Source organism: Solanum lycopersicum, chromosome 10 (assembly GCF_036512215.1).
Source record: "Solanum lycopersicum chromosome 10, SLM_r2.1".
Taxonomy (NCBI): Eukaryota; Viridiplantae; Streptophyta; class Magnoliopsida; order Solanales; family Solanaceae; genus Solanum; species Solanum lycopersicum.
The window spans coordinates 51,468,609-51,540,697 of record NC_090809.1 but is presented as its reverse complement, the minus strand read 5'-3'; the positions used below and the strand labels follow the sequence as shown (position 1 = coordinate 51,540,697).

The 72,089-nt window shown below is 35.0% G+C and overlaps 7 protein-coding genes and 1 pseudogene across 7 annotated transcripts; 5 read left to right on the top strand and 3 right to left on the bottom strand.

The window, feature by feature from the left end:
- Window positions 1–10,032: 10,032 nt before the first annotated feature.
- LOC101263945 (probable methyltransferase At1g29790) lies at window positions 10,033–11,556 on the top strand. The gene has a single exon (XM_004248660.5). The coding sequence runs from the start codon at window positions 10,162–10,164 to the stop codon at window positions 11,353–11,355; it is 1,194 nt and encodes a 397-aa protein (XP_004248708.1). The 5' UTR covers window positions 10,033–10,161; the 3' UTR covers window positions 11,356–11,556.
- A 982-nt stretch (window positions 11,557–12,538) lies between these two features.
- On the top strand, window positions 12,539–14,613 carry LOC112940079 (auxin-responsive protein SAUR68-like). The gene is made up of 2 exons (XM_069289989.1): window positions 12,539–12,754; window positions 14,467–14,613. Exons 1-2 carry the CDS (start codon window positions 12,539–12,541, stop codon window positions 14,611–14,613), a joined length of 363 nt encoding a protein of 120 aa, XP_069146090.1.
- Window positions 14,614–30,905: 16,292 nt separating this feature from the next.
- LOC138338904 (auxin-responsive protein SAUR21-like) lies at window positions 30,906–33,322 on the bottom strand. Its single transcript, XM_069289988.1, has 2 exons — window positions 33,316–33,322; window positions 30,906–31,424 (listed from the first exon to the last, which is right to left on the bottom strand). The coding sequence occupies exons 1-2, from the start codon at window positions 33,320–33,322 to the stop codon at window positions 31,060–31,062; spliced, it is 372 nt and encodes a 123-aa protein (XP_069146089.1). The 3' UTR covers window positions 30,906–31,059.
- A 9,021-nt stretch (window positions 33,323–42,343) lies between these two features.
- Window positions 42,344–42,757, bottom strand: LOC138338903 (secreted RxLR effector protein 161-like). Its single transcript, XM_069289987.1, has one exon. The coding sequence runs from the start codon at window positions 42,755–42,757 to the stop codon at window positions 42,344–42,346; it is 414 nt and encodes a 137-aa protein (XP_069146088.1).
- Window positions 42,758–46,963: 4,206 nt separating this feature from the next.
- On the top strand, window positions 46,964–47,284 carry LOC101259491 (auxin-responsive protein SAUR67-like). The gene has a single exon (XM_010329262.1). It carries the CDS (start codon window positions 46,964–46,966, stop codon window positions 47,282–47,284), a length of 321 nt encoding a protein of 106 aa, XP_010327564.1.
- A 1,652-nt stretch (window positions 47,285–48,936) lies between these two features.
- On the top strand, window positions 48,937–49,801 carry LOC101259790 (auxin-responsive protein SAUR68-like). The gene has a single exon (XM_004248841.5). The coding sequence runs from the start codon at window positions 49,264–49,266 to the stop codon at window positions 49,696–49,698; it is 435 nt and encodes a 144-aa protein (XP_004248889.1). The 5' UTR covers window positions 48,937–49,263; the 3' UTR covers window positions 49,699–49,801.
- A 1,700-nt stretch (window positions 49,802–51,501) lies between these two features.
- LOC101264565 (auxin-responsive protein SAUR68) lies at window positions 51,502–52,142 on the top strand. The gene has a single exon (XM_004248662.5). It carries the CDS (start codon window positions 51,602–51,604, stop codon window positions 52,037–52,039), a length of 438 nt encoding a protein of 145 aa, XP_004248710.1. The 5' UTR covers window positions 51,502–51,601; the 3' UTR covers window positions 52,040–52,142.
- Window positions 52,143–56,195: 4,053 nt separating this feature from the next.
- Window positions 56,196–57,873, bottom strand: LOC101260089 (calcium-dependent lipid-binding protein-like; annotated as a pseudogene).
- Window positions 57,874–72,089: the final 14,216 nt, after the last annotated feature.

Here is a 72,089-nt window from a genome sequence, read left to right as displayed (position 1 = left end):
AATTATGGAATAGTAGTAGATCGCTATATTGTAGAGCAACACAAATTTTAAACCGTCAATCGAAAAAAAAATGAAGCAATTTAAGTGAATTTACAACATGTTTACAGTTAAAATTCACAAGGGTAAGGGTTTAGGCTATTCGTTTCATCAGAAAAATAGAAAAAACTTACCGTTAGAATTAATTAACTAAGAGAGATGGGAAAAAGTTGAGTTTTGACGCCGGAGAGCGAGTTCGATGATGGTGCATAAAAAGTTGAGTTTTGATGCCGGATAGCGAGTAGTGAGCAAAAGTTGAGTTTTGACACCGGAGAGCGAGTTCGATAATGGTAGCAAAAGTAGAGTTTTGACGGCGGAGAGCGAGCTCGATGATGGTGGGCGAAATATCAATTGGGTTCGTTTATGCTACTTTAGTCAATTTGTAGTCTTAAAGTTGAAAATATAAACAAAAATTGAGATGCATCATTTATTACCAAAAAAAGTATTGTGATGTATTAATATAAGTGAGTCATAGATAAAAAAAAATACGAATACAATCATTTGTTATAATGCCATGATTTTGTCTATAACCAATTTTTCATGTTATATTTTATTCTCTATAACAGCATTCTAGCTATAACAACAATATTATTCATTATAGCAATATGTTTTTTTTGGTAAAATTATCTTTTTATTACAGTCATACTCAAATATTATGTAATAATATAATAGGGGTTAGTGGGTTGAAGTAAAACAAAATTGAGATAATATGCCTAAATGAAAATTAGGGCAAGTTAGAGGAATTATGTATTAGGCCTAATTAAGATTATCTAGGGCACTACGAATCATTCTTATAATTTTTTTGATGGTTTTTATGATGACAATAATATGTGATTTGCACTTAATAGATGCATGTATAAAAAAAATTCTTACATGATATATATTCGATATGTATATGTCATGATTTGAGTCTACATCCTAGACATGATCTGCATTCATAATCATCATTGGTTCCAAGAGAATCCTTGATCTGGCCTGCTAATAACTGAATAATATGACACTATGAGAAAGTTTTTAAAAGATGAGCACGGAATAAATTTAGAATCCAAAATCAACAACTCTATTTAAAAATCTAAAATTTGTGTAATATAGTGGTGCAAGTTATGACTTAATTGACTCTTCTATGAAGATTCTAACATAATTGAGATGGGTTATCAAGACAAGACCTAGTAGCTACCTGAATACTCAACTAATAACATACTCTAACTACTCAAAATTAAGATAAACTAGAGACTTCTGAAAGTAAAGAGGTCTCAACAAAGCTATATAAATGTGATCCAAATGATATGGTTGTGATTGATCTTGAATATCTAAATATGCATCATTAAAAATTGCAACATCAAATGATATCAGTACATGAAATATATGGTAGGTAAAATATTTGAATGAAACAACTAACTGAAATTCAATATACTCATCTGAATGAATAACTCTGAAGTTAGACTGAAACAAAGTCAACTGATTTGTAAAATATGCATGTGTGCTTTATCAATAAAAATCCTAAACCGGTTATATGCAATAAAAACAATTACTAAAAATAATATACTACTTTTCTTGGGGAGTTTCTTATGAACAATATACATCATGGGAGTTCGTGATGTATAACTTACAATCTTAGTTGGAAGGGTTGCCATATACTGTGTCAGGATATAGAACTTGTCTATTTGATGTGGATCCACTATAGAGCCTCTTGGACTAAAGGAGATGGCCATCTAGCGGTGTTCTAAAAAATCTTATATATAGTGGTACGTAATTATGAGATTTGAATTTCTAAACTCACATCCTCTTGCTACTATATAATCCTTCAAAAAATATTTGTATATACTAATAGTCTCATAAATAAATAAATTATTTGTCTTTCTAAATCACATACAAGACTTTACTCAAAATAGTTCTTTAGAACTTAACTAAACTTGCTATTAAATCTTGAGATAACACATAAGTATCTCCGAGATTATGACTGAAATCTCATTAACACACCTTAACTAATAATTATTCGCAATGATTTAATTAAAGATTAGACTTACTAATTATACCCGCATGATGACCCAAACTTTTTTTTAAAAAAATAATCACATAATATAATAATAATAAGTCATATGATAAATATTTATAATGATTAACAGAAATAGTTGAAGCATGTTTAAGAATTAATTTTGTATTATATTGAAGAATAATAAAATTAACTCAACTAGTTCTTGAGCCCTTGATATTGAAGACTGTAGTAGAACAAATCACTGATCTTTGTGTATTTCCACTAAAGTGAACTATTTAACAATAAGTTATATTCATTAATGATAAGTATTATTGTTCCTAGATGTTTTGATGATCTCTTCACAATGAAGGGATCCGGTCTTTTTCAAATTTTACTCGTCTAGGTCCATGTCCATGTGTTATACATTTAGAAAGTTGTCGTGTCAGAGTTTGGTGAAGTCGTCTATTTACCACACCAATTATAATCGCCGAGGTTGTTTGTCCAACGATTAGTAACTCTTTATGGTTGATATATTCAACAAGACAAACAACATATCATTCATCCATTCAAGAGAGAATATTTAAACTACAACAAAACAACAAGGGATCTCATAGACTGACGATTTGCTTCCTACAACCTGCTAGTATTTTGATTGCATGTATTTGTGTTTACATTGTAGGATTCGTTGCACTTGTGTTGGAAATGTTTTGAAACTTGTGTGAATTACCGTAAGAACTAAATTGAGGGCAACTATGTCTCTTACATTAAAAGTTTGCATTAATTAGTGAGGGGTTAGTATAGTGGACAATGCTTGCTTTGATTCATTAAGTAATAGTTTGTATTACTTAGAATAGAGATTAGGAGGTTAATCTCTTGTGTGATTGTAAACTGTGTTTTATTTTTTCTTGAGAAGATTAGTAAAAACAGTTTAAAAATCATGTGAGATGGGTCGTGATTTTACTTCCTTGAGTAAGGAGGTTTTCACATAAAGTGTGTGTGCTATCTTTACTTTCAGTATCTTCTTTTTTCCATCGTAATTGTGTTACGGACCTAATCCTATCGTAGCTAGTAAACGCATAAATTCCAACAATTAAACAAGTCATTGACGTTTGGTTGTTGTTGTTGTTATTATTATTATTATCATTAGTATTATTATTATTATCATTAGTATTATTATTATTATTTGTTGTTGTTATTTTTGAAAAGAAATAGGTCATGAGGCTGGCATATTATTTAAGATCCAATAAATTATAAGGAAAAATCTTAAGAAGGTTACATCGAAAAAAAATAAAAATCTTAAGGAGTAGGACTTCTAATTTCACCCAATAAGAAAATGACAAGTAATACATCATATTTTTTTATAAATATATATAAGGTTGGCACTTTCGTTCCTGAATTTGTATAAGAATTATTAATTTTGTTATCTAACTATTTACGGCCTTTAAATAATCAATCTACTTAACTAATTGGTTTAAAAACATCTCTATCATGCCATACAAGTATATATGTATACGTCACATCAGCAGAAAATTTCAAATGTACATACACATGTGAATAACATGTTTATGTATATATGACATGAGAGAGGAATATTTAAGTTAAGTTAGTCAAGAAAAAGCGTGCTTTTAAAATCGTTAATAATTTGAAAATAAAAATAATAATTTTTACAAAATTTAAGAGTGTTTCGGTACTTCTCTTTAAAAAAGGAGAGGATTAGTAATATATGAATTAAAATAAAATATACTTTCAATATCTAATTATTTGTTCACTTTTAAATTGACACATCTATTAAGAAATCAATTATTGACATAACAACTTTATCATTTTACCCTGATTAATTATAAAGTTGATGAATTAAAAGTGTAAGATTTCTAAGAAATTTTTCCTTTCTCAAAGTAATTAATTAGAGGGTATAATAGGTACAACTATTTTGTCATTTCTTGATTTGTCAAAATAGACAAGTAATTAGGAACAACTATAAAAGAAAAATAGATAAGTAATTAGGGAAAAAAAATAAAAAATGCATGGATTAAAATAACTAAAATGTCCAAAATAACCTTATGTTTTAAAGCATTGCACTCAACTTCAAATTAAAGATCTTGTTTCAAAAAATAATTAATTATCAATGCTACTTCCAAGAACTTTTTGATTGCTAAATTGAACTTGATATCATGTGAACAGCCCATAAAATATGCAGCTAAAAATGCCTTCAAAATGGAATTTAAAATAACCAAATTGCTTCTTTTATACTCCCTCTTTCTCAATATTTTTGCAAGTGATATTTAAAAATACTTACTTCAAATTATTGTCATTCTAGAAGTTTAAGATAAAATTAATTAATTTTTTTATTTTACTCTTATTAGTAATTGTTTTTGAAGATTATAAGACGATACAAAAATAAAATAAATATCCAATAAAAAATATTGTACTTTATGACATAAATAATGGTAAAATAATTTTTAAAACCTTCATCATGTTTTCTCTTAAAGAATGTGTACAAGAAAAATAGATAAATAATCTGACTAAGTGGCCATCACAAATCAAAAATTTCTTTTAATTTATTTATTTACAAAATCAGCATTCTTTTTCATAAAAAAGTTATAATTTTTATGAAAAATTACGACTTTAGTGAGAAGTTGTGATTTTTATGAAATACTTAAGTTATAGATAGTCCCTTCAAGTTGTCTACATAATTTATTTAAACATTTTAACTAGAGCTTATATCTATTGAATACTTAAATTATTCAATGCATATATTTATTAAACATAAAATGCTTATGAAATAAAATAAGTGAACATTACTGCTGTTGAGCACGTGAATATGTTTCTATTTAATTTTTTTCCTTTTTTTAATATAATATATTACTTTTTTCACACCTGCATATATTAACTAAAATAACCCTACGCCACACCCTTTTTTAGGAAAAAGAAACAACCCCACGCCACACCCTTTTAGCTGTCATCTTTTTCATGGTTGTGATCTTTTTGAACAGTTATAACTTTTTTGAATAATTGTAACCTTTTCGATAACTAACAATAAATATTTTTTATATTACTATTTATTATCTATAAATAGAGGAATTTTTTTTCATTTTAAAACAATAAAAATTTTGAACCTCTTCTTCTTCATAGTGAAATATTTATGTACTTTGCTTCTTTTAAAAGTTTCACTAACACCATGTTACAGATCCTGGTATATATATTTTTATAGTCATTTATTTATACTTATGTTATTAAATATAAATGATAAGATGTAATAATTTTTATTTTCTCTTACATAATTAATAATTATTATTATATAATTTTGTATAAAAGATGATATAGCATTTTAATTTTAATGACCGATAAATTTTAATTTATTATTTTATAGGCAATTTCCTAGTTGATAATGAAAAGAGCACTTCACACTCTACAAAGACCTACAGCTACATATGGAAACATCGGAATCAGTTAAACTTGAATATTTATTTTCTAATTCAGAACTTGCTAGTTGCCAATTAATTTGACTCTTTACTTCAAATATAAGAAATCATAATTAAACAATACAAAGCCTATTTTCTTGGTGAATAGAGTAATAATTACACTATTTTATAATATATGAAAGTTGATTTCATTGAGTTACACATGAGTTTCTACAAGTTCTCACTACCTCCATTTGGGAAAAAGAAACTTCATTATTAAGGGAACACCAAAATATAATTTCGACCCGGATATATTTTACAAAAATATTATATTATAATATTGAAAATTAATACTCCTCTATCCCAATTATGTAACACATCTGTTTTACCTGAGTTAAACTATTTAAGTTTAATAAAAATTTGCGTGAATTTTTTTATTTTTTCAAATAAAATTTATATATTTGTAAATTACGTAAAAAGTATTATAAGTCACAATAATTAACAATTCAAAATATTTAAAATATATAAAAAATTATAATAAAAAATAAATTTATTTAAATCTCGAAATCTAAAATATGCAACATATATGAAGACAGAGAGTAATATATACACGTAGATATTGACTAAGACTGGGCAACGGAACGGGACGTACCGGTACCGTTCTGGTTTGTTCCGGTTCGTCCCGTTTCGGTTGCCTACGGGACGGGACGGGATAGTCTAAACCGGTACACGGAACGGGACGGAACCGTAGTTTCGTACCGGTGTACCGATACCAGTTCATCCCGGTTCATTCCGGTTCCGGTCCGGTCCGATTTATTTAATATATATTAATTTTTTTATATTTTATATTTTATAATTTATATTTACATTTTTTATAAATTATATTTTAAAATTTAAATTTTTTCAAATTCCCCGCCCCTGCAGCCTGCAGACTGCAGTCTGCATAAAGCAGCACTGCAGCTGCAGTGCAGGCAGCACCCCTCCCCCCGCCCCCTACCCTTTTCCCGAGAACAGATTTAAAGTTTAAACGGAAAAATTAAAACGGCTAGTTTTTTGTTGTATAAATTAGAGTTGTGTGTAAAAATTTTATAATTACAAGTTTACAACTTACAAATATAAGTCTGAGTATTTGAGAGAATATATATTTCCAAATTACATTCATATTTATAACTTATATCATTTGGTCATTTGGTGTATTTCGGAGGAGGAATCTTCTTCAAATTTCAAGTTTCGACATCAATATTTTAATTTTCATTATAATCGTTTGTTCTTATACAAACGTTTGGTAACTTCGTTCCACTCTCTAATCTTATATTTATTTTTTGTATTTATTATTTAACTTGTAAGTTGGTCTTGTTTTATTATTGTTCTTGTTAAGTTTCGTATTTTATAATTTATAATTTTATATCATGGAGTCTTCTAAAAAAAAGTGGAAGTAAAAAAGGTCTAGTAGAATCAGTAAAAAATTAGTTAAAAAAACTAACAAAGGTGCTGGTTCGTCTAAATCTAAAATTCCTCTTGTTAGAATAAATACAGATGAATTTACGCATGGGAATGAAGCTAGTTTTTCCCGTTCCGGTCCTATAAATATTAATTCAGATAGTCCGACTCCCCATGAACTCTATGAAAGACATTATGATATTAATCAAGAAAATGAAGAAGTGGAAACGGATGAACAATTAAATTTAGATGAAGAAGTAGATTTAGATGATACACCGACTAGCCCCGCCGCCGACCTCAATACAGTCAATAGTATAAGTATTGAAGCTCCACCTCCGGTTGAAACTACCCGTCCCCCTATTATTCCAACTAGAGGTAAGACCAAGGTACAACGTTCTTTAAAATCACATGTGTGGAAATTTTGTTATTTGAATGAAGAAAAAACTTTTAGTATATGTAATCTTTGTAAACAACATTTTAAATATACATATGGTGGGACGGGAGGTTCAACGGGGGGATTAAAAAAACATTTGATTAACAAGCATAGTAAAAAGTGATTTGCATATATGTCTTCTCTTGAAGTTGTCGGAAATTGTAATGTTGAAGAATCGGTTAGAGGATCAAATATGGTTCAAAGTGAGTTAAATACTTCGAACCCAAGTGGTCCTCTTACACATCGAACCTATAACAAGGATCGTGATCGTGAAAACTTTGCTAAAATGGTTGTTGTTTGTGGTTTACCTTTTAGTTTTGGAGAACATCCGGGTTTTATTGCTTATATTCGTGAAACATATAATCCTAGTTTTCAAGGTTTATCAAGAAGCATGGTAAAAAGAGATATTTTCGAATTTCAAGAAAAACATTGTCAATATTTACGTGCCTATTTTGAACTAATGGATTGTAGAGTTGCTATTACTACTGATATGGGTCGTAGTCCTAATGGTTTTGATTATTTAACTGTTACTGAGTATTGGATCGATTATAATTGGAATTTACAAAAAAGAATTATTGGTTATAAAATTTGTCAAAAGAAAAAAACCGAAATTTATATTGCTACTACTGTGTTGGAAATTTTAGATTTTTTTGGTCTTTGTGATAAAGTCGTTAGTATTACTTTAGATAATGCCTCTGCTAATTTAAATGCTATTAATTTACTAGAACCTAGACTTTGTCCTATTAGTAAATATGCTTTTCATGTTAGATGTGCCGCGCATATATTAAATTTGGTTGTTAGTGACGGTGTGAAATTATTTGAAAATAGTTGTGATAAAATTGATAATGCTTGTTTTTACATTTTTCATATGAATAGTAGTAGTAGAATTAATCAATTTAAAGAACTTTGTAATGCATTTAAACTTCCGTTTAGAAAAGTTCCGAAGCATGTAAAAACTAGATGGAATTCCTTTTATGATATGCTTGAAGTTGCTTATGCATATAGGCAACCTATTACTACGCTATTTAATAATCATAATGCTTATCCTGAATTTAAAATTAATGATAGTGATTGGGATGAAGTAAATGAACTTAGAATATTTTTGAAATCATTTTATGATGCTACTAAAATTTTTTTTGAAATATATTATCCTACTATTTCTGAAATTTTAATACACATATGTGAGATTTCATCTATTTTTTCTGAATATAAAACAAATACTTTATTCACCTCCGCTATTGAAGTTATGATTACAAAATTTAAAAAATATGTTTTCCTATTCCTCAAATTTATTTAACTACACTTCTTTTCAACCCCGAATATAAAAAATATGGTGCAAAAGCTTTAGTTGAATGCATTTATCAGAATTTAGATATTCAACCTGAAGAAGAACCTGATTTGGTAACATGTCAAAATAGTATAAAATACTTTGCAAAAGAAATGTATGATAAATATTCATTCTTAGATAATGTTGAAAATCCTCAAACGTCTACGAATCAAGTAGGTGCTCATGGGCGAGTGAAACATAAACTTGGCCTTGACTCTTCTAATAAATGTGAATTTGTTTAATATCTTGAACAGGGTACAAATGATATTACAAACGATAATGGTATACCGGAACTATTGAACTGGTGGAGAAATCTTGGAGCTCAATATCCAAAACTTAGTAGGATGGTGAAGGATGTGCTTGCAATTCAAGGATCATCAGTAGCTTCGGAGGCAGCTTTCAGCGCGGCAAGATTTCAAATTGGAGACCACAGATATTCGTTAGCACAAGACAACCTGGAGATATCAGTGTTATTTAGAGACTGGATAAATGTTGAGCGTAGAAATCAAGGACTTCCAAAGTTAGATAGTCAATTTGAACTTTTCATAGATTCAGCTATTGGATGTGGTAGTGATGATGACATCGAAATTCAAGATCGTCAACGAGCTTTACCAAGACCAGAAGTTGATCACAATCAATCCCTAGCTGAGTTAGAAAGAGGATTTACGGGACTATACAACTATTAGTATTACATTCGAGACATAGTTGAAACAAAACCCTTCCTAGAAGGTGGCTGCGTAAGCTATGTACTCTACTAATAGTTGTAAATTGAAATTGTAATTTGTTACAAATTTAAATAAATTAAATTGATATTTTTTAATTTTTTTAATTTTTTTATCCTTATTTTAATTTACTTTTTTAAAATTACAAATTTTATTTATTTAATATTTACAAGATACAAGTTATAAATATAACTTATAAAATAAATATTAATGAATATAAGTAATAACTTATAAAGTATAAACTTCAAAAGATTTAAATTTTGAAAACTTTATTAGATGACTTGCAAACTTAACAATAATAAAAAAAATTAATAAAATATCTTTAAAATAAACTTAAGTTAAAAATTATAGTATAAATTTAAAAACTATTAATTTATACTTAAAAAATAAAAAAAAATTATATTTTCGTAATTTAAAAAATATCGTCCCGTTAATCTCGTCCCGTTCCATCCCGGTCCGTTCCGGTTCTGTCCCGGTATATAGTGGAACGGGACGGAACCGATGAACCATCCCGGTAATTCCGGTCCGGTTCATCCCGGTACCGGTCAAAATTTCGGTCAACGGATTCCGGTCCGGTCCGATACCGGTTCATTCCGGTCCAGTGATCCGGTTCCGGTCCGTTGACCAGACTATTGACTTAGCACCCAAACTTAGAAAACAATTCTAAATTAAATATGAAGATATTCAAGATTCTAAATCTTGTGGTGCTAATCACACTAGGCATTTATTACATGCGTTGACCATATGAATCCTTACTGATCATGTTGCTCGATTTATAACAAACTAGCATACAGAGAATTCAATGTTAATCAGACACAGAAACCTCAATGGATTCAACTCAAAATCCCAAATTTCTTACATCTTATTTGTTCTTTGCTTTCCTTCTTGCATCCTCAAATCTCTTGACATTTTTCATTTCTACATCTTTTGACTCCTCTTGTACATTTAACCAACAAACAAATACTCCTTCCACTGTTTTGGCTAAGCCAACACCTAAATATGAAGCTATTCAAGAATCTTCTGATAACACACAAACTGATGAAAATCTTCCATCTGAGTTCCTAGCTTTCACATCACCACAAAAACTCCCGCGTGGATTCAACAAAAACTTCAATTCTGATGAAATCATGCCTCCGATTGGACGTCCATGTACTCTGTTTCGAGATTTACTTGATCGTTACATGTCGTATAATGTCAATGGTTCTTGCCCTGATGATGAACTTTTAGCACAAAAGTTGCTTCTTAAAGGTTGTGAGCCACTTCCTCGACGTAGATGTCATCCAGCTGCTCCACAAGAATATGTTGAGCCTTATCCTTTTCCTGAGAGTCAATGGAGAACACCATCGGATTTTTCTGTTGTATGGACTGCGTTTACTTGCAAAAATTATGATTGTCTGGTCAATCGTGCTAGGAATCAGAGAGCATTTGATGATTGCAAAGATTGTTTTGATCTCAATGGCAGAGAGAGAAGGCGTTGGACAGCAAAAAATGGTGCTGGTCTTGACTTCTCTATCGATGAAGTGTTAGCAGTAAAGAAGGCTGGAACAATTAGAATTGGGCTCGATATTGGAGGTGGTGTGGCTACATTTGCTGTAAGAATGAGAGAAAGGAATGTAACGATTCTAACGACTTCAATGAACCTTAACGGTCCGTTTAATAGTTTTATAGCTTCAAGAGGAGTCATACCTTTGTATGTTAGTATCTCTCAAAGACTTCCCTTTTTCGACAACACGTTGGATATTGTACACTCAATGCATGTGTTGAGTAACTGGATACCAGAAACACTTCTCCACTTCTTGCTTTTCGATATTTATAGGGTGTTAAGGCCTGGTGGTCTGTTTTGGCTTGACCATTTCTTCTGTGTTGGCGATCAATTTGAGAAAGTGTATGCACCACTTATCGAGAGTATTGGTTTCAACAAGGTGAAGTGGATCGTGGGAAGAAAGTTTGATAGAGGTCCCGAGCTAAACGAGATGTACCTTTCAGCATTGCTGATGAAGCCATTGAAGAATTCTTGGTGACGATATTATTTTTTCTTTTTTACTTTGATCAGATTTGGAAAAAACTTATAACTTGCACCTGCATCTGCATCTGTTGAAAATTGCACTAATCGAATGACAAAAAAATGCATTTTTCTTTTTAGAGAGATCAGTCTCTAGTATTACATTATCCTCTTTGTCTGATGATAAATCTCAGTAATAAACATCATGTTGCATTGATAACTATCACTACTTGTAATGCACAAATTTCTGATGGCCTTTTCATTGAAAATCGTTGAAATTGTACTCTTCTTACTGCCTTTTCATTGGAAACCTGTCGAAATTGTACGCCTTACAACTTTTTTCCAATGAAAAGGCAGTAAAATGACCCTTTGGAAATCTCCCAGTATTCAAGACTTCTTGAGGACTCGATTAGATTGAATCATACGAGTAACTCGGATGAAAAAATCCTAGCAATAGAGGAACAACAGGAAGAAATTCAAGCAACTCGAAAACAAGAAAACTTGAGTGTGTACAAGAGTGAGTTCATAACTCTCTCAATGTTTAGTGTAAAGAGAAATTATATGCCTCCTAATTGTCAAGTATTTATAAATTTAGACCATATTGTTAAATATACAGGCCCTATCGGCTACCATTCAGCCAAACATCAATACCCCTTATTGTTTTGAGCTGTGGACCTAAAGTTGTTATTCTGAAAATAAAGACAATACCACAAGCCTAGACCTAAAGTTGTTATTCTGATATATGCTTAGTGACAGGCCCTAATGCTAGCTTCTGACTAATCTATCGGAAATTAACAATGCTGTACACCAGCCTACCAGTTGATCTCAGAAGATTTCCGTCAAGTGTATACAAAACAATATTAAACAAGTTGTAAATTTCCTTCAAGTCAAGCACAAGTAGTAGAAAGACAACACTACATGAAGTGTCACATGGTATTGCCTTCTAAAATCTTTGACAAGCACTTAGAATTTTAGCTGAAAAAAAATACCACTTGAAAACTAGACAACTATATCCTGAATCCCCAAGGTCCCATATTAAACAGCAGCACATGATCCTGTCTAGCATACTTATTCAAACTCAACTCTAGCCTCAATTATTAATAATCTGATTGCATGAGGCATTTTCATCATCAAGCAGATAGCTCTAAATCAAATCTTTTTAAAGATCATCAAAAAAATTTCTTTCCTATATTTCGAAGAAAATGAATATGATCAGTGCTAAGAAACTCATCAAGATGGCAAGGAAATGGCAGAAGTTTGCAGCTAAACAGAGGAAGAGAAGTTCTTTTCCAAGGTCTAATTCCAATGATTTAGAGAGTTGTAGCACATCATCTACTATAGTTTCTAAAGGAAATTTTGTGGTATATAAACCTGATCAAAAGCAATTTGTGGTTCCGTTAGCTTATCTTCAACACGAGGTAATTAGACAACTATTGCACATGTCTGAACAAGAGTTTGGACTTCCATGTGATGGCCCTATTACATTACCATGTGATGCCTTATTCATGAACTACATCGTATCACTCATCGAAAGAGGTGTAGGTGCTGATCTTTAGAGTGCTTTGCTCGTATCTGTTGATTCTAGCCAATGTGGATCAGCTTTATATGTTCAAGAACAAAGAAACCTGCAATTACTAGTTTGTTAAGCTAAATGTGATAAGTTTTGTAGTGGATACTCAACAAGTGTACAGAATTTTTTAAAAAAATGTATTAATCAAAAACTCCATATACTTGACTCCAACTTGTTCTATTCCATGATTATTTTGGAAAATTTTATTTACTTTTTCATTGTCTTTTTAATGGTCTTGCACCAGAAATATCTATATCTAGCTTGTCGATTTCTCAGTTAGTTGTTAAGGTGATATTACAAAAGAAAGTTATGCCAAAAGTTTCATTAGATCATTTTGCCAAATTAGATAAAAGTGAATTTTGCTCCATTATTGACTTCAGTGCAAAAGCATGCACCGGGTTTGTGCTGTTGGATTATGGGTCTTTTTTCCCTTCCTATGTGGATAAATAAAAGTCCAATTTGGACCAATCCACTTTTTCCAATAGGCCCATTCTTATGAGGCAAATATAAGCCTATTTAGGTCTTATTTTCAAAGACACAGAGTTTTTTTCAGCAGCCAAAAAGAGAGAAAAAGAGCAGTTTTTCGCAGTCAAAATTTAGCCCTAACAACCAACTTCAAATTGCGATTCCCGCTTCGTTTCTTGTCCGATTGAGCTGATTTTTGGACAGCATATTATCTTCATCACAATCTTTGATTAGGAACTGACAGAGTTGGATTTGGTGGTCTGCAGCTTCAGTTTTGCTGTTGTGAACAGTAGCTGCGAAATTGATGATTTTTCTCCTTTAATTCTCTAGATTTGGTGTAATCTTATTTTGTTGTTGCTCGTTGTTTGGCACTTGTTTTGTGGACAATTTTGGAGAACAATATTGTAACTCTTGGTGATTATAGTGGAGTTTTTGGTCCCGTGGTTTTTTACTCTTCACATCGAAGGGTTTTTCACGTAAATCTCGGTGTCTTGTGTGATTGGTTTATTATTGCCTTGTTATATTTGTTTGGTTGAATTACTTGCTGCCTTACTATCATATTGCTTGTGGTTTTTTGTCTTCTCTTGGTTCAAATCGAGAAGGGAAAGTATAGACTTGGGTATTCTTCTGTTGTTTTCCTGTCAGACATTCTTTGTTAGTGTCTTGTCTTTCCCATCAAAGTAATATCAGAGCATTGGTTATTGTTGATTATCGTTTAGAATGATGGATGCAAATATGAGCAAAATGGTGTGTTTAACTGGTAGTAACTATCATATTTGGAAAGACAAGGTGAAAGATCTTCTATTTGTCAAGAAGATGCATTTACCCGTGTTTGCTTCTAATAAGCCTCAGCCTTTGAATGATGAAGAATGAGAATTTGAGCATCTACAGGTTTGTGGCTATATTAGACAATGGGTTGAAGATAATGTTATAAATCATATTGTGAATGAGACACATGCCAAAAGTTTGTGGGACAAGCTCGAGACACTTTATGCTTCGAAGACTGGTAACAACAAGTTGTTCCTATTGAAACAATTAATGAATATTAGGTTTAAAGAGGGTACTCCTATTTCTGATCATATTAATGATTTTCAGGGCGTTCTTGACCAGCTGTCCGGAATGGGTGTAAAGTTGGATGATGAGATACAGGGACTTTGGCTTCTTAATACTCTGCTAGACTCTTGGGAGACTCTTAGAGTTTCTTTGACTAATTCTGCTCCCAGTGGTGTTGTAACCATGTAATATACTAAGAATGGTATCTTGAATGAAGAAATGAGAAGAAGATCTCAAGTCTCATCTTCTTCAGCTTCACACTCCGATGTTTTGGTTACTGAAGATAGGGGGAGAAACAAGTCCAGAGGTCAGAATGATAGAGGTAAAAGTATAAGCAAGTCAAAGTCTAAATACAAGAATATTACATGTGACTATTGCCACAAGAATGGGCATATCATGAAATATTGTTACAAGCACAAGAGAGATATGAGACAACAAAAGAGAGAAGGCGATAATGAAAATCGTGTTGTTGTTGTTGCTAATAATGATCTTCTTGTTTCTTGTGATGCAAATGCCATTAATCTTGTTCGTGATGAGTCTAGCTGGTTTGTGGATTCTGGTGCTACTTCTCATGTCACGGCAAAGAAGGAATTATTTTCTTCTTATACCCCAAGTAATTTTGGAACGTTGAAAATGGGCAATAATCATGAAGTTGAAGTTATTGGCATTGGGACAGTTTGTTTGGAAAGTAACAATGGTTCCAAACTAGTTCTCAATAATGTCAAGCATGCTCCAGATGTTCGCTTGAATTTGATTTCTGTGGGATATCTTGATGATGAGGGTTTTGTTAATACACTTGGTGTTGGCCAGTGGAAGCTTACTAGAGGTTTGATGGTTGTGGCCCGTGGTGACAAGTTGTCTAACTTGTATGTATTTCAGGGCTCCAAGTACAGAGACTCAGTAAATTTGGTGGAGAATGATACTTCATCAGAGTTATGGCATAGAAGGCTGAGTCATATGAGCGAGAAGGGGATTGATAGTTTGGCTAAGAAAAATTTGCTTTCTGGAGTGAAACAAGCAAAGTTGAAGAAATGTGTTCATTGCTTAGCCGGTAAACAGAAAAGAGTTTCTTTTCAGAGTCATCCGCCTTCAAGAAAGCTTGATTTGCTAGAGTTGGTACATTCTGATTTGTGTGGTCCTTTTAAGGTAAAACCTCATGGTGGTGCACTTTACTTTGTGACTTTTATTGATGATCATTCTCGCAGACTCTGGGTATTTCCTTTGAAGTCCAAGGATCAAGTACTTGATGTGTTCAAGATTTTTCAGGCCTTGGTTGAAAGACAAACAGGGAAGATATTGAAATGCATCCGCTTAGATAATGGTGGTGAGTATATTGGTCCTTTTGATAGATATTCCAGAGAGCAGGGTATTAGGCATCAGAAAACTCCTCCAAAGACTCCTCAGTTAAATGATTTAGCAGAGAGGATGAACAGAACTCTAGTTGAGAGGGTTAGATGTATGCTTTCAGATGCTAAGTTGTCAGATTCCTTTTGGGCCGAAGCACTTAATACTGCTGCTTATGTTATCAATTTATCTCCTGCTGTTGCTTTAGATGGTGATGTCCCTAACAGAGTTTGGACTGGTAAGAATTTTTCTTATGATCATCTTAGAGTCTTTGGGTGTAAAGCCTTTGTACATGTTCCTAAGGATGAAAGGTCAAAGTTGGATGTTAAAACTAGGCAGTGTATCTTCATTGGTTATGCTCAAGATGAATTTGGCTATCGTTTCTATGATCCTGTTGAGAAGAAACTTGTTAGAAGCCGTGATGTTGTGTTCTTTGAAGACCAAACAATTGAAGATTTTGACAAAGTTGACAAGGCTGATTTTCAGAGTAGTGAGAGCTTAGTTGATGTTGATCCAGTTCCTTTGACTATTGCACCGGAAGAAAATCTTCATAATGATAAAAATCAAGTTGATAATGAAGATGGTGATCATGTTCAGAATGACCGGCATGATGTTGTTGATGCTCCAGTGCAAGATGATGTGGTTGTCCAACAACCAATTATAGATTCTCCAGAGAGTTCTCTTAGACGATCTAGTAGAGAGAGAATTCCTTCATCTCGTTATTCTCCCAATGAGTATGTACTCTTGACTGACGGGGGAGAACTTGAGGGTCTTGATGAGGCCATGGAAAGTAAAGAAAAAGAAAGGTGGTTTGATGCTATGGAAGATGAGATTAAATCCTTGCATGATAATCATACCTTTGATTTGGTTAAGTTACCTAAAGACAGAAAAGCTTTGAAAAATAGGTGGGTTTTTTGGGTGAAACACGAAGATGGTAATCCAGTTCCACGGTACAAAGCTAGATTAGTTGTCAAGGGATTTTATCAGAAAAAGGGAGTTGATTTTGATGAGATATTCTCTCCAGTTGTGAAGATGTCATCCATTCGTGTGGTTCTAGGCTTGGCTGCAAGTCTAGATTTAGAGGTTGAGCAAATGGATGTTAAAACTGCTTTCCTCCATGGTGACTTAGATGAAGAAATTTATATGGAGCAACCGGAAGGTTTTGAAGTCAAGGGTAAAGAGAATTATGTTTGCAAATTAAAGAAGAGCTTGTATGGTTTGAAACAAGCTCCCAGGTAGTGGTACAGGAAGTTTGGTTCTTTTATGAGTCAGCAGGGCTTCAAGAAGACTTCCTCAGACCATTGTGTTTTTGTGCAAAAATTCTCTGATGGTGACTTTATTATTGTGTTGCTTTATGTTGATGACATGCTTGTTGTTGGTCATAATACTTGCAGGATTCAGAAGTTGAAGCAAGAGTTGAGTAAGTCTTTTGCTATGAAAGACTTAGGACCAGCAAGGCAGATTCTTGGCATGCAGATTGTCCGTGATAGAAAGGCCAACAAATTGGTATTATCACAAGAGAAGTACATTCATAAAGTACTTCGTAGATTCAGCATGGACAAAGCTAAGGTTGTCAGTACACCTTTAGCTATGCACTTCAAATTGAGCAGGAAACAGTGTCCTTCTAGTGATGATGAGAAGGAAGATATGAAGAAAGTTCCTTATGCTTCAGCTGTTGGTAGTTTGATGTATGCGACGGTTTGTACAAGACCGGATATTGCTCACGCTGTTGGAGTTGTTAGCCGTTTTCTTTCTAATCCGGGAAGAGAACATTGGAATGCTGTGAAGTGGGTTATGATATATCTCTGTGGCACTACTAGTCTGACTTTGTGTTTTGGTACAGGGAAGCCTATTATTTGTGGTTATACTGATTCAGACATGGCTGGTGATGTTGATACTCGCAAGTCTACTTCAGGGTACTTGGTTACTTTTGCAGGGGGAGTTGTGTCTTGGTTGCAAAAATGTGTTGCTCTATCTACTACAAAAGGTGAGCTTATTGCTGTTGTTGAAGCTTGTAAAGAATTGCTTCGGATGAAGAGATTCTTGGGAGAACTTGGTTGTGCTCAAGAGAGGTATATGCTTTATTGTGACATTCAAAGTGCTATACATCTTGGCAAGAATTCTACGTTCCAAGGTCGGTCTAAACACATTGATGTGAGATACCATTGGATTCGAGATGTGTTGGATTCTAAGTTGCTTGAGCTTGAAAAGATTCATACAAATGACAATGGTTCCGATATGATGACTAAAGCTTTGCCAAGAGGGAAGTTTGAAGATTGTTGCATGGTCGCCGGGATGGCGGTCTCCTCCACATAGTCGTGAGGGGGAGAATTGTTGGGTTATGGGTCTTTTTTCCCTTCCTATGTGGATAAATAAAAGCCCAATTTGGACCAATCCATTTTTGCCCATAGGACCGTTCTTATGAGGCAAATATAAGCCTATTTAGGTCTTATTTTCAAAGACACGGAGTTTTTTTCAGCAGCCAAAAAGAGAGAAAAAGAGCAGTTTTTCGCAGTCAAAATTCAGCCCTAACAACCAACTTCAAATTGTGATTCCCGCTTAGTTTCTTGTCCGATTGAGCTGATTTTTGGACATCATATTATCTTCATCTCAATCTTTGATTAGGAACTGACAGAGTTGGATTTGGTGGTCTGCAACTTCAGTTTTTTTGTCGTGAACAGTAGCTGCGAAATTGGTGATTTTGCTCCTTTAATTCTCTAGATTTGGTGCAATCTTATTTTGTTGTTGCTCGTTGTTTGGCACTTGTTTTGTGGCCAATTTTGGAGAACAATATTGTAACTCTTGGTGATTATAGTGGAGTTTTTGGTCCCGTGGTTTTTTACTCTTCACATCAAAGGGTTTTCCACGTAAATCTTGGTGTCTTGTGTGATTGGTTTATTATTGCCTTGTTATATTTGTTTGGTAGAATTACTTGCTGCCTTACTATCATATTGCTTGTGGTTGTTTGTCTTCTCTTGGTTCAAATCGAGAAGGGAAAGTATAGACTTGGGTATTCTTCCGCTGTTATCCTGTCAGACATTCTTTGTTAGTGCCTTGTCTTTCCCAACATGAACTTCTGCAATAGACTAATTTCAATTAAGATGATCTGGTTTCCTTATTGTTAATCTTCTCTTTCGAGAATTTTCCAGCAAATTCCATTCGCATTTTTCAGTTTGCAAATAATTACTATGTATTACACGAAAAGAACTTGGAAATTTTGAACACTGAAAAGGGCGGTTGATCCTTTGTTTCCACTCCTCTTCCCGAGCCAATTGAAGTAGAATGAAGGATACAACAATAATGAAGGTATAAATTTCTAGACATAGTATTTGAACACTTGTTAGTACGATGCATATTGGACTGGCCAAGCTAATAGAGATGATATCTAAGTCATGGATGAAGATCCAAAAATATGTTGAATGCAAGGGGTTAAGCAGCACTATAATCTATGTAGTTGTAAAAATTATGGAACTTCTCTGACTTTGTGTTTTGGACGTGGTTTTCTTGACATCTGAAGTTTATCCTATGGAACACTAAAGTTTGTTGCTATTTGGTATGATCAAATGCATGAATAAAAAGCTTTATGAGTTTATTTTAGAATTCGAAGTCCATCGTTTACTACCTTGATGAAAAGAATGAACGAGAAGAGGCTACCAGTGGTGTGATAACTCCTAATGGAGAGAGATTCTGAGACTTACGGTGAGAGGAAAAGGAAAACCAACAGTGTAAAATAAAATGTATTTTGTATTGAATTGATCTCTATCAGAGCATTATCTAAGATATATACGTCACTTCATACACCTGTATATCTGCATGACTTAGCTACCACAATCTGTTATAACTAACTTATACTTCTAACCAACTATTATGCTACATCAGCCAACTGCTACTTGACTAATTACTAGCTAACTATTATTGTCTTCAATATGGTGAAGCCGGGATTTTTACTGAAGGGTAATAACAGATAGTATTAAATAAATAGTATTAAATAATATTAGTATTTACTATGTACTAATCCTAGTCCTATTAGGATTAGTACTCTTTAATCCTAGTCCTATTAGGATTAGTACTCCTTCCTATATCTCCTATATATATCTCCCATGTATTCCCTTATTAGGTTAACACTTCAATACAATCAATATTCCTTCATGGTATCAAGAGCCAGAAAACCTAGATCTTCTTTTCTCTAGGTTTTTTTTCTCTCTTTAGGGCACCGATCGTTCCCTCTCTTCTCTTGGGTGGCGGCAGCCATGACAACCGAGGTGGATCCTCTCGATTCACTTCCTTCTGGCGTTAAACTCCTTCTCAGGCATCTTCATGCCCTGATTCCCGAAAAATTATCAGACATAAATTACCTTACATGGAAAATCACTGTTCTTACAGCCCTTGAGGCCAATTACCTTCTCAAATACGTTGATGGAAGCACATAACCGCCGCTGGCAGTCATCACCGCCATGGACAAATCAGAAAAAACCAATCCTACCCATGCCGTCTGGAAAGCCGTGGATGGCCAGATCCGATCATGTTTGATTGCGGTCATCTCTCCCACGGTTCAGAAACACGTCCGATCCTACACAACTGCTTCAGCCCTGTGGACGACCCTCGCAACACGCTATGCATCAATTTCCCACTCTCATATTTTTCAATTGCGTGATCGTATCCACACAATTACCAAAGGCACGAAAACTATGGCGGAGTATTTAGATGAGGTCTCCACCATCATCACAGCCCTCGACACCGTGAATGAAATCATTCCCGAAAAAGATCTCGTCATGTGCATCGTTCGGGGGCTCCCATCATCTTACTCCTCCATTAAACAGGCGGTTCGCATCAATCCAACACCCGTTGACCTGGCTACTCTCTCCTCATGGCTAAAAAGTGAAGAAATCAACGTGGATCTAGAGAGCAAACTTCTTCTCCGAGAAGTCGCTGTTATGGAGCCGGCCACCGCCCTCACCCCAAGCCAAAACTATCGTGGGGGGCGTGGTGGCGGCCGACAGGGGAGCCGCGGCGGCAACGACAGAAACAGCGAAGGCCGCGGGCGCGGCGGTCGGCAGGGCAGTCGTCCGCCGTACGACGGTCAGCAGCACGGCAGCAACAACAGCCTGCACTCCTTCGACAGCGGCGGGCAGTCATCTTCCAGCGGCGGGCAGGGCACTTACGAGGGGGATCGTCCAACGTGTGAAATTTTTCAGAAAAGAGGACACACCGCTGTTCGTTGCTGGTTTCGGTATGAGGAGAGTCGAAATAGTGATAACCGTGTCAATTATGCATCTCAAGCTGGCCCTTCCTCTGAATGGCTGTTGGATACTGGGGCCAACATACATGTTACTTCTGATCTATCCAAGCTTAATGCTCCAAATCAATATCATGGCTCCAATGATATTAATGTTGGCAACGGTGAGTCCCTTAATATTTCTCACACTGGCACGGGTACCATTAATACCCCCACCGCTATCTTTCACCTAGGTAACCTTACCCTCGTCCCTTCTATTAAAACCAATCTCCTTTCAGTTCACCAATTCACAAAAGACAATAATTGCTCACTCTTGTTCACCTCTAATGATTTTCAGATCCTAGACAATACTACCAAGAGGGTGATTTTTCAGGGCCCCTGTGAGCATAGTCTGTACGTTCTTCCTGGCACAAGTTCGTCTGCCCACCCAGTTTCAGAAAGCGTTCCTGTGGTTCCGGTGGCTCTTTCGGCTGATGGCCACAGTCTGTTGTGGCACAGTCGTCTGGGTCACCCGTCTACTCAAATAATAAATTCTTTAATGTCTCAATTAGGTTTTTCTTCCATTCATGTAAACAATTGTGACTCCTGTTCAATTGCTAAATCTCATAAATTACCTTTTACTTTATTTTAGAGAAGCGTACAACTGCACCTTTTCAACTTATTCATTCTGACCTATGGGGTCCTACTGCTGTTCTTTCATTTGTTGGTTTTCACTATTATATTTGTTTTGTGGATGATTTTACAAAATACACTTGGTTGTACCCACTAAAACACAAATAACAGGCATACACCACCTTTGTCACTTTTGAAAAAATGGTCAAAACACAATTCAATTCTCATGTTAAACTTTTTCGAAGTGACAATGGAAAGGAATATGTAAATAACATCTTTGGCCAGTTTCTGCAATCCCTCGGAATTATACATCAAACCTCCTGTCCATACAATCCCGAACAGAATGGGGTGGCTGAGCGTAAGCATCGCCATCTCATTGAAATGGTGGTTACTCTTCTACATCAATCTCATCTCCCTATCTCCTTTTGGGTAGAAGCTCTAGCCACCGCAAACTACCTCATTAACAGAACGCCCAGTCACACCCTCTCCAACAAATCACCCTATCAACTCCTTTACAAAGAACTTCTTAATTATACCAACCTCCGCGTCTTTGGGTGTCTTGCCTACCCTTGGCTACGCCCTCATATTACTCACAAATTACAATCCCGATCCCGTCCTTGTATTTTTTGGACTATCATCCTATCTCCAAGGGTTATCGCTGTCTTGACCCACAAACTCATAAAGTCTACATATCTCGTCATGTCAAATTTGTCGAAAATGAGTTTCTCTACGAGTCTATTTCCTCCTCCACAAATACATCATTCATTGGCGTCCTTCCCCTTTTTCCAACATACTCACAGGGTCCCTCACAATATTCCCCCACACCTCCACCCACTACCCAACCACCCCTCATCACCCCTTCGACCGTCACCCACAATACACCTACAACCACCACCCACACTCACAACCAACCTGAACCACCCCATACCCACAACATCTCCAGCCCGATCCGTTTTGGGTCCTTCCCGGCCAACCCCGAATCACCACCGCCCGTGCCACCCCCTAATACTAATCCCATGTTAACCCGTGGCAAAGCCGGTATCTTTAAAACCAAAACTTTTCAGGCTACCATACTACCAAATACACCCCCTTCCCGATAGTGAACCAACAACCTACTCTGTTGCCTCAAAAAATGCTTATTGGCGTCATGCTATGGATGACGAGTTTAAGGCTTTGACTGATCAGAAAACTTGGGTTCTTGTACCTAAGCCCCATGGGCGGCACCCAGTGGGCTGTAAATGGGTGTACAAAATTAAACACAATGCAGATGGCAGTATTTCCAGGTACAAGGCTCGTTTGGTTGCTAAAGACTACAATCAGGAGTATGGGCTTGATTACTCCGAGACATTCAGTCCTGTTATTCGGCAGGAAACCATTCACCTGGTACTGTCACTCGCTGTGTGCAACAATTGGCTCATCAATCAGTCGGATGTTTCCAATGCTTTTCTTCATGGCATGCTCGATGAAACTATCTACATGACGCAACCACCAGGCTATGTTGATCCCCGCTTCCCTCAACATGTTTGCAAACTCCAGAAGTCTCTGTATGGGCTCAAACAAGCCCCCCGTGCATGGTACACACGTCTGAAAACGTTCCTCTAGGGACTCGGCTTCACATGTTGCGTACACGACACAAGTCTGTTTACTCAACATTCAGCACACGGTACAGTCATTCTTCTTGTCTATGTAGATGATATCATTATTACAGGCTCTACTGCAGCTCTCATTCAGGATGTCACTCGAGCTATGCATACTACCTTCAAAATGAAGGACCTTGGCCCTTTACATTATTTTCTGGGAATGGAGGTTTCTCGAACAGGCAGCGGCTCTTTTCTTCATCAGTCAAAATATGCTCGAGATCTGTTGCAGAAAGCTGGACTGGAAAAATGCACCAGTCAACCAACACCGATGGCAGTCTCTTCGTCTACGAATGGGGCCGACACCCCTTTTGCCGATATCACCCACTTTCGCAGCCTCATTGGGGCTCTACAGTATCTGGCCATTACCCGTCCTGACATCCAGTTTGCTATCAACCGAGTTGCTCAGCGCATGCATCAACCAAGTGAACATGATTACCATTGTCTAAAACGCATTCTCAGGTACATTTTTTCACTCTTGGTCGTGGTTTACTCATTCGACCCGGGGACTTGGAGCTTCGGGGTTTCTCAGATTCAGATTGGGCGAATGATAAAAATGACAGAAAATCTACATCGGGGTTTCTCATTTTTTGGGGCCGAACCTGATCTCCTGGTGTACAAAAAAACAACCCAAGGTCTCTCGGTCCTCGACTGAAGCTGAATACTGCGCCCTTGCTCTTCTTGCTGCTGATACCATGTGGGTCACATATATTCTTCGCGAACTACACGCCACTGACATTGTTCCTGCTCACTATTGTACCAACAAATCAACCATCTGTGTGGCCAAGAATTCCGTCCTACACACCAGAATGAAGTATGTTGATACCGATTGTCTCTTTGTTCGCGATGAAGTTCAGGCTGGCACCATAACTGTGCAGTATGTACCCACTGAAGAACAACCGACTGATATTCTCACCAAGCCTCTCCCGAGCCGACAGCACGATTACCTCAGTTCCAAGCTTCCGTTGGCTTTCGCTCAGCTCAGCTTGAGTGGGGATAATAACAGATAGTATTAAATAAATAGTATTAAATAATATTAGTATTTACTGTGTACTAATCCTAGTCCTATTAGGATTAGTACTCCTTAATCCTAGTCCTATTAGGATTAGTACTCCTTAATCCTAGTCCTATTAGGATTAGTACTCCTTCCTATATCTCCTATATATATCTCCCATGTATTCCCTTATTAGGTTAACACTTCGATACAATCAATATTCCTTCAAAGGGGTTCAAAATATAAAAAGTAAACACACAAAGAAGCCAAAGGGAGTTCCTCATCTATTATATGTACATAACAAAGATTTAACCATGTATAAGAAATGTATTTTTTTCGCCGAACTTTCTTGGCCTACTTGACTCTGCTCCTGGAGGCTATGAAGTTGACGAAAGATCTACAAATGGAAAGTGAAGCTTGTGCTACTAGAAGATACAAATATTTGAAGGGAGAATATTTCATGCTGAAAAATAGAGATATAAATTAAGAAATTTAAAGAGATAATAGTTTCAGCTAATTCATTTTTAAGTGTGCTTAACATTATTTCTTAGTACTTGTACATATAGCACGATGCTGACACTAAAAACAAAATTGACCTTTGTACAGTGTCCCCTTTCTCATTTCTAGGCCTATTATTATACAAAATTTCACCAGAGCAGAAAATTTTTTACCACAATACTAATTATATCCTCAAGCGGGAAGTGAAATCAATGAATACATCCTCTTAGCAAGGTATTGTTAGATGATCAAAGCCAAACTCTTCTTCTACTTTAGCTAACACGTCTTGAAATGAAAGTTGGGCTCAAGTATGATACTGGCACGGTGAAGTCTTCTTCTGGCTCTCTCCTACGTATACTGCACAATGACCTTTTGAAACACCTATTGAAGTTGAAAACCTCCTCAAGATTCAAGTACCTTGAACAAGAGGAGTCATTTTAATACCAATTGTGAGATACATGACGACCTAAAAGAAATAGGCTTTTCAGAAATACATAACAAGTAAAAGTTTGTTTCAAGTTTGGATCTAGTATGTGTATATATACAAGTAAATGACAAGTTTCATATCAAATATTTAGTGGTGGTAAAATTGGTTACTACTGGTGAGGAGACAATTATGTTAGAATCTGCACGTCCACTATCAGTCAATGGACCAGGTCCCTTGACACACTCAAAATATGAACAACTGTAAATAAAGTCAGAATGTCAACACCAGCAATTTAAGTGGAAACCTCCTTTCTCAAGGGAGTAAAACCACAACCTATCTCACAGAATTTCAAATCGTTTCCACTAGTCTTCACAAGCAAAAGTAAAACCGGTTACAAAAAGTGAGAAAAAGCTATTAATCACAACCAAGCAATAACTATTGCTTGAAGATCCTAAGTAGATTTCACTCTGCCCACTAAGCTATCACCACTAGACAACTAAGGATTCAACTAAGCAACACGCAGGTTACCCACTAAATCACCATGCTGCGGATGACTTAAGATTTTTACTAAGCAACACTCATGGCTGCCCACTAAATCAGTTAGACTCAAATGATTTAGGATTTTCACACCAAACAAGTATTTGATTCCTTTATAAATGGAGGAACAAATTTACAATTTACCTGCAGAAGAAATAATCTTAAGACAACTAAGCTTCCAGCTCTTTCAAATTTGAGTTGATCTTGAGGATGCTTCTTCACTCCTTTCGTAAGCCTTTGCAAGAGTTCTTGTGATGTTTTCAAGTTGCAAAAACTAATTGTGAATATAGGGATGTTTTGCTTATGCAGAATGGTCACAAAACGTAAAACAATCCTATTGGCTGAGATTTCTGACGCGTCTGCCACTTCTCCAACTGTTGGAGACAGTGCACCAACTTTTTATACTTTCTCCAGCTGGCATCCAAAAAACATATTGAGCCAATAATTAGAATCCTTCATAAGGTCCTTGAGTTTGTCAAATCATCAAAACTACAAATAAAAATTTCCCCCTTTTTGATGATGACAAACAGTACACTAGTTCCTACATCTTCTTCCATGTTTCTTCCCCTTGTCGATAAAGGCCTGGCAGTTGCATGTACATTTGCACAAAGAATCAGGTCTCCTCACAAGGTCTCTGAGTTTGTCAAATCATCAAAACTCTATATAACATTTTGCCCCTTTTGATGATGACAAATCATACACCAATGCCTGCATTTCTTCCTCCTGTCGAGTAGACACACTCTTTAGTTTCCTACACCATGGACCAGGTACCTTTACAAGGTCCTTGAGTTACACTGATGCCTGCTCCTGAGTTACACTAGTACATACATGTTTTCCTTTAGTTACACTGGTACCTGCATGTTTTCCTTCGCTCTGTCATTTTTTCTTTCTTCCCCCTTGTACTTCTTACCAATCTAAGCATCATTTGAACACCCCCAATTTATTCCCCCTTTTGGCATCATAAAAATTAAGTGCAGTAAACCAACAAAAGAAGTAAGATTGATAAGTAAGATCACAGTCAAGGACAACACCAACATAGTTAACAAGCCAAAAAGCAACAAAATTTAGCCACAACAAAAAAGGATTCCATTTCATGAGCATAACAAATCAACATTCAATACATTTAAGTTAAACTAAAAACTGAGAACCATGGATACTGTCCACACAAAGAAAAGGCACAGAAAGGGCTATGATGAGGGAGGTAGATGAGAGAGGGAGTTGATAACAAGGGTGATTCTAGAGTTTGTTTCATCATTATCCTTGATCATCTTCTCTTGAAGAGTAACAATTTTTACCAATAGCTCATCATTCTGCTTTTCTAGCTTCTGGACAACTTTAGTACCAGGTCCCTCTATTTGCGCTTTGATCAGGTCTTCTTTTAACAAAGCAATTTCAGCCTCCTTGTTTCTCACTAGCACAATCATCACATCTAATTCATATTTCAATTGGTACTACTCCTTGATAAATTGAGAAACTTTACTAACTGGATTTCTTTTCCTTTCAATATACTCACATGATGAATAGATCAGTTGCAGAAGCCTCAATTCCCTTTTTTTTATAATAACCTTCTTTCCCGCAGAAGTCTTAGTTTTGTTTTTACCCTTACTCACTTTCTTAGACGACTTGTCCCTTTTATCAACAGAAGATGCTTCAGAATAGGTTTAAGAAGCCATTAGATCTATCTCATTTATAGAATCTAGCATTTTCTTTGAAGAAGAAGAGAATTGAGACATGATTGTTTGAAAGAAAATACTTAAAAGCTAGAGAGAGATAGAGAGATTGAGAGGGTTTTGATGTTAGACTTAGAGAGCAAAGTTGGAATGTAATAAGACGGAGTGTAGAAAAGGCACTATAAAAAGAACTTGAAAAGGGTATGTCAGGTCCCTATATATACACATCGCTTGGATTAAAAGCGATGGGACAACGGTCAGAAGGACCGATGTCTGATATGTGACAATCTGGATGGTTCTCATTTAACAGTTTAAAACAAATGTAAAGAGTGCTAGCCTTAGGAAGGACCACGTCCTCAACTGCAGATGAAATACACTATCCTCAGCCATAAGATAGTCATGCATTCTTGTTTTCCACTAGCTATAAAATTGACCATCGAAACGCGGCGGTCGAGTTGAGGATTGCCCTTCTTCTAGGTTAAGTGGAGCAGCCATTCTAATGCAGGAACCACTCTCTTAGTGTTAACCGGCTAGAGAGTACCCCCTCTGATACCACTTGTTAGAATCGGTATGTCCATTATCATTTAATGTACCAGGTCCTTTGACACACTCAAAATATGAACAACTGTAAATAAAGGCAGAATATCAACACCAGTAGTTTACATGGAAACCTCCTTGCTCAAGGGAGTAAAACCACGATCTATATCATAGGATCTTAAACCGTTTCCACTAGTCTTCACAAGCAAAAGTAAAACCAGATACAAAAAGATGAGAATAAGCTATAAATCTCACAACTTAACAATACTTATATTGCTTGAAGAGCCTAAGCATATTTCACTCTGCCCACTAAGCTATCGCCACTAGACAACTTAGGATTCAACTAAGCAACACGCAGGTTGCCCACTAAATCACAACGCTCTGGATGACTTAGGATTCTTATGAAGCAAAACTCAAAGGCTACCCACTAAATCAGTGGGACTCAAATGATTTAGGATTTTCACACCAAAAAACTATCTGATTCCATTATAAATGGAGGAACATATTTACAATTTACATGCAGAAGAAATAATCCTAAGACAACTAAGCTTCCAGCTCTTTCAGATTTGAGTTGATCTTGATGATGCTTCTTCACTCCTTCTGTAACCCTCTGCAAGAGTTCTTGAGATGTTTCAAGTTGCAAAAACTAATTGTTAATATAGGGATGTTTTGTTTATGTAGAAAGGTCACAAAACATAAAACAATCCCATTGGCTGAGGTTGCTGGAGCGTTTGCCACTTCTGCCACTGTTGGAGACTGTGCATCAACTTTTTGTACTTTCTCCAACTGGCAGCAAAAAAGCACATTGAGCCAAGAACCAGGTTCCTTCATTAGGTCCCTGAGTTTGTCAAATCATTAAAACTACAAATAAAAAATTGTATATGAAGTTTCACATGGTTTTCCTTATTCTCTAAAGTATTTGAACCACAAATTTGATTAATAATAGTACTAGGCCCCGTCTCATCATGATTTGTTATAAAAAGACACTCTTAGAATAAAACCACTAGATTGATGAAGATGAGGACTTTGCCCTGCACCATTTTGTTTGAAAATATAGTGATAGATATCCAACACATGATAGCCAAGATGATATTCAAATGTCCCGTATCTACATGAAAATGAAGGGAGAATAATATGGTCTTGCTTCTCACCAGCTATTGTACATTTAATCATTTCAAATTATTTGCACTGGTGAGAAGAACCAAGCATGAGTTGATATCATTACTAATAGGCATGATTTGGTTGTCGACTTATTATCTTTCATCCACAAATTTAAGGCCCTATATCATCATGGCTAACAAGCATCGGCACATGAATTTACCTCCGGTGGTTAGTGACAAAAACTTCAGCTCCAACCCAAAACTTGTCCATAGACTTATATATATATATATATATATATATATATATATATATATATATATATATATATATATATATATATATATATATATATATACCCCCTTCCATGATATTTTTTCATCATAAACTACAATCATCATATGTTCAACCATCAAATAGTTCTAAATTTCTAGTTTACTTTCTTGTTCCGACCTTTCAAGTAAAAACGAAAGAAAGAATGACAATGCTTAGTGCTAAGAAACTCATCAAGATGGCGAGGAGATGGAAGAAGTTTGCGGCAAAGCAGAGGAAGAAGATTTTACTTCCAAGAAATGTTGGTGATGCTGATACCTGTAGTGTGTCATCCTCTATTGTTGAAAAAGGCCATTTTGTAGTTTATACAATTGATCAAAGGCGCTTCTTGGTCCCTTGGATTACTTGAAAATGACGTCATTAGGTAACTTTTAAACATGTCTGAAGATGAATTTGGGCTTCCAAGTGGTTTTCCTATTACATTACCCTGTGATTCAGCGTTCATGGACTACATCGTTCACTAATCAAGAAAGGCGTAGATGCAGATTTTAAAAAGCAGTGCTTCTATCAATTCCTTCATGTTGCTGTTCTACTTCTTCGTTGCAACAAGATAGTGGAACTCATCAAATTCTTGTTTATTGAGTACTCTAGGTCAACATTCTTTTTGTATGCTAGCTCAAAAGTAGTTTTTAGAGAGGGTTGCGATTGAAGAGTATACAATTGTAAAGCACATCATACAGATTGAATATTATTTTTATCAGAAAATTTATCATACTGATCATGGCTTTCACTTTCAATTAGATTACGATAAGTCAGAATAAGCTTATCCTTGATTAGTACCTTTAATTTAAGTATAAATACCATTTTGTTAAACAAAAAAGTTTCACTTACTGCAACATCTCCTTGATTGAATAAAGTCTAAATGACGTGAAAGTCTTGACCCTTGACACTAAGTAGATCAAATTTGCCTCGACCCCAAACTGGTTAACCTCACTTATATGAATCATATTTGTAACTATAAGATTGCACCTATGGATGCTTTAATCTGAAGGTACGTACACGTAGGGTATGGCAGATTCTATCTAATGACCTTCCTCTTATTATCATTTATATTTTCCCTACATGTGCACACACTTTAGAGTTCGACCCCTAATCATACAACATATAACTATGGCTCAGTCCTAAATGAGTGTTGGGGTAGGATCTAAGAATCGGATCACTTACATGCTTCTCCATTTAAACTAAACACAAGCTAACATTATACCAAATAAATTAGAAGTGTAAATATTAAAAGTTCTTTATATATTTGTTTGCATTAAGGTACAATTTCTAGTAAGAGGTTCAAAGTAAATGGGATAAGCTGCAATTCAATTTAAAGAATAGATTCTAGATATAATTAAGTAGCTTCTATCAAACTTATATTATCACTGTAAAAATCATTATATACATAACTTCTTGTTCTTTTTCATTCTTATTTCCGCTAAATGACACTCTCTTGGATGTGCTAGTTTGCACCACAAGGTGATGCTTTTGGAAAAAAGTTCTTAATTACTTTCTTTTGCAGAAAAATTCTAAGTGATTAAGGGAATTCTTTAAACAAATGTCATCAAAATGGAGATTAATCATAAGTAGACCGTTTTCTATTCATAAACTGATAAGGAAAAAAGGTTCTTGTAATTTTGAACTATATGGTAAATTTCCTCTCTTAGTATTCTCTTTCTCATTTACAAGCGCTACTATTCTACACAATTTCATTTGTTGAAGAATTTTCACTATGATGACCTTCTTAAGCGGGAAGTAAGATCAACAAACACATCCTCTTTGCAAGGTATTGTAAGACAACCCATTGGATGATCAAAGCCGAACTCTTCTTCAGCTTTAGCTAACAAGTCTTGAAATAGAGGCTGGCTCAAGTATGATACTGGCACGACAAATCTCTTCTTTTGGCTCTCTCCTACATACACAACACAATGACCTTTTGGAACACCTCCAGATGTTGAAGACCTCCTTAAGAACCGGTTACCATTGTCATCAAGAAATGATTTGTAACTCCAAATGTTGAAGGCAAAGAAAGAAGAAGAATTTTGAGAAGTACACAGACAATGGAAGTTCTTTTTTTGAACTTCTAGACACTTTTCTACTCAAATTCTTTGTGACTTTCTGTGTGTATATATAATCTAATGGAAAGTTTCATACCCGAACTTTTTGTGGTGAAGAGAAACTTGGGAGACAAAAGCATATGAAATTCACATGGTTTAGCCTACTCTTTTGTTGTCAAAGTATTCACACCATAAATTTGTGAATGAACAACACTAGGTCCACAAGAATGGATAAACTAAATGAATTAGTCCAGGACCACTTAGTTTAAAGATATGGTGACAAAGAAATGAATAAATGCATCAACCTCTTTGATTAAACTAGACAACTAATTTTAATTTGTCATCCTTTAAAACTAGCTACATCAACAAATTTAAGGCCCCATATAAGCATAGCTAACAAGCATCGACACATGGCTTTTCCTTCGGTGGTTAGTGACAAAAACTTCAAATCCAATCCAATTCCTTTAATATAAATAACCCCCTTTCTATAATATGTTTTCATCATCAACAACAAGCATTATCTATTTAGACACCAAATTGTTCTAAGTTTCTCATTTCCAACCTTTCAAGAAGAAAAAAAAATAGAAAGAATGACAATGCTCAATGCGAAGAAACTCATTAAGATAGTCAGGAGATGGAAGAAGTTTGCAGCCATGCATAGGAAGAGGAGTTCATTTCCAATAAATGGTAGTGATGCAGACGGTTGTAGTACATCCTCATTCTCTATAGTTGAAAAAGGTCATTTTGTAGTCTATACGATTGATCAAAGTTGCTATGAATTTCCCTTGACTTACCTTGAAAATGAGGTCATTACACAACTTTTAAGCATGTCCGTAGATGTGTTTGGTCTGCCAAGTGGTGGCACTATTACATTACCCTGCGATTCATCCTTCATGGACTACATCATTTCGCTAATCAAGAAAGGTGTAGCTGCTAGTGATCTTCACAATGTTGGGTTTTATTTTCCCTGATTTCTTACCACAATTAGTTTTTCGTTTTAGGAAAAGGTTTTGGATTTACTAATCCTTTTTCGAGTAGGAAAAGGTTTAGGTCTCTATAAATAGAGATATGTTCCTTCTAACTTAATCAGCATTCACAATGTAGTCTTAAAGGCTTTGAGAGTTTTGATTAGGTGAAGAATTTATGGGTCACAAGCTTGATACGTTATCACTTGTGTGAACCTCCCATGTATTCTGAGTGAATTGGTAGAGGTTGTTTCCCTCTCTATTTTGTATTCTCATATTTATAGTGGATTGTTCATCTCCTTTGTGGACGTAGATCGATTGACCGAACCACGTTAAATCTTTGTATTTTTTGGTATATTTCTCATTTGTCTTCTTACTCGTGGTCTTTTGAGGTTTGCTTTGCTAGCTTCCGCGTTTACACCTGCTTATTTCTGGTCCTAACAAGTTGTACCAGAGCCAGATTCAATGACGGAGTCAGGTTCAGTGTTTCGATAATTAATTATTTAACCTAGTTATAAAGAGGTGTTCATCTTGAAGAGTGTAGTTCTAGCCGCAACCTTTTTTGACAGTAATGAAGAATTTTTGTTGAAGAAATTGTTTCAGAGAGGTTCTCTGTGTTGGGACATAAATTTTGCAAAGGAGAGATTATGGAGAGAAGAAACAAGTTGTTGAAGATTAAGTCAAGAAGGTGGACAAATTTATTTTGTTAGAAATTCAGGTCAAGGGGGAGATTTGTTGGGTTTTATTTGCCCTGATTTCTTACCATAACTAGGTTTTCTTTTTAGGAAAAGGTGTTCAATTGACTAATTTTTTTCTAGTAGGAAAATGTTTAGGGCTCTATAAATAGAGACATGTTCCTTCAAACTTAATCAGCTTTCACAATGTAGTCTTAAATCCTTTGAGAGTTTTTTTTAGGGGGGGAATTTATGGGTCAAAATCTTGATATATTATCACTTGTGTGTACCTCCCATGTATTCTGAGTGAATTGGTAGAGGTTGTTTCCCATTGTATTTTGTACTCTCATATTTATAGTGAATTGCTCATCTGCTTTGCGTCTTTTAATATATTTTTCGTTTGTCTTCTTACTTGTGCTCTTTCGAGGTTTGCTTTGCTAGCTTCCGCGTTTAGACCTGCTTATTTTTTGTCCTAACACACAAAACATTGCTCCTCTCAATCCTTTCATCTTGCATTTCTACTTCTTTTTGTCAACAGGAAAGTAGAAATCAACAAATTTTTGTTTATTGAGTCATGATGTCATGTTTTGTAAATGTTAGCTCAAATAGATTGTGTACAAGGTGATAAATAGGCAACTGAAAGCTTTGTATTATTACAGATTGGAATAGAGATTTTGAAGTTAATCAGACTTATAGTTATCATTTGATGAGCTTTTCCTTTCCTATGATTCTGGACGTTGTATTGACGCATGAACTTGATTACTGGTTTGACCGATTTGTTAGCAGCAGAGTCATTATTATCTTATATCAGGAAACCACCTTTGACCCTCAAAATTTAAAGAAATAAATCACGCCAATGTAATAATGACAACAAAATTAATCGTAAAAAGTTCAAATAAAGTGAAATCATCAAGTGTTCCTCTTTTAGATTTTTTTCATCAATTAAATCTCATACTTCATATTATTGGCGTAATATGACCTTTAACTTGGCTTCGAATCACATTTATGCCTTTGAACTTTTGGTTGTGCACAAGTAGACACTTAAACTTGTATAAAGTTGAACGAATAAACCTACATGTCATTTTTTGTCCTACATAGTATCCTACGTGTATTGTGCCATGTAGGACTCATGTGTTTATTTATTTAAAAGTTGGATGGTTAAAGTGTCTGTTTGTGCATTATGAAAGTTGAAGGTCAAAGTTAAAATTTGAAACCAAGTTTAGGGTCCAATATATGTATTATGCCTTTATTTATTTGAGGGAACTAGTTTCTGGACTGACATAAAGTGTTTCAAATTATCATTCATCAGTGTATTAAAAATAGTTTATAATTAAATTAGGGAAACTGCATAAGTACCCCCTCAACCTATGCCCGAAATTCCAGAGACACAATTATATTATACTAAGGTCCTATTACCCCCCTGAACTTATTTTATAAGTAATTTTCTACCCCTTTTAGGCCTACTTGGCACTAGTTTGAATGAAAAAGTCAACTAGTGTTGGGCCCACAAGATAGTGCCACGTAAGTAAAAAAGGGGTGGAATATTATTAATAAAATAAGTTCAGGGGGTAATAAGACCTTTGTATAGTATAAGTGTGTCTCTGAGATTTTGGGCATAGGTTGAGGGGGTACTTGTGCATTAGCCCATTAAATTACATTAATATCGTGCATTTTCAAACAAAAAGTAGTTCAAATATTTGGAACAACTATTGGATACCAATAACAAACAGGGGTGGATCTACGTGGACAAGTGGGGATATCACGACACCCAGTGATCTTTAAAAAAACATTGTTTATATATGTATATATATAAAATAATTAAATATATATTAACTTTATCGACTCTTTACCAGTATCATAACCTCTCGATGGGAAATGGAACTTAGATCACGCTGTGAACCTACTTTTGAGTGGAATTTCGTTGACAAGCAAATTCCCCAGAAAAAACAACAAACTAGTGAAAGGACAACCTGTCTTATTCTTCTGCTGTTCGGGGCCCCTATTTTCTTGGAGATTGCCTAGTTTGTGCTAGAACAACAGATTCGTGAGCAAGAGCCTGTAGTTCAATTGGTTAAGGAGGTCGCTTGCCACACAGCCAACGCAGGTTTGAACCTCGTTTGCTCCTCTTTTTTTTTTCTTCTGATTTTGTCTTTTTCATTAATGTGTAAAGGGCTTTAATTTTTTTTCTACATTCATTCTTATTTATTTACTGTTCTTTATTAATCAAACTGACTTATTTTCACAATTAACTCTTTTTTTTTACTTTCTGTTTATCTAATTATTAATCAATTGATATGAGTGTTACATGTTTATTCTTTATCAATTAATAACTACTGAATTATGAACGTCAAATGAATATTAATAAGAATATATTTACATAGTAGTTTTAAAAAAATTTAAGTTTTACAAATGATGAATATTACTATTTGTTTAATTTAAAAGTTCTTTCGATCTTTACTGACTTTTTCTAAGTAAGATGACTAGGTTGAAACTATAAAAAAATTTTACCCTACTATACATCGCTCACAGCACATAAATTCAATGGGCTATGAATATAGTAAGTTCATACTATTAGATAGTTTATACAAGCTCAAATTTTAATATAAAATTTTGTTCTCAAAGTTTCAGCGAACATGACATCTAATTTCAAAAGGTAAATAAAAATTGAATTGTTTAGTAATCTCTAATCTCGAAGTATATATAAAAAATATTTGGTCGATGTGTTTATAAGAATAAAAAAAAGATTAATAACCCGAATTGTAACCCAAAATTAAAGCAACCGATCATTTTATCTTACTTGAACGATGTGACCCCCACAACCTCCAAATCTTAAATCCACATATGATAACAAATTAAAATATGACAGTAAAGTATCTCTTCTCCAAATAAAATAAAAGATGATACTCCCTCCGTTTCAAAGAGGATGACCTAGTTTGACTTGGAACGGAGTTTAAGAAAAGAAAGAAGACTTTTTAATCTTGTTGCTCAAAATTAAAGTTATGTCAAATGTACCAAAATGCCCTTTAACTTATGCTCTTAAACATGCCCATGGAAAGTTAAAATTAAAGTGTTGTCAAAAGAAAAGGGGTCATTCTTTTTTGAATAAACTAAAAAGGAAATAGGAACATTCTTTTTTAAACGGAGGGAGTAATATTTAGTACTTTAAAATATTACAAGTATAAACACAAATTAACATATTTATATTCTTATCTCATATGTTAATTACATGTAAGACAAAGTTCAGAGAAAAAAGAAAGATGAAAAATGAATAGGAATATGATAGTCACTTCATGGAGTTAATTAATATAAAATGAAGGCTACAATAATAGTCAATATGAATTTTATTTATTACTAAGGATCATATCAAATATCGAACTCTACCAAGTTACTTTTTTCAAAATGAATTAGAATACAGAAACATGGCATAAGGGAGTGACAGCTTAAAATATGAAACAATATCAAAAGTTGAAACATTGAATTTTTCTTTTTATAATGAGATAAAAGAATAAATACGAATAAATATTTATATCATTATTTCTTCCATAAATTAAAGAATTATTAATAATTATATGTTCTTTCTCCATTTCAAATTATTCATTGTGTTTCAATTTTATACACCCCTTAAGGAAAACAATGAAAAAAAATGTAGTTTTATATATTCTATCTTACACACCCTTTACAAAAATTAAACATAAATAAGTAAAATTAAAAAATCATAACAAAAATTAAATAACTTTTATTATAAATTAATATAGTAGAATAATATAATCATTAAAAAGATCAAGTAAATTATAATTAATTTTTTATTTTACGAATTACATTATACAAATATATTAATAGAGAGTCATGATCTTATATTTTGATGCATAACCCTTTATTTTACATTCAAAGAAGAAAACTATGTACTAAAAAAAAGGATATCCTAAGATTATTCACCTTTGTTCTATTTTTTTTTTTTTAAAAAAAAAAGAGTAAAAAGAATGCTCTGTTCATCCCTAATAAAGTTGATTCCCTAAATCTTGGATTATATGCTCATTCCTTGTATATCACATGTTGTTGTTTGCTCAAATATTTTTTATATTTATAACTGACGAATGTAGGGATAATAAAAAATAAGAGAATGTGTATAGTTAAATATTAGATAAGTGCAAATCAGGAGATAAATACATGAGAATACTAACATTTTTTCAAGAATAACGTGATTTTTTGCTAATACATGGATCATATTGAATTGTTTATAAATTTTAAAATAACCTTTGAAATTCCTAAAAGATATCTGTTATTATTTTTTTGTGCATGGAAACATTAATGATTGTGTAATAATTTATTTTCGAAGCATAAGTTATTTCAAGAACAACGTTAATTTAATGAATGAGAAATGGTCATTTATTTTCTTTTTAGAAATATTTAATATTTAATAAATAATTTTTTTTATATAAAAATATAATTTAGTGAAGGGGAGTAAAATGATAATCCAATTTTGCATTTGGTGCTTTCCACTTTCAATATAAACAATTGATATATGATATGATGATTAAAATTAATAATGTAATGACCTGAAATGTCATTTTCAGAAATTTTCGTAAATTTTTTGTTTTACCCTTCTCCATAGTTGCCTTAGTTATTTTGGATTAGTTTGCGAGGTTAGTTAGAGAATTATGAATTACTCGTCTGCCATTATTTAATTAAGAGGTAAATTTTAACTATTTAATTTTAGTAAGTGGTTGATCAGTCAAATCCATATTCGTTTAAGGAAAAATTGTATATAATAGCAAACTATTAATTCAAATTAAATTCTATAAATATACTTTGATGTAATGTACCCTATAACAAACTATAGTTATTTCGCCACTCTCCTTGGTGGAATCTCGCTCTCCACTCTCATTTGGTGGCAGTCTTGCTCGTCTCTCTCGCTTTTTATACAAACACAAATGTATAAAATTGTATAAAGCGAGAGAAAATTGTATAAATACATGTATTTTCGTTCCTCTCTCTCCCCTCTCCTAGATCTCGCTCGCCACCCTCGCCTCTCTCGCTTATACAAACAGAAACGAAATATATAAATTACCTTTCTATTTGTATAAAGCGAGAGAAAATTGTATATATACATGTAAATACATATATTTTCGTCCTATACACTTATAATTATGTATAATAAAAATATTCCCCTGCGCAGTTTTTTTTGTCTTTCTCTCTTTCTCATTTTATATTTACAAATTCAAATTGTATATAATTCTCTCTTTCTCGTTTTATACAATTCGATTCAATTGTATATTCCCTTTCCAAGTCTCTTTTGCCTTTATTTCTTTCTCATTTTTATACAAATTCAAATTGTATATAATCGTCATATACACTTATAATTATACAATACAAATATTTCTCTGCCTAAGTCTCTTTTGCCTTTCTCTCTTTCTTGTTTTAGACAAATTCAAATTGTAAATAGTTCCTCTCTTTCTCGTTTTATACAGTTCGCTTCAATTGTGTATGTATAGCGAATGATACATATATATGTTCGCTATTGAGGACAATTATGCAAACTTTGCTATAACATACAAATATGAATTTTATGATTGCTATATCTAAAAGTTGCCCTTAATTTAATGCATCATATACCACTTCACCTCTATATGGAAATAAATTATTAGGATTGAGAATTCTTGGATCATATATAATGAATAATTAATTATTTTATATAAAAAAACGACGGATGACATGACTTTTTTAAAATTCATAAATAACTATTTGTGTGTGTGTGTATGGGTGTGTGGGTGTGGGTGTGGGGGGTGGGTGTATGTGTGGGTGGGTGTGTGGGTGGGTGGGTGGGTGTGTGGGTGTGGGTGTAGGTATGGGTTGGTGGGTGTAGGTGTGTTGGGGTGTGTGTGTGGGTGTGTGGGTGTGGGGGGGAAGGGGGTGGAGGGGTGGGTGGGTGTGGGTGTGTGGGTGTGGCTGTGGGTGTAGGTGTGGGTTGGTGTGTGTGTGGGTGTGTGTGTGTGGTGGGTGTGGGTCTCTGTGTGTGTGTCTCCTTTTATAAGATTCTCGTTGTCCTTATCATATTAGGAAAGGAAGTTATAATTGTAGTTAAAAAAGCAGTACTATTTTTACCTTTAATTGTACAATTCTTTTTCTACAAAACTTCCTAATTAAAATTACCATAGACGTATTAAAGTTTCCTTATTTTTTTCAACTTGCACTTTCATCGGCATGAAACACGGACTTCTTTCTACACGTTTAGACAACTTTGGACTTCAATTAATTGTTGTTAACACGTACACGTTTGTATGCTTTTCTTGACCGTGCCTGTATGTATGTATATGCAATTTTACAGTGTCTATCATCAAATACACAAGCTGTAGAACTATCACTAACTGTTATAAGTTTTGTTGTGGATACATGACACTGAACAAGTATACAGAATATTATCTAATTATTCATTAAAAAATTTCAATTCTTGCCTCCACACTGTTTATTTTTTATAATTCGCAAAATTCTAATTGCATATATATATATATATATATATATATATATATATATATATATATATATATATATATATATATATATATATATATATATATATATATATATATATATACACTCTCTCTAGTAGTCCTGACTTGACGAGCTACCAGCCCCGAACCCCTGGCCTAACCTAAACGTGGAACCCGCCTAGGACACAATCTTGACCCCAAATGAAACTTCAAGTCTGATCCAGACTTGGGACCCGACCCGTGACCCAACCCATATCTTGACGTTCGAGCAAGTTTCCTAACCTGAGTTAGGCCCCGACCCCCAACTCACGATCCGATTGTAACTAGGACACTACCTCGATTTAGGGATGACAATGGGGTGGGGCAAATTTGGGGCACGGTGTGTTTAAGGATAAGCTGGCGGGGCAGATTTAAGGCTATGCGGGGCGGGTTGAAATGGGTTTTTTAAAAATTAACACGGGACGGTTTGAAATGGACTTTTTAAAAATTAATGCGGGGCGGGTTGAAATTAGATTTTTAAAAACTAATGTGGGGCGGGTGGGGGGGGGTTGCACGTAATGGGTACATGTGATATTAAGCGGGTCACACTTACTTTAATCTTTTTACATGTTATAACATAATTTATCAAGATGATTTTTTATAGCTACTAAAATATTCAAGATAGTAAATGAAAATGGTCTTACAAAAAATGATATAATTGCTTGTATGTTTCCATATTGATCAATAAAAAATAAATTGTATGTCATTATCTATTAAATTATTACTACCTCATGAAACAATGAATTTATTTTTATGAATTTTATTTTTAGTATGAATTTTAACTAGAAAAAAGAAATATTAAAAAAATTATGCGGCGCAGGTTAATGCGGGAGGGTCTATGCTCGGCGGGTTGAAAATAAAAAAAGTTGTTATGCGGGATTGAGGATTGAGTTTCGTTTAGGTTCATAGTTGTGTCCCTAATAAAGGTTAGGTCAAAGTTAGGAATCATGGTCGGTCCCAAATTGGGGTTACTTCTCTTGATAGGGTCGAGGTCAGGTCCAGTGTTAGTATCATATCTCAAATCGGTATTTGTTTCAGATCGAGATTGGTGTTAGGTCCTAGTTTACGGGTTAGGTTCCCAAGTCAAAGTTTAGGGTCGTGCCTCAGATTGGGGCCTAAAGTTGGATTGGAGTCGAGTTTCGATTCAAGGTCAAAGTAAAGACTTAGGTTTAGGTTAGGGTCAGGGTTAGGATTTGGTCATGGGCCATATCTCATGTTAGTGTTGGATTTTGGGTCCTAGCTTAGAGTTGGTGTCATGTCTCTACTCATGGGTTGGTACCTGAGCTAGGGTTAGGTCCTGAGTCGGGGTTGAGGTCATTTTCATGGTTGGGTTCTAAGTTAGGTCTAGGTTAGGTATCACGTTGCGGTTGGGGTTAGAGAGGGGGAGGGGGAGATTTCAAGTTGGGGTTGAACCCATATTGAGGGTGGGGGGGGGTTAAAGGCTTGGGTCTCAATTCGAGTCTCGAGTTGAGGTGGGTGTCGAAGATGGATGGGTCTCAATTCGGGTTTTGGTGGGGTCCCAATTCAGGGTTAGAGTCGAGTTTTAGATTAAGGTCCGAATTTAGTATATAGGTTGGGAATTGTGTCTTGGTTACAATTGGGTCAGCTTTCCAGTCGAGTTCCAATGTAGGTTCTGGTTAGAGTTCGGGTTGGAAGAAAAGTCAAGTCTTGAATTTGGTCCTGATTTAGGTTTTAAACTGAGATTGAGACCCTAGTCGGAGATTAGGTCGGGCAAAGGTCAAATCAAAAGATCAAGCCTCTGTGGAGGGTAAGGAGTGGACTTGATTGAGCAAGCTTGGGTTTTCTCAGTAAACGTTTGCCTGTATGATAAAGTAAATGTTTTAAGGAGTACTATAGAACCTCCAATTCGTATTTAAATTAGGATAAAATAAACAAATTGAACTAGAATGCAATTTGTGTAGTAGTTTACTTGTTTTATTAGTACGCTTTAAATAGCTATTGTTTCAATAATTGAGCCAAAAGAAGAGATTTATCGCTTAAGTATGATACTGCGCGACAAATCTCTTCTTTTGTCTCTCTCCTACATATATATCACAATGATATTTTTGAATACCTCCAGATGTAAGAATAAAACAAAATAGTAAATTTATATCGTACAAAAAAAGTAAAATTACGATGCTGAAGACCTTAAGAATTGATTAGCCTCGGAGTCACTTTTAATACCCATTGTCACAACAAATTTTTTGTAACTCCATATGATGACAGAAAAAAAGAACACGAATTCGGAGAAGTGCACAGAAAATGGAACCAGTGTGGATAAGTTTTTATCAACAAAATATGAAAACAGAAAATGGACATCTTTTTGTAGGAAATATGAAAGGAAAAATAATATCTTTAGAAAATGCTCAAGTTTATTATAGGCTACTTAAGGCCACTTAAGATGATTACAATCATAAACTACATCACTATTCATACTACTCAAAATAGAAAATAAAAAGTCTTGAACAAATAACTAAATACATGTATCACAATTTACTAGATACATGTACTACGAAATTCTAAAAAAACTTCTTGAAAAACTAAGAGACAATTTTGGAAGACTAAACATTGATGCATTAATTCCAACACTCCCCCTTAATGCATTTGCTTGATAACTCCAATGCGTTCTCGAAGATAGCAAAGTTTTTCTCTAGGAAGTGCTTTGGTGAAGATGTCAGCAAGTTGTTCTCCTGTCTGACAATAATGCAACTGAATTTTGCCTTTCTCTTTGCTTCTCGGATAAAATGATACTTGATGGAAATATGCTTTGATCTTTCATGGCTGACTGGATTCATGGCAATTGCATTGCTGAGTTGTTATCACAATACAGAACAATCCATTTTTTTTGTTTTTCACCAATGTCTTCATATATTCTCCTAAGACAAATAGATTGAGAAGTAGCCTTGGATTCAGAAACATATTCTGCTTCGGCAGTTGATTGAGCAATAACACTTTGCTTTTTTGATAACCAAGAACAAATGCTTGATCCAAATAAGAAAGCATAACCAGAAGTACTCTTCATGTCATCTATACTTCCAGCCCAATCACTATCAGAATAACCAATTAAGTTTAAATTTCCACCGAATTTGTACATTATCCCATAATCTATTGTTCCTTGCAAGTAGCGTAGAATACACTTTGCAGCTCCAATATGCACTTGGCTTGGTTCTTGCATGAATCTGGATAATAAACTAGCAGCAAACATAATATCTGGCCTTGTTGAAGTAAGATATAGAAAACTTCCAATCAAACTCCTAAAAAGTGAGCTATTAACTTTCTTTTCTCCATCATCTTTTCTAAACTATTCATTTGCTGCTAATGGTATGGCCATAGACCTGCAATCCATCATTTTGAATTTATGAAGAATACTTTTAGTATACTTCTTTTGAGAAATAAAAATTCCTTCTATCACTTAAGAAACTTCGATGCCCAAGAAATAATTTAGCAATCCAAGATCACTCATTTCATAAGCTTGCATCATATCTTGTTTGAAATTTTGCATCATCTTTACATCATTTCCTGTAAAAATCAAATCATCCACATAGAGACAAACAATGATAATGCTGCCATTTTCTTTCTTCACATACAAAGTGGCTTCACTTTTACTTCTCTAAAAATTATTATTCAGAAAGTATGTATCAATTTCATTGTACCAGGCTCTTGGAGCTTGCTTCAGCCCGTAAAGAGCTTTTTTTAGTCTATACACCTTTCTTCTCCTCCTTGAACAAAAAATCCTTGAGGTTGCTCAACATAAATCTCTTCATCAAGTTTTCCATTCAGAAATGTTGATTTAACATCAAGTTGAAATATCTTCCATTTCTTTGTGCAGCAACAACAATTACAGTTCTAGTTGTCTCAAGACGAGCAACTGGAGAGAAAGTTTCATAAAAATCAATATCTGATTTTTGCGTGAAGCCTCTAGCAACCAACCTTGCTTTGTACTTTTGAATATCTCCTTCCTGATTGAGTTTGATTTCGTGAATCCATTTTAGACTTACAACTTCTCTTTCTCTAGGGATAGCCACAAGTTCCCAAGTATTTTTTTTTTGATCATTCAAATTTCTTCTTCCATGGATTTCTTCCAAACATCATGCTTTATTGCTTCTTCATAATTTTTCGGCGCAACACCGGTAAAATTACATCTTTGATAAATGTCACTCAATATTTTTGTTCCTCTTGGAGGCAGTTTTTCATTATCTGAATTTGGGATTTCCCCCCCTTGAGAGACATCTTCATCTTTCTCATCCTCTTCTTGATTTGAAGATATGATAGCAGTATTCTCTATATTTTTTTCCTCCCAATTCCATGTTATTTTTTCATCAAAAATGGCATCTCTACTAACAACAAGTTTGTTAGTTTTGACATCGAGAAGCCTATATCCTTTTGTAACATCACTATATCCAAGAAAGACACATTTTTGACTTTTTTCATCCAATTTTGTTCTTTTCTCATCAGGTACATGAGCATAACAAATACACCCAAAAATTTTAGAATGACTTACAGAAGGTTTAATTCCACTGCAAGCTTCAACTGGTGTCTTGTCCTTTAGTGCCTTTGTTGGACACCTGTTAAGGATGTGAACTGCTGTATGCACTGCTTCTGCCCAAAAATATTTTGGCAGCCCTTTCTCAATCATCATAGTTCTGGTCATTTCAACAATTGTTTAATTTCTTCTTTCAGATACACCATTTTGTTGAGGAATATAACCTGTTGTAAGTTGCTTCTGAATGCCTTCATTTTTGCAATATTCTTCAAATTCTCGACTTGTGTATTCACCTCCTCGATCAGAGTGAATGGTTTTGATGCTGCAACCTTTTTGCTTCTCAACAAGGGCTTTAAATTTCTTGAATGTAGCAAATGCTTCTGACTTTTTTTTCAAGAAATAAACTCAAGTCATTCTTGAGAAATCATCAATAAATATTAGAAAATACCTTTGACTTCCAAGAGATGGAGTCTTCATTGGTCCACAAATGTCGGTATAAATTAGTTCCAAAAATTCAATTGCTCTCCAAGACACTCCTTTTAGAAAAGATTTCCTATGTTGCTTTCCCATTATACAACTTTCACATGTATCCACCTCAGTATGTATCTCAGGAAGGCCTTGCACCATGTCCTTTTGCTTGAGAAGCTTTAAACCATGAAAATTCAAGTGACAAAATCTTTGCAAAGCCATGAATCATCTACAATTTTATTTTTTAATGCATTATAATGAAATTGCAAAGGGAAGTTTCTTTTTATCATCTTTACTTCAACAGTGACTTGATTTGGCTCAATTTTATCATAAATCTTGCAATAATTATCTCTAAACACAAGAGAATAACCATTTTCCATGAGTTGACCAACACTAAGCAAATTTTCTTCCAAGTCAGGAATATAAAGAACATCATGAATTTGCTTACCGCATCTGGTCATGTTGATTGAAATAGTACCTTTACCTTTCGCATCAACTAAGGCTCCATTCCCCATCTTCACTTTAGTAATGATGCTTTTATTAATTGAGAGGAAAGCCTTTTCATCTCCAGTCATGTGATTACTACAACCGCTATCAACATACCATTCATTGCTTTTTGTTGAAGCATCAGATTTAAAAGCAAAGAAAATGTTTTTTTTCCTTTCTTCCTCCTGTTTTTCACAAAAATTTGTTTGCTCCCGTTTCTTGTGCCAACAATCCTTTTCAACCTGACCAAACTTCTTACAAAAGTTACATTGGGGCTTGCCTTTTTGCCAACATTTTTCTGCATTATGATTAGTCTTTTTACAAACTTTACAAAAAAGACTTGAGTTTTTCTCACCTTTTTCTTCAACCTTCTTGGAAGAACCATCATGATCCTGCTTCTTTTTTGGCTTGTGATTTTTCTTCTGATGATTTTTGGAGAAATTTTGAGAATTCTCATTTATTTTAGACTGGAAAGCCGTCTCTTTGGGTTGATCTTCATGAAAAAATCTTGGCTTCTCGTGTGCACGAAATGATCCAACTAGCTCTTTGATGGAAAGCTTAGAAAGATCTTTCATCTCCTAAGTGATAGCAACGATGTACTCATACTTTTCTGTGACACTAATTAGAATCTTTTCCACAACTTGTTGGACAGAAATTATATCACTATGATTTCTCATTTTATTAACAATATTCATGATTCTTGTGCAATATTCATCAATTTTTTCAGATTCTATCATCTTAAAATTTTAAAACTCTCTTCTAAGACTTTGAAGATTTATAGTGTGTACCTTTTCGTCACCATACACCTCAGTTTTCAGAAAATCCCAAGCTTCCTTTGCAGTCTCACAAGTAACAATTTTTGCAAAATATGCTCTTGAGACTCCCATTTGGATTTCGCTCAAGGCTTTTGCATCTTGACGATACTTAGCCTCAAGATTTTTCATCTCTGGTGCTGTAAGATTACCATCGTTTTCTAGCTCTTCAAAGGCATTTGCAACAATAGTCCACAAACCTTCAGCTTTCAAATTTGTTCTCATTCTTATCTTTCAGTATTCAAAATCAGTTCCATAAAAAATGGAGTAAGAACAACTGAAGAATCAGCACCTTCATTTGTTTTGGATGCCATATTTTTTTCTTCAGCTAACCCCAGATTAAGAACGAAAACCTGCTCTGATACCAATTTGTAGGAAGTATGAAAGGAAAAATAATATCTTTAGAAAATGCTTAAGTTTATTATAGGCTACTTAAGGTCACTTGAGATAATTACAATCATCAATTACATCACTATTTATACTACTCAAAATAGAAAATAAAAATTCTTGCACAAATAACTAAATACATGTATCACAATTTACTAACTACATGTACTACGAAATTCTAAAAAGACTTTTTAAAAAACAAAAAGACAATTTTGAAAAATTAAACATTGATACATTAATTCCAACACTTTTGACATCTTTTGAACATCATGATTCTTGTTTCGTGTGTCTCAATAAACACATAAGTTAATGGCAAGTTTCATACCTAACTGGTGAGAGACAACGGCACATGAATCCTCCCGTGGTTTTGCCTACTCGATTATCATCCATAAATTTGCTGAAGAACAACACTAGACCCCTCTGCTTCTCATAATTTGGAACAGAAAACACCCTTAAAATTAAGAGCCACAAGACTGAATGAAATTGATGATTTAGTCATGAACCACTTGATTTAAAGATATTGGTGACAGAGAATTGAATAAATAGGTCCTATGTTCAATAGCAGCACATGATTTTGCCCTTAATGCCTAACTCACATTTGACAACTGGAGCTACAATATAAATTCATTTTCTATCCTTAGATATAAATAAACTGCATCCATGAGCCATTTGATCATCAAGCAGATATCAGTAAATAAAATCTTATAAAAGATCATCAACTTTTTATTTCCTATATTCCAAAGAAATCATGATTAGTGCTAAGAGACTCATCAAGATGGCAAGGAAATGGCAGAAATTCGCAGCGAATCAAAGGAAGAGAATTTCTTTTCAAAGACCCAATACCAATGATGCAAAGAGTTGCAGCACATCAGCTTTTGTAGTTGACAAAAATCATTTTGTGGTGTATTCAATAGATCAGAACCGATTTGTGGTTCCGTTGACTTATCTTCAACATGAGGTAATCAGACAACTGTTGCACATGTCTGAAGAAGAGTTTGGACTTCCAAGTGATGGCCCCATTACGTTACCGTTTGATGCACTATTCTTGAACTACATTATATCTCTCATTCGAAGAGGTGTATCTGCAGATTTTTGAAATGCTTTGATTGTAACAGTCGCTTCCAGTCGATGCTCATCAGCTTCATACCTTCAAGAACAACGACATTTGGAATTGTTAGTTTGTTAAGCTAACTGTGATAAATTTTGTAACGTGATACTTATAGAATATTAACATCTAATTTTTAATCATAAACTCCACATTCTTGCCTTCAAATTCATCTATTCCATGATCATTTAGGAAATTCTTGTTTCTTTTCATTGGCTTTCTAATAACCTTGCACCACAAATATCTAGCTTGTGTCTTTCACATTCACGGATAAGGAGATTTTCCCATATCAAAGAAAGTAATCTTGTTAATCTTGTATTCTGAGTAAATTTATCTGCAATTTTAACTTTTAACTATCAAGTTTTGATTTACATCAATTGCATTAATAACATTTTGAAGTCCAAAAGAACATAGTAATGTTGCATATTGAAAAAGGTAGTTGATCCTTTCCTTCCACTCCTGTTCTGTGGTCCATCCAAGAGAGAAAAAAAATTAAGAGAAAAGGATTGAACATAGGAGGTCCGTTTCTCAAGGCTTCACAATCTAAAGAATTTACTGTTTTATGTATTATACTTCTCAACCCAATGCATATTTAATTGGCCTAGCTAAGATAAAAAGCTTCTGCCGAGACTACGCTTTCTGACTGAGTTTATTGGACTCATTTTTATCTTAACCTCTAGAAGTTTATTACTCTTTGGTATTATCAAGCGCATGACTAGAAATCTTTAAGCATTTCTTTAAGAATTGAAAGTCTAACATTTAGTTGTTTGATGGGAATGATTTGTTGAACAAAGAAGAGGCTATAAAGTAGATTAAAGATTTAGAACTTGAAAGTTTTGCTGTTTGAAGATGAAAATATGTTATAAAAGAGCAACCTTTAGAGCAATATAAAGGTGTAGATTCAGAAATCTATATAGATAATCTGTTAACCGATTCTCTTTTTCAAATCTGTTACTTGACAATGAAATTGCTATTTCTACAATATATCTCCTCTATCTAATTTCTAATCCTATTGCTTTACAAAGTCTCATTCATTCAAGAATGTGTGCTATGATACTACTCGTGATCTTCTTAAGTGGGAAGCAAGATCTACAAACACATCCTCTTTGTATGGTATTGTGAGACCACCTAGCGGATGATCAAAGCCAAACTCTTCTTCAGCCTAAGCTAACAAATCTTGAAATAGCTGGCTCAAGTAATAGACTGGCACGACAAATCTCTTCTTCTGGCTCTCTTATACGTATACTGCACAATGTCCTTTCGGAATACCTTCATATGTTGAGGACCTCCTTAAGAACCGACTAGCTTGAACAAATGGAGGTACTTTGATACCCGTTGTCTCAACGATTATTATCTAATACTAAATGATGAAGGAAAAGAAAGCAAAAAAAAAAAACTTGGAGGATCACAGATAAATTGAAAGTTCTTTGAGTATCAAGATACTTGTGTTCTGCTGAAATGTTTGGCTCTGATTATATATAAATTTATGACAAGTTTCATATCCAAATGTTTAGTGGTTGAGAGAAATTGGTGGAAACTGGAAAGACGACGGCACATGAAAAATTACATGGTTTGCCTTCTCTGTTGTTGTTAAAGTATTCAGATCATAAATTTGTTAGATGTACAAAATTAGGCCCTACTACTTCTCATGATTTGGAACAAAAGAAGAAACCTTTACAGTGACATCCACAAGAAAGGATAAGTTGATTAATTAGGTTTGAATGAAACCAGGACCACTTGGTTTAAAAATATGGTGGCAGAGAAATGAATAAATTCACAACAACCAGCAATCTCCATAAGTCCTTAGGTCACATATCAAACCGCATCACATGATTCTGTCTTAACCATTCTGAAGGCTCAACAACTATATATAATCTCTTTCCATGAGCCATTTTGATCATCAAGCAGACAGCACTATATCAATCTTTTAAAATATTATCAACTTTTTCCATTATTTCAAATAAATCAACATGATCAGTGCTAAGAAACTCATCAAGATGGCAAGGAAATGGCAGAAGTTCGCAGTGAATCAGAGGAAGAGAATTTCTTTTCCAAGATCCAATTTCAATGATGCAGAGAGTTGCAGCACATCATCTTCTATAGTTGCTAAAGGGAATTTTGTGGTGTATACAATCGATCAGAAGCGATTTGTGGTTCCGTTGGCTTATCTTCAACACGAGGTAATCAGACAACTGTTGCACATGTCTGAAGAGTTTGGACTACCAAGTGATGGCCCCATCACGTTACCGTGTGATGCTCTATTCATGAACTACATTATATCACTCATCAGAAGAGGTGTATCTACAGATTTTCAAAATGCTTTGCTTGTAACAGTCGCTTCCAGTCGATGCTCATCAGCTTCATATCTAGAAGAACAAAGAAACCCGCAATTGCTAGTTTGTTAATCTAACTGTGATAAATTTTGTACCATAATACTCGAAGGTGTATACAATTTTCACATCTAAATTCTAATCAGAATTAAACTGCATATTTTGCCTTCAAATTGGAGATTCTTGTTTCTTTTTATTGGCTTCCGAATAGTCTTGCACCGCGAATATCTATCTTGTGGCTTTCACATCCAGGGGATAAGGAACTTTTTCCAATACATAGAAAGATATGTCAAAATCTTCAATTTAATCATTCTTTCAATCAAGATAAAAGTGAACTTTCTCGAAAAGACAATTGACAAAATTGCAAAAGTATGCACCAGCTTTTTCAGATTCTGTAAAAGACTAATTTCATCCGAGATGATCTAGTCTTCATTTCTTGCTAAGCTTATCCTCTGAGTACATTTACAAACAATTTTAACTAAAAAGTTTCAATTTACAAGCAATTACAATAATAACAGCCAAACATTATGAAGTCCAAAATAATTATTAATGTTGTACATCGAAAAAGGAAGTTAATCCTTTCCTTCCACTCCTGTTCCGCAGTCGATCTACGAGAAAAAAGTAAAGAAAAAAGGTTCCAACATAGAATGCATTTACTGTTTTTATGTATTATACTACTCAGCATGATGCATATTCAACTGGCCACGCTAAGATAAGAAAATCTGCTAAATGGAAGGGGTCAAGGAGCACTATGATGATTGTCATTCTTTGGTATGATCAAATACAGAATGAAAGCGTTGCATGATTCTTTAAGAGTCCAAAGTTATCATTTATTTTCTTGACGGAATGAATGAACGAAGAATAGTCTATAGATTAGATTAAAGATGTAAAACTGAAAGTTTTGCTGTTTGAAAATGCAAAGACATGATAAAAGGGCAACGTTTAGAGCAATATAAAGGTGTAGATTCAGAAATATAATAGATAATCTGTTAACCCATAATCTTTGTGAAGTATGTAACTTAAATTTACACGGGTTTATCCCTCCAAAGTTCTGGTGGTTCACAACTATACAATAAAATTGCTGTTTCTACAATCTCCTCTTTCTAATTTCTAATCCTAATGCTTTACAAAATCTCATTCGTTGAAGAATTTGCACTATGATACTACTCATGATCTTCTTAAGCGGGAAGTAACATCAACTAACACATCCTCTTTGCAAGGTATTGTAAGAACACCCATCGAATGATCAAAGCCAAACTCTTCTTCAGCCTGAGCTAACAGGTCTTGAAATAAAGGCTGGCTCAAGTAAGACACTTGCACGACGAATCTCTTCTTCTGGCTCTCTCCTACGTATACTGCACAACATCCTTTTGGAACACCTCCATTAGACCTCCTTAAGAACCGATTAGCTTGAACAAATGGAGTCACTTTGATACCCATTGTCTCAAGGAGTATTTTCTAATACTAATTGATGAAGGAAAAGAAAGAAAACAAACTTGGAGGATCACGGATATATAAAATGAAAGTTCTTTGAATGTCAGGATACTTGTGTTGTGCTGAAATGTTTGGCTCTGATTATATATAAATTTATGACAAGTTTCATATCCAAATGTTTAGTGGTTGAGAGAAATTGGTGGTAACTGGAAAGAAAATAGCACATGAAATCTCACATGGTTAACCTTCTCTGTTGTTATTAAAGTTGATTAATTAGTCCAGGACCACTTGGTTTTATGGTGATAGAGGAGTGAATAAATGCACAACCAGCCATGTTCACAAGTCCTTAGGTCCCATATTAAACAGCATCACATGATTCTGTCTAGCATACTTATTCCAGGTTGGCAGCTTTAGCTATAATTCAAAGTCTCAACTATATATAATGTGTTTCCAAAAGCTGGTTTGATCATCAAGCAGATAACTCTAAATCAAATCTTTTAAAAGATAATCAACTTTTCTTTTCCGATATTTCAAAGAAATCAGTATGATAAGCGCCAAGAAACTCATCAAGATGGCAAGGAAATGGCAAAAGTTTGCAGCTAAGCAGAGGAAGAGAATTTCTTTTCCAAGATCCAATTACTATGATGCTGAGAGTTGTAGCACATCATCTTCCATAGTTGACAGAGGCCACTTTGTGGTGTATACAACCGATCAAAAGCGATTTGTGGTTCCATTGGCTTATCTTCAACATGACGTAATCAGACAACTGTTGCACATGTCTGAAGAAGAGTTTGGACTTCCAAGTTATGGTCCTATTACATTACCATGTGATGCACTGTTCATGAACTATATCATATCACTCGTCAAAAGAGGTGTAGCCGCTGATCTTCAGAATGCTTTGCTTGTTTCTGTACCTTCCAATCAATGTTCATCTGCTTCATACCTTCAAGAACGACGAAATCTAGAATTGTTAGTTTGTTAAGCTAACTGTAACAATTTTTATAGTAGATACATGGTACTAAACAAGTGTATATATAGAATGTCAATATTTATTATTCATCAAAATTACCATTTTCTTGACTCCATTTTGTTCTATTCCTTGTGGTGTTTGCGAAGTTGTTTGATACGGATAGCAATTACTATGTAGAATAGTTGAGTTGCACGTACAATTTTCAAAGTACAATATGAATTTAGTGCCAAAAACCTTAATGGTTAAATATTTTGAATCATAAATTGATCTACCAGCTTTGAGTCCTAACTCTTCATTCAAAGGACACAAATTATTGGCATTGGTGAGAAGTCATAAGCATTAACTGATCACGTAACTTATAATTTAATTTGAAATCCAATACATAAATCTTCTTGGAATAAACAGTGTATTACTAGTAGCATTAGACAATCAGTAATAGGTAAAATAAAGTAAAGTCACGGCTTCAATCACTTCTCTGACAACTTTGATAAATACATTTCGGAACCAAAAAAATGCGAGCAATTGATAAACTTACCGGAAATAGGCTCTTACAAGATTTCGTAAATAAAGAGAAAAAGAAATGTGTTTTGGTCATATATAAGAAAATCTTAAATAAGTGATTTTGGAGAGATCAAACTTTCTGTATAAACAATTCCTTCCGGGAAGAAACATTGAGACAATAATCCAACTTGTCCTTTGGACATCCTTAATAAATCCCCGTGCCATGTCCTTGACTAGGCATGTCAAGTCTACAATGTAGTAACACTCAACCTTCTACAGGCCTATATTCGGTTTGGCAAAATAAATATTGTAAGCACCTAAATGTACACAATTCGATCCATTCCACAAATTATAGTGTTCCATTTCCCACAATTGAAAAGTGACTCACTCCTAATTTCGAAATTCCATAATTGGAGCTTGTATGTGGTGAACTCTATATGATGATACATAGTCACTGTGGTAGTATGTTTTGCTTTGATGATATGATAAACTTGCCAAGGAACCAGATAGGCACCAAGCTGATCTATTATTTGATTGAAATGCTAATATAAGGGAGAATACTCCCTAGGGGAACTCTCTCTCAGAGGGATCTTATTTCATAGGGGAACAGATGAGGGGACAGGTACGCACCAAGACACGTCGAACAAGTCAACTGTCACAGCTTCCATAGCTTTAAACTCGCTGTCACTGTTGCAGAAACGACGTTGTGTCTCAAGCCATCCTAATCGGCATCTCTTGTTTTGGCACATTACTTAGATCCCCTCTCCTTTTCTTTTATGTTTTTATTCCTCACAATTCCTCCTTCCCAATCATTTCTTTTTTCCCTCTCTAAAAATTCTGTTGTTGAGGAGGAAGTAATGAGGATGATACTATTGGAACATCACGAGCCACTTTAGTTATTTAGTCTGTATTAAGTTTCAGTAGTTCCTATCCCTGTTTTTTAGGATACCAAATTGGTTTCATTACAGTTCGTTTAGGAGTATTTGCTTTATAGCTCTATTTAACAACTTTCTGTCTTCATTAATAAAATATGTCTTTCAACTTATACTCGGTCTTTACACATACTTGTCCAATTTTGAATTAAGTTTTCCGTGATGGGAAAGGAATATTGGAGAGAAAAATACCAATTCAAGAGGCTAGTTGAGACTAAACATGCAAAATCTACATGAAACCTAGAAGGATGATCTAGATTCAGAAAAGAAAAGGTGAACTCTCGTCCAAAAGAAAAAAGAGGTGCACATATTATTGAGGGATCTAGTATTACTTCAAAATTATCAGTAGATGTCACGTAAAGGGAACAACAAACAAATTTGTGCTAACATAAGATATGAAGGAGTACATGAGGATATATTAACACAAATTCGCAGCCATCACTCTTTTTAAATTGCCTCCAGAGCCTTCATTTAATCCACCATAACTATGTTTAATCTGGACTCTTCAAGCATAACAGAGTTTCTTTGCATAACAATTTTGATGATTTTATTTGTACTGTTTTGAATGCTAACTTTTAATCTATATGGAAATAGGCTTTCTTTGATAATATGTAGTGATATTCTCCTTGTTACATGTTTTGTTGATTTTACTCATGTTAGTATTGCTCTAGCAGCCAAGTGTTAACGTTGCCTATTCTCACTTTTACTCATGTTACTGATCACTCTTTCTGATGATACCAAAAAGCAATGTTTTGTGTGAGGCAAGACTTATGCTTAAGACAGAGGAACTGGTATACTAATGATATGAGCAACTGATATGTGTTGATAATAAGGAGAACCAATATGGTTGCTAGTGATAGTGATAATTGTCATTATATGTTGTTTGTCATCATCAAAAGTGGAGAAATTGATGAAATATAGACGTTGAAGTACTATGCCTAGTTTTGATAATTTGATAAATTAAACCTATTGACGAACCAGTTATGCTACCTTCAATCATTCAAAGGGAATTGTAAGAAAAACTGATTCTCAATTTGCAGGACGCAAGACTTTATTGGACATTGCTCTTGTACAATTGTAAGATCGGTAACCTAGGTTCTAATACCAACTGTGACAATCCAAATTACAAAATTGTGTGGGCTCCTACTCTACTTTAATTAGATAGGCGAACCTTTACCACACAATCCTAAATAAAACAAAATTTTCTTTAAAGAGTTGCATCTAGGTTGACATAATAAAACAAAATAAGAAGATCCATTCAAAATGAATGGTATCAGGGTCGGATCTTTTGAATCAGGTGTTGAGGTTGAAAGTTCAAGCCAAGTTGGAGTCAGGTCCCAATTTGTATGTCTTGTCAAGACTTGGGTATGTATCGAGATTAGGCATCGGAATTAAAGTCGAGGAGTCGAGTCTCAGTTCAGGTGTTAGGGTCAGACTCCATTTCAAAAGTTGGATCTTGCACCAGATGTTGGGGTCAGGAGTCAGGGTCGGGTCTCAAGGTTGGATCGTTGTTCAAAAGTTGGATCCCGAGTCATATGTTAGGGCTAGAATTCTGGGTTGGGATTGGGTCTCGAGTCGGGGGAGGGTCTAGAGTTGGATCCCAATCAAAAGTTGGATCCTAAGTAGGATATTGGAGTCGAGATTGGGTTGAGTTTGGTTTGTGACAAGGCCAGATTCTGAGTCGGGGTCAGGTATCGAGAGGTAGATTCCAATTCAAAAGTTAGATCTTGAGTAAAATGTTGTGGTTGGGAGTCAGAGTCGGGTCTCGGGTTAGAGTCAGATATGGGGTCGAGGTCAAGTCTCATGTTCGGGACGGATCTTAGTTCAAAAATTTGATCATAAGTCGAACATTGGGATCGGGAGTCTAGGTTAAGTATCAGATCGAATCTCGGGTCGGGTCAGGTCTTGGGTCCCGATCGATTGTTGGGTGTATGAACCCGATTCAAAAATTGAATCCCCGGTTGGATGTTTGGATCGGGAGTCAAGGTCGGGTCTCGGGTCGACTTTTGAGTTTGTGTTATGTTAGGAGTCGGATTCAAAATTAGTTATCGAAAAAAGGTCCAGGCTCGGGCGTCAGGGTCATCTTGATCGTGTTTTGATCTTATCTATATATAAGCATGTAATTTTTCTCAAGCAAAACTATCTCCATATTTATAGATTTGATGTTGAATCCAAAACATAGTTATGGAAGTCCTAGTTCAACTCGAACTTGCCTTCAGTTTTCTTCAACTCTTTGTTCAACTCGAACTTAACTTTAGCCACATCTTCAACTCGAACTTGACTTCTTTAAACTCAACTAGAACTTGGAATATTATTCTTGTTTGTCTTTGCAGCAAAAACAAATCACGCTTCTTTAAACTATGCCGCCTCAAGGAAACCTTGTCTATGTAGGACTCCTTCTCCTACGTGATTTTGTCCTTAAATAGATAACAAAAAATCCTACCTTCTACGCGATCTTCTTTAATTAAATAAGAAAAACCTTCCACAAAATTTTCTTTATATATTGCCACAAAACTTTCCTTAATTAAATAAGAAAACATTATTGATCGTTAATTCCTTTTTCAACTTGATTGCAAACTCATTTATAAAAAGAAACTTTATGTACTGGTTGCTTATTGAAAAAACAATATCTTCTAATTCGCGAGGTTGACACTCTCCTTAATCAAGTCGGATTTGGTTTGTAAGGAACACGTCAACAACCTGTTTCTTTCATCTGTTCCTATATTTTTCAATTATCAAAATCTTTCTCGAGTAGAGGAACCATTTTTCTTTGAACTTCTAGTGAATGTCCTTCCTATAAATCTTCCAGCTTTTCTTAGGCCACTGCCAACCGCTCTAAAGCAACTTCCAACTACGCCTATACCGGAACCTAGTCCCGTTCCAATGAGCCTCACGCCTGCTCCAATGCCACTTCCCCCATACCGACACCTGAATCAACTGCATCCATTGTGCTGCCGATGACTCCTTCTACTTTCAGCTTCTTCCTTTCTTCTAGGATCTCCTTCTCTCCCTTTAGAGCAGCGCTAACTGCTTTTCCTTGTTAAACTCATGATACAACCCCTTTATTGTGATAGCTCCTCGATCCTTCTAAGCTTTGACTTTGAGCATATCATGTTTTGGCAGTAATATTAATTCAATTTCTTTGGCAGCGTCAGCTACAAGCTCATTCAGAGTCAACATTGCGACACCCATTCGCTGGTCTTGCCTGATATTGTCTTTATGAAAGACCTCAATGAATAGGTATTGCGTCTCTTTTTCTTCTGCAATTAGTTCAAACGTTTGATCCCAAACATGATTTAGGTTGTTGTCAATGGTTTTTGTCTTAACCTTGAAAAGTGAGCGTATCTGTATAACAACATATGGATCGGATTTTCCTATCATTTTGTGGTTCTTCAATCCATTAACCTTGACAATAGTTACTGTGAGCTTCCCTTGTGGCTTAAGTTCCAAATCACTAGTATCCACAGGTGCAATTGGAACAACAATATTGTGCGATCATTATAGCATATCTGTCACTATTGTATTTACAGTGTCCTCAATCATATCTAAAAGTCCAGGAATTGTTGTTAAACTTCCACCAAACGCCTTCAAGACATAGTCAATTCTAGGTTTTGGCTCAGAAAGTAATGCTACAACTACAGCCGAGATGCAAGGGATTTCCTCAGTTAGTTGGAAGATGACACGAATAACAGTGAAAACTTGAAGATTTTTCAACTGAATGGGTATAGAAGCAACCATCGCAGCTTCAATATTTAAGACAACATTGGGATCACCATCTCATAGGAAGTCTATATCCAAAGTGATTTGACCTTTTTTAAGGCTCTGAACACGAATACAGTCTATTTTAGGTGCCACAGTTCCCAATAATAACTTGCTGAACATAAATGAAGTAATTCCAGGGAGGTCCATAATCTTCTAAAAGAGGTTCAACAGATTCCTTATGATAGCTTTGTGGGGTTCCGCCCCCATATTAATTGTCAAAGTCTTAATTTTGTACAACAACATACCAACTATAGTTTGAAACTTAAGAATTTTCATGATGTCATTGGTGACATTATTAGTTTTAAATTTCTTCTATAAATAGAGTATTCTTGCATTTTTTTAGAACACGCCAAATTAGAGAGAAAGACCATTTTGAGAGCAAAGTGAGGTATTCCATAGACTATACAAGAAAAATAGTTTGTGAACAATAATAGAGTGTGAGCGATATTTTAGTAAGGTGGAAACCAAAAGAGTGTTGTTCCTTTTGATTTTGTAATAGTCACTTTTTGTATTGTAATCGTGACTACACGGTGTAAAATTCCTTACTACAGTAATATCAGTTGCTCCTCTTGGCCCGTAGTTTTTTCCCTTATTCAGAAGCGTTTCCACGTGAAATTTTTTGTGTCGTTATTTTTACATTTTTATTTCCATTACTTTTACCATATACATTGTTGTGTTTATCTATGTTTTTCACAACACTAATATCAGAGCCAAGGTTTTATCTGAGTATGCTCTGTGGTTGCAACATAGTCTAAACTTCTACATAAGAAAAGGTTTACTTTGATTTGCGATAACTATATTTTTTGGGAGAAAATAATAGAAGCCAACACAAGTAGAATGGTTACTTTGAATGGTGTTAAGTATGCCATTTGGAAGGGGGAAATGGAATATCTGCTTTATAGTAAGAATTTTTACAAACCAGTATTTACCAGTGTATAGCCTGATAATAAAATAGATAAAGTGGAATCTGTAGCACAGACAGGTTTGTGGATTCATTAGGCAATGGGTTGACGATAATATGTTAAACCATATTTCTGGGGAGACACGTGCTCGAACCCTGTGGGAGCATCTTGAAAGTTTGTATGCTCGGAAGACTGGCAATAACAAAATATTCTTAATAAAGCAGATGTTGAGTTTAAAGTATCATGATGATTCTCCGATGACAGACCATTTGAATAATTTTCAGGGGATCATGAACCAATTATTTGCTATGGGCATCAAATTTGATGAAGAAATTCAAGGCTTGCTTCTATTTGGTTCCCTACCAGACTCTTGGGAAACATTTAGAACTTCGTTGTCAAACTCTGCTCCGGATAGTGTGATCTCTATGGATTCAGCCAAGAATAATGTCTTGAATGAAAAGATGAGAAGAAAAACATAAGGTTCTTCTTTTTCGAATGTCCTGATAACTGGCCCCAGGGGAAGAAACAAAACTCGTGGTTCTCAATATAGAGAACAAAATAGGAGAAAATCCAGAGGTAGACTTAAAGATATTGAGTGTTATTATTGTGGCATGAAAGGGCACACAAAGAAGTTCTATAAGAAGTTAAAGAGGGAAAACAAAAATAAAGATGAAACTAAAGAAGATGGCAATGAAAATTGCCTAGCCACCGTCACCAGTGAAGATCTTGTTATCGTTCTTGATGCAGAAATGATAAATATAGCTTGTGATGAGTCAAGCTAGGTTGTGGACACTGGTGTCGCATCTCATGTGACGTCAAGGAATAATTTTTTCTCTTCTTAGACTCCTGGTAGTTTTGGACCTTGAGTATGGGTAACGTGACTGTTTCAAGGGTGGTTGGTATTGGTACAATTTGTTTGAAAAATAGTGTTGGAACTAAACTAGTTTTGAACAATGTGAAACATGCTCCTGATGTTCGTCTACACCTGATTTCTATAGGTGTTTTAGATGATGAAGGATATGTTAGTACCAACGGTGATGGAAAATGGAAGCTCATTAAGTGTTCCTTGGTTATGGCTCGTGGTAACAAGCGTCGTGGTCTATAATGGACTACGACCTCTTTTTGTGTAGATATGGTGAATGCGGTTGAGAGTGATAGCTCGTTAACGTTATGGCACAAGATACTTAGCCACATCAGCAAGAAAAGACTTAATGTTCTAGCCAAGAAGAACTTTTTGTCAAATTTCAGAAGTGCTAAATTAGAAAAGTGTGAGCACTGCTTGGCTGGTAAACAAAATAGAGTTTTCTTTTAAGTCCTACCCTCCTTCGAGAAAGACAAAGTTGCTTGAGTCTCTGATTTATGTGGTCCAATGAAGACAAAGACATTGGGTGGTGCACTCTACTTTGTCACTTTCATTGATGATTGCTCGAGAAAACTTTGGGTCTATGTCTTGAAGACTAAAGACCAAGTATTGTGTGTCTTCAAGCAGTTTCAGGCTTTAGTTGAAAGAGAGACTGGAAGGAAACTTAAATGTATTTGTACTGATAATGGTGGTGAATATTGTGGACCATTTGACGAATAATGCAAGCATCAAGGTATTAGACACCAGAAGACTCCTCCCAAGACTTCTCAACTTAATTGTTTGGCTGAGAGAATGAACATGACCTTGATGGAAAGAGTTAGATGTTTGCTTTCTAAAGCAAAGTTATCAAACTCATTTTGGGGTGAGGCTTTATTGACCGCTGCACATGTTATTAATCTATCTTCTGTTGTTGCTTTGCAAAGTTATGTAGAAACAGTTTTGGTATGGAAAGGATGTTTCATATGAACGTTTAAGAGTATTTGGTTGCAAAGCTTTTGTACATGTGCCTAAAGATGAGTAGGTCAAAGTTAGATGCCAAGACAAGGCAATGTATCTTCACTGGATATGGCCTAGATGAATTTGGTTACAGGTTATATGATCCAATTGAAAAGAAACTTGTGATAAGCCGTGATATCATTTTCATGGAGAATCAAACAATTGAAGATATTGACAGAGCGGAGAAGGTAGAATCTTTAAGTTTTGATGGTATAGTTCATCATGATGGAGTTCTTCTCACAAGTGTACATGGTGTTATTGGGCTTGATAATCATATGTTGATGTTGATAATAACAATGATATTGTTATTGATGATCCTATTGCTCATGAAGTTGTGGACAAATCAAATATTCCGGTTCGGAGGTCCATAAGACAACGGTTTCCTTCCTCCTGTTATTCACCCAATGATATGTGTTACTCACTGATGGGGGAGAACCTGAATTTTATTAGGAGTCCATGGAAGATGACCACAATGATCAATGGATTGAAGTCATGCAAGATGAGAGAAAGTCTCTGCATGAGAACCACACTTATGAGCTGGTAAAATTGCCTAAGGGCATGAGAGCTTTGAATAACAAGTGGGTGTTCATAGTTAAAGTTGAAAAACACAACTTGAAGCCCAGGTACAAAGCTTGATTGGTTGTTAAGGGATTTGGTCAAAAGAAGGATATTGATTTTGACGAAATATTTTCTCGTATTGTGAAAATGTCCTCGATTCGCACAGATCTAGGTTTGGCTGCTAGTCTTAATTTAGAGATTGAGTAGATGGATGTGAATACGACTTTCCTTCACTATGACCTAGAAAAAGAGATTTATATGGAACAACCTGAGGGCTTCAAAGTAGAAGGTAGAGAAAATTTTGTGTGCAAACTCAGCAAGAGTCTATATGGCTTAATCAAGCTCCTAGACAGTGGTACAAGAAGTTTGAATCTGTTATGAGGGAGCAAAGCTATAAGAAGACCTCTTCAGATCATTTCGTACTCATACACAAATTTTCTAACAGTGATTTTATCATCCTTTTGTTATGTATGGATGATATGTTGTTTGTGGGAAAGAATACTACCAAGATTGACGAGCTGAAGAAAGAGTTGTGTAAGTATTTTTCTATAAAATACTTGGTTCATGCCAAATAAATTTTGGGCGTGAGAATTACTCGTCTCAAAGATGAAAGGAAGATTTATTTGTCCCAGAAGAAGTACATTGAATGTGTACTTGAGCGCTTCAATATGAAGAATGCTAAGCCTGTTGGTAACACCTCTTGCTGGTCATATGAAGTTGATCAAGAAAATGTGTCTTACAGCTAGGTAGGAAAAAGGTAACATGGTCAAAGTTCCATATTCCTCCGTCATTGAAAGTCTAATATATGCAATGGTTTGCACTAGACTTGATATTTCTCACGCAGTTGGCGTTGTCAGCAGATTTCTCAAAAATTCGGGAAAAGAGCATTGGGAAGCTCTGAAGTGGATACTCAGGTATCTTAGAGGAAGCTCAGATGAATGCTTATATTTTGGAGCGTCAAATCCAATCTTGAAAGGCTATATAGATGCTGATATGGCAGGTGACCTTGATAATAGAAAATCCACCACTGAATATTTGTTTACTTTTTCAGGGGGAGCTATATCATGGTAGTTAAAGTTGCAGAAGTGTGTTGCACTATCTACAACTGAAGCTGAGTATATTGCGGCTAGTGAAGCCGGCAAGGAGATGATATGGATAAAGTGATTTCTTCAAGAGCTTGATTTCAATCAAATGTAGTATATTGTCTATTGTGACAGCCAGAGTGCAACAGGCTTGAGTAAGAACTCCATATACCATGCAAGAACAAAACATATTGACGTCAGATATCATTGGATTCATGAGGAAGTGGAGAGTGAATCATTTCACATCAAAAAGATCCACACAAGTGAAAATCCTTCAGATATGCTGACCAAGACGATACCAAAAGACAAGTTCAAATTATTCAAAGAACTTGTGGGTATGAGCTCTCTCAAAGAGGATGAAGATATCTCCTTCCAGTGAATGGGACTGGAGGGGAAGATTTGTGGGGTTCCAGCCCCATATTAATTGTCAAAGTCTTAATTTGGTACAACAACATACCAACTAAATCTACCAAGATACTTACTTAAGTTGCAAAGTTTGAAACTTAAGAATTTTCATGATGTCATTGGGGACATCATTAGTTGTAAATTTCTTCTGTAATAGAGAAGTATTGCTCATTTGTAGAACACACCAAATTAGAGAGAAAACCCATTTTCAGAGAGAAATGAGGTATTCCATAGACTATACAAGTCACGACTAGAATCTAGACCCCAAACGAGACCGGCGTCGTTGACCTCTCAGAGGTCGCAAACAAGCCTACTTACGTCATTCTTACTTTACATAGGTTAATTTTAGCGGAAAATTTAAAATTTTTGATTCTTTAATCATACTTGCTAAACATTCTTAATATTTCGTAATCGTTCATCATCAACCATCTAACATATAAGAGATAAACAACTGAAAGAAATAATGCATTAAGTATTAATTGTATATCGGTCAAAATAGCACCAATACAAAGTCTGAACTAAAACAGGAAAGAAACACTAGTGGAACATGCTCCACTAGCTCAACTCTTAAACTATGCTAGAATGTAAAACAGTAGCATCCTTGAAAGTGTGAGGACCTACCAAACTTCAGATGAATGCTGACGTCCGGATAGTTGCAACAACGAATCTGTAGTTCTACCGCCCACCTGCGCCTGCACCTAAAAGTAGATGTTTGTATGGAGTTAGTATACACTGGTACTAAGTATGAGTATATGCAAGCACACACCAGGGACATGCATGAGAATAACTCTTTACTAACGACATGATTTTTGGAAGTCAAGTCAGTGGACTTGCCAAATTGAGATTGGGAAAGTTATGCCATGAGAGTGAAATGCATCATTATAATTATCGTACTACACACAACACATAACATCTTCATATAACACATAACATATAACACATAGTTTCTTTCATATTATTTATTCATGAGACCTTGTTATCATGGACTTGACCTTAAGATTTTGCAAAATGAGGGCTCAACATATGGGACCTCAACTAGGGAGCCTTCTTTAGCAAACACAGAGTCTGCTTCATTCATTCATACGTACCTCATTTCAGTTCCTTCATAGGCCAGTGGGAACACCAACTATACCTAGGATGTAGTTTTAGACTTTCATCGGGTTTGTTGTGCAATGATTAGGAATAACCTAATGTCATTACCTGAATCTAATTTCACCTCCTGATTGTCTTGCACAAACACCTTCGGTATCGTTCATTTTTTTATATGATTCATTTGAGGCTGGCCTCATTCATTCATTGGGAACTTTAACTTTAACCGATATAGATCATGTGAGCATCATGAAATCCAGTGTCTTCCCCACACCAAAAAGAGGTGGAATCACCGGCCAAAGTGACTTAATAACATGCTAGCGTATATGGGAATTTAACCTCGCCTGATCCCTATAGTGGCAGTGTAGGTTCAAAGACTAGGCGATGTATGGAGAACCATACCCGGCAAGCCTGACAGTCTCATCTCATGAGAGTTACGTGAACCTCCGCCCTTCTCGAAAGAAGGCATTACCACTCATAGCTAGTCTATCGGTGCTCAGCATAAAGTTCCATTACATTCAACTCATACATCATGGAAACTTGCTTCTCGTATGAGGACATTATATCTCAATAGATTATTTCTCATGTCATCATTAGTATTAAGTGTTTTAAACTCAATATTTTCATTAGAGTGTTCATAGAGACTGGTCTCTTCATTATCTTACACTGTCCTTGGTGAGTACGTATTGGTAACGTTTACTTAGGCTCATTTGAGATTGCTCTCATCATATACATTAGCCTCACATCATGATTGTCACCACATTCCATTATTAGCACCTTTATTTTTCATAGTTACTCACCTCTTATTACGTGAATGTTCATTTCTTCATTTCATTACGTATATCTTAGGTTCACTTATTTTTGAATGTATGTTAGACTAATGTGTCTATACATACAAGCCATGCGGCTTCATTTATAGTTCGTTAAGTGATTCTTACTTTTCTAAGATTATGCATTACAAGACTTATGTATCTTGTATATATGCCAAGATCTTTATTTTTTACCTAAGTAGATGGCATTATTCTTGAATATTTTACTCAGGTATGACTTATGTACCAATACGTAGGTTTGGGCACGGGAACCCAAATCTTGAATCACTTGGATATCATTTATATTTTTCATTGATTTTTATTTCTAATATTCATAACATTAGAACTCTAAATTAAATCTCAACGTTTTCATGAAATAATTAATTTTCTATTTTAATTGGAATTCTAACTTAAATCTCAACATTTACATGGAATAATTAATTTCCTATTTTAATTAGAATTCTAAATTAAACCTCAACATTTACATGATGTAATTAATTTCTATTTTAATTAGAATTCTAAATTAGATCTCAACATTTACATGAAAGGATTAATTTTCTATTTTTAATTAGAATTCTAAATTACATCTCAATATTTACATGAAAGATTAAATTTTCTATTTTTAAGTACAATTCTAAATTAAATCTCAATATTTACATGAAGGGATAAATTTTCTATTTTAATTTTACTACTAAATAACCGAAAGGTTGGGGGTTCGAGCCCCAGCAACCCCTTTGATTTTTAGAATTAAATTTGCTACAATAGGGAGGTTGTGGGTTCGAACCTCCAAAGCCCACTTATTTTCCTTTGTTTTTTCGCTGAGGAGGAGGCTGTGAGGTGGTAGGTTTGAATCCCCACATCCCCTCTATCTTTAAATTATTTTTTTACAGAGGCGAGTGGCATTGAGGTTGTGGGATCGAATCCCCACAACCTCACTTTATTTTCTTGTTATTTTGCCTCACAGTTCGCCGCTGAGGTCGTGGGTTCAATCCCCATGCCTCGCATCTTCTTTTTTTTTTTCATTCGCGACTGGGAGGTCATGGGTTTGATTCCCATTGGGAGCTAGTGACAGGGGACATGCAAAAGGAAAAACAATCCTAGTTTCGGATGAACAACGTGAACCCTAAGGGATCTCTTAGGAACGGGACCAAGAGGAGAGGAACCCATACCTTTATTGCTGTTCAAACGAAGAATTTGCTGCCCAAAACTCTCTCCAAAAATCAGTCCAAGTTACCTCAACGTCCACACCACTCAACGAACAACTTCTTTTCGCCTTAACGTTAATTCATGTGAGTTCTTCAAGTGTGAAGAATTCTTGATGTATTCTCTAAATCTTTTTTGTTGTGTTCGGCAGAATAACGTGAGAGAGAGAGTTAAGAAGCGTGAGAGAGACAGATCTATTAGGATTAGGAGACTAAATTCAAGATTTAATCAAAATAGGATTTAACTAACTTAATAAAATATGATTTATTTTAAATTAATACGTGAAAGGACCATTATGCCTTTAAAATTTCATATTTTTAATTAATAATTAAATCACCTTAAGTACCTATATATTCGATTTTTTTTTAATCGCTACATTATCCCCCCCAGGAACATTCGTCCCCGAATGACACTACCAGCACACATCGTAATGCCAATCAGATCATAATTTAATCGCTATGTACAATTATCCAATAGCAACAAAATATGAAGAGATAAGGAACTATAGCCTTATGAGTAGGAAATCTAAACCTCAAGAGTTGAAAAGATGGGGATAGCGGGATCTCATGTCGGCCTCAGCCTCCCACGTAGCACCCTCAACAAGATGATTTCTCCACAATGCCTTCAGTGTGGCAATCTCCTTGTTCCTTAGTCGTTTGACCTGTCTGTCTAGATCTCAACAGGTAATTCCTCATAAGACAAGTCCTCACCAACCCCCAAATCTTTAACAGGTAGGATTGATGCGGGATCACCTAGGCACTTCTTCAACATAGAGACATGAAAAACTGGATGAACAGAAGCTAGCTCCACAAGCAATGCTAACTCATAGGCTACCTCACCCACACGCTGTAGGATTTCATATGGCCCCACATACCTCGGACTCAACTTCTTTTTTCTACCAAATCTCATCATCCCTTTCATAGGCGATATCTTCAAGTAAACCTGGTCACCAACATTAAATTCTAAAGGCCGCTTTCTGTTGTCTGCATATGATTTCTGTCGGCTGTAAGCAGTAGCCAACCTGTCCCTAATCACTCTAACTTTCTCCAAGGCCTCATGAATGATCTCTAGACCCAAAATGGATGATTCTCCAACCTCGAACCACCCAACTGGAGATCTACACCTCCTATCATACAATGCCTTAAACGATGCCATCCCAATGCTGGAGTGATAACTATTATTATACGAGAACTCTATCAAAGGTAGATGGTCATCCCAGTTATCTCTAAATTCAATCACACACGCTCTCAACATGCCCTCCAATGTTAGAATGGTGCGCTCTGCCTGCCCATCTGTCTGAGGATGAAAGGAAGTGCTAATTTTCACCTGCGCGCCCAAGCTTTTCTGGAAAGATCTCTAGAAATGCGAAGTAAACTGAGCTCCTCTATCTGGGTTGATGTGGAAGAAGGGGCGAAGAATCCTCTACTGATGAAAGATATGCTGAGACAAAGGAATCCCATGCCATCTCACAATCTCATCAATGTAGAGTCTCGCGTAATCCTCGGCTCTATAAGTAGATTTCACAGGGATAAAGTGGGCAGACTTAGTCAATCTGTCCATAATAACCCATATGGAGTCATGCTGCCTCCTAGTCCTCGGAAGACCAACCACGAAGTCCATATTAATGTCCTCCCATTTCCAAGTCGGAACCTCAATAATCTGAGTCAGACCACCAGGCTGAAGATGCTCTGCCTTAACCTGCTGACAATTAGGACACTTAGCCACATAGTATGCAATATCCTTCTTCATGTCATCCCACTAATAAATCTACTTAAGATCATGATACATTTTGGTGGAACCTGGATGTATGGAGTATCTGGAACTATGGTCCTCTGCCACAATCCTGGTCCGTAAATTATCTACATCTGGTACACACAACCGGTTCTGGTATCTAAGTATGCCATCATCTCCCAAAGCAAAAGACTCGTTCATTTTTAACAACTTTTAGTCCTTCAGTTCCATCAACACAGGATCAAGATGCTGACCCTTCTTGACTTCAACTATCAGGGATGATTCAAAACGAGGGTGAACTGAAACACCTCCACTAGTAGAGTCAACCAACCGCACACCCAGTCTGGCCAGTCTGTGTACCTCTTTCACTAGCTCTTTCTTCTCATCCTCAACGTGGGTTGTACTCCACATGCTCATCCTGCTCAAAGCATCATCCACAACATTAGCCTTACCTGGATGGTAGTGCACATTCATGTCATAATCCTTCAACAGCTCCAACCATCTGTGTGAACACGTACTGGAGACTCTTATAATTCGTGAACACATCCACATGCACTCCATACAAATAATGCCTCCACGACTTCAATGAAAACACCACAGCTGCCAACTCCAAGTCATGAGTGGGATAATTCTTTTCATGAACCTTGACCTGTCTGGAAGCATAGGTGATCACCTTACCAGCCTGCATGAGAACACATCCCAAACCAACCTTAGATGCATCACAATGGACATTGTAATTCTCGCAACTCTTCTCACAAGTCTCCGTCCATTCAAACTTGGATTTCTTCTTTGTCAAGGCTTTAAGTGGGGCAGCAATGGAAGAAAAGCCCTCCACAAACCTGCGGTAGTAACCAGCCGATCCCAGAAAGCTACGCATATCGGTGGGAGTAAGAGACTTTGGCCAGTTCTTAACAGCTTCAGTCTTCCTGGGGTCCACTTCTACACATTGATCGAACACAACATAGCCCAGGAAGGTCACTGATCTCAGCCAGAATTCAGACTTGCTGAATTTGGAATACAACTGATGATGTCTAAGTACCTGCAAGGTTAGTCTCAAATGTTGTTCATGCTCTTCCTTGGTCTTAGAGTAGATGAGAATGTCATCAATGAATACTATGACGAAAGAGTCAAGGTATTCATGGAAGACTATGTTCATGAGATCCATAAATGCAGCAGGTGCATTCGTGAGACCAAATGACATAACCAAGAACTCATAATGACCATAACGGGTACGAATAGCTATTTTTTGGACATTCCCATCCCTAACCCTAAGTTGATGATACCCTGAACAATGATCAATCTTAGAGAAGAAACTAGACCCTTGGAGATGATCGAACAAATCATCAATTCTGGGAAGTGGATACTTATTCTTTACAGTGACTTTGTTGAGCTGCCGATAATCAATACACATTCTAAGGGTCCCATCCTTCTTCTATACAAACAACACTGGAGCGTCCCAAGGGGAAATGCTCGGCTGAATGAAACCCTTATCTGTGAGATCTTTTAACTCCAGCTTCAACTCTTTGAGTTCTGCTGGAGCCATTCTATAAGGAGGAATTGAGATTGGTTTAGTATCAGGTTCTAAGTTGATACCAAAGTCAATCTCTCGAAGGGGACGTAAGTTGGGGATGACTATTATAAAGGGAAATGTTTTAAAAGAAATTGTTGAAACACTCTTGAGATGATGAGAATTACTTGTGAAATAATTATGGAAGAGAGGGCTGGAAATAAATAGAAGAAAATAATGGGTGATAAAATCTAAAATTGCAAAGTGCTTACGGAAACGTAAGTCACTATTATATAGTTTTCCTACACGTGTTCTACCCTAAATTACAACATATTAAAGGCATATTTGATTCTATTCAAGCATGTTTAATTAGTGGAGATGTATATAATGGGCAAACCTATAGTGGAGATGTATGGTTTTTCGTGCATACATGTGAATTTTATTTGTGGGTATGAGTGTCTTTAATGCTAAGTCCTTAATTTATGTTCAATCTTTTGATTTGACTGTGTGGACTATTTCTTCTTGTGAAGGCACTTATTTCATAATAGATAGGTGATGTTATAACTTTCTTTGATGAGAATAGGTGAGCAAACATAAACTTAATGAGTTCAGAGTCCTTCTTTGATATTAGGAAGTTAGAGCTTTGTTGTTTTATGGATATCTTCCATAATGATTGAGAAGTGTACTTGTTTTGAAATTTGTATATGGCATAAGTATTTTTAGCAATGATATTTTGAGATAAGCTTTAATGTTTGCTCGAGGACGAACAAAAGTTTATGTGTGGGATAGTGATGTGAGGTCGAAATACATACTTTTAATCATTATTTGTCTCACATTTAATATGTATATTTATCCTTTTGAGCATGAATTTCATGAATTGTGCTAAATAGTATATTTTACTTGTAAGATTAAATTGGTGTAAATATGAAGAAATTTGAAGCTAAAAAGAATTAAAGATGGAAGATTAAAAAAAAATCAAATAGACAACTTAATGTATTAAATTTAATATAATAATATAAAATATAAAGTTGCAAAGTTAAAAGAAGATACCTCCACATGGCAGCAGCCGAAGAAACCTTCATATTGTTGAAGTCGTGCAAATTTGAGGTGGTGCACTGCATCACGCGTACAACAGGAATTTAACTCCTTTTAGGTTTTGAGTTCATAATTTGTTTTGCACTCAACTATTATATTTAGGATTTTTTATATCTATAAATAGTCCATAATAATAATTATTAGAGGGGGAGGATGCAATGTAAAAAGTAACTTTTGATTTAGGGTTTTTACTTTTTTCTCTTTATTTTACATATTTTCTTTGAATGATTCGTTGTAATTGCTCCATGTCTATGTGGAGTTAAACTTCTCATTATTAGATTATATTTACTTACAATATGATTGTTTAGTGATTTTGATTTAACATGATTTGTTTATCATATTAGTTGTTTTTATATTATTGTGATTACTATTTTGATGTTTGATCACCATTAAAATAAACATATTGTCTAAATTGAACTCGAGAGAGGAATAAGAGGATAAAACGTGAAATATAAGGAGCTTGTTTAACTCTAAATAGATAGGGTTGATTCGTTTCTAGGAAAGAGATATACCTAGAAACCTTGCCTAGGTCACCATACAGGAAGATAACTTAATGCTCGGAAATAAATCATTCTATCCCCGCTCAAGGATGTAGCTAGAATGTTATTTATCGTAGGCGATTAGAGGTTGAGCGACCACAATCATACATCTAACCCTGTGATTCAATAACTAGATAATCAAATAAGTAGATGAAATTGATGTTAAACATGATTATTTGTAAATTATAATCCTAGATCGATTCATTCATTGATTGTGTAAACATCTATCTTTTCTTAGTTAATTGTTATTTTAGTTATTTTTATTTTTAGTTTAGTTTATATATTCATCTTTTGAAATCCTTCCCTTAAATAAATAATTAGAATTAGTATAATTAAGTAAATAGTTAATCGATAAGTCCTTTCGGTTCGATAATCTGGTTCTGTTAAGAGCCACTATATTACTTGCGCGACCATGTGCACTTGCGTATGCAATTAGAAGCAACAATGATTTATATCAACAACATACTGACTCGCAACTCTAAAAAATCATTAGATATATGTCAAATTAGTAATATATCAAGTTGTAGCCGTTAATGTATCAGGATATATATATCCATATACATATTCAACATCAAAAAGAAACTTATTAAAGTACAAATAAAAAAGGAAAAATGCAATTATCCCCCCCCCCCCAACCTATGCCCGAAATCTCAGAGACATACTTATACTATAATAATATCCTATTACCCCCTGGACTTATTTTATAAATAATTTTCTACCCCACTATCTTGTGGGTCCAGTGCGTGTCGACATATTTTCAAACTACTGTCACGTAGATCGAAAATGGGTAGAAAAGTATTCATAAAATAAGTTCAGGGGATAATAGGACCTTTGTATATTATAAGTGTGTCTTTGAAATTTCGAACATAGGTCAGGCGGGTACTTGTGCATTTTCTCAATGAAAAATAAAAAAATAAATTCACATGTATTTGATACTTTATTAATAGCACACTAGCACACTAACTCAGAGATCTAAAAACACAATACATATACACAATACATTACTATTTAGTTAGATTTGAATTAGATTTATAAAAAGAACACATCATATTCACTATAACCAGAAAAGTAACTTTTGAATCACCAACACTCCTTTTATTACTATTTGTCCTTAAAAAAGATGTAAGAAATACACATTAAGGAACGACTATTTTAATCTTGTATGTTCATTCAATAATAAGTCTTACAATAAGATCGAAGTAACTAAAATAAATACTTATGTGGTGCCACATACTAATTGTATATTCAATATAGAAAAAAGAGAAAATACATGTTAAATCTTATCATAGGTGAATATGAAGGTAAAATATAACAATGAATATCCATATCTTATATCAGTAAAACAGTAATTAATGAAGGAATACAAGCACCGCAAATGCATGCGTAAAATTAGTCATAGTGCAACGTTCAAAAACATGTTTTTATCAACATCATGTTTTACTCAAATGATATGAATCTGCATATATGTTGAACAACCCTTACCTTTAATAACACATATACAATTGTTCTGAGCACAAGAGCTTCACTCAGACCACTCAACAACTAAAGACAACATCCCGAAAGGAAAAAAAGGATTGAAATAGTCAATCAAACCATAAAGGGTGAGGTTGTTTCACCTAAGACTGATTCCCGTCATCAAACCTTATTCCCTACCAAAATCTATAAAGTAGGTGTCCATTTGTATCAATGACAAATTTGAGATTCAATTCAGTTGTAATGGTTGATTAGAGATTCAAAAAAGAAATCTATGTCCAACAATTATTTAATCACTATTATATCATTCATAACTCAGATCGAGCACCTAAATTTCTGAATACCTCATCAAAAATCGATATATTTATCATGTATTTTGAATCTGTTATGATTTGGGATAGATGGATGAAAAGAAATTTTGAATTTTGAATTCTCTGAATCTGTTACGGGTTGGAATAGATCGATATCAATATGTTTTGCATGACTTATGAGACTGATAATTAATTTTACATTTAGTTTCTTTTTTAAGCGCAACAGTTAAGTTATTTTATATATCGAAATATATGTATCCAGTTGAATATAATTTATCCGGAGGCTACAATTTTTAAAGGATTTT

What these genes read in the sequence shown, in the direction of transcription:
- LOC101264565 (XM_004248662.5), top strand. Translation starts at nt 51,602, where the DNA reads ATGATAAGCGCCAAGAAACTCATCAAGATGGCAAGGAAATGGCAAAAG.
- LOC101263945 (XM_004248660.5), top strand. Translation starts at nt 10,162, where the DNA reads ATGGATTCAACTCAAAATCCCAAATTTCTTACATCTTATTTGTTCTTT.
- LOC101259790 (XM_004248841.5), top strand. Translation starts at nt 49,264, where the DNA reads ATGATCAGTGCTAAGAAACTCATCAAGATGGCAAGGAAATGGCAGAAG.
- LOC112940079 (XM_069289989.1), top strand. Translation starts at nt 12,539, where the DNA reads ATGAATATGATCAGTGCTAAGAAACTCATCAAGATGGCAAGGAAATGG. An exon ending in TAGCTTATCTTCAACACGAG is followed by an intron (nt 12,755 to 14,466) that starts GTAATTAGACAA and finishes AATGATTTTCAG; the next exon opens with GGCGTTCTTGACCAGCTGTC.
- LOC101259491 (XM_010329262.1), top strand. Translation starts at nt 46,964, where the DNA reads ATGGCAAGGAAATGGCAGAAATTCGCAGCGAATCAAAGGAAGAGAATT.
- LOC138338903 (XM_069289987.1), bottom strand. Translation starts at nt 42,757, where the DNA reads ATGTTTGCTGCTAGTTTATTATCCAGATTCATGCAAGAACCAAGCCAA.